This window comes from Salmo trutta, chromosome 21 (assembly GCF_901001165.1).
Source record: "Salmo trutta chromosome 21, fSalTru1.1, whole genome shotgun sequence".
NCBI lineage: Eukaryota > Metazoa > Chordata > Actinopteri > Salmoniformes > Salmonidae > Salmo > Salmo trutta.
In genome coordinates, this window is record NC_042977.1 from 21,928,222 (window position 1) to 22,000,310 (window position 72,089).

The 72,089-nt window shown below is 40.3% G+C and overlaps 1 long non-coding RNA gene and 4 gene segments (V, D, J or C); all 5 read left to right on the forward strand.

Moving 5' to 3' along the window:
• The first annotated feature begins 582 nt into the window (after positions 1-582).
• Positions 583-1,385, forward strand: LOC115156956 (T cell receptor alpha variable 5-like). The segment is given in 2 exon segments: positions 583-804; positions 918-1,385. Coding segments are annotated over 2 exon segments (414 nt in total).
• Positions 1,386-28,361: 26,976 nt separating this feature from the next.
• Positions 28,362-29,099, forward strand: LOC115156934 (T cell receptor alpha variable 38-2/delta variable 8-like). The segment is given in 2 exon segments: positions 28,362-28,455; positions 28,567-29,099. Coding segments are annotated over 2 exon segments (525 nt in total).
• Positions 29,100-31,133: 2,034 nt separating this feature from the next.
• Positions 31,134-32,092, forward strand: LOC115156948 (T cell receptor alpha variable 17-like). The segment is given in 2 exon segments: positions 31,134-31,323; positions 31,532-32,092. Coding segments are annotated over 2 exon segments (444 nt in total).
• Positions 32,093-42,089: 9,997 nt separating this feature from the next.
• LOC115156967 (uncharacterized) lies at positions 42,090-43,294 on the forward strand. The gene is made up of 2 exons (XR_003868356.1): positions 42,090-42,254; positions 42,362-43,294. It is a non-coding gene; the product is annotated as an uncharacterized LOC115156967 (long non-coding RNA).
• A 7,373-nt stretch (positions 43,295-50,667) lies between these two features.
• On the forward strand, positions 50,668-51,754 carry LOC115156953 (T cell receptor alpha variable 9-1-like). The segment is given in 2 exon segments: positions 50,668-50,987; positions 51,125-51,754. Coding segments are annotated over 2 exon segments (417 nt in total).
• The last annotated feature ends 20,335 nt before the right edge of the window (positions 51,755-72,089 follow it).

Sequence of the window (72,089 nt, forward strand, 5' to 3'; positions counted from 1 at the left end):
TCCTCTACACTACAGTCACCTCAAAGCCCTCTGTAGTTAAAGCTGATCCTCCATACCCTCGACTGTCTGTTTGTTGCGCGGAGTGGAACCAGGGAACCCAAGATCAGACTCAGATGAGGAGACTGGGATGTAGTAACCAAGGTATTTATTGAAACAGAGGGGAGATGGAGTGCAGGTTAGGGGAAGATTGGGCGCGTTGCTGGAAACCAGGTGCGGAGGCTGAGGCTGGAGCGAGAGGGGTTGAGACATGGTACGCAGGTCCGGAGGGGAATCCAAGGGAGTAGTAGAGTGGGGACTCCAGGACAGAGTAGCAGGATGACGAGACATGGAACTGGAGACAGGGACCAGAGTCAGAGCGGGCAGAACTGTAGTGGAGAGGAAAACAGCATCAGCCAAGGAGAACAGGCACAACAGGATAACAGGATCTGAATAGTAACAAACTAGAACCGTAGACTGACTGAGCAGAGATTACGATATGGAACAGGTTTCAGCTGGTAGGGATCTGCTCTGACTCCAGCACACCTGTCTCCACCCACACAATCACACACACACAGAGAGAGAGGGAAAGGGAGAGACTACTGGGGGAGTGACGGCAGGAGCAGATGTGACACTGTTAATCTGAATAAAGAGAGAACCTGTGTGGATCTGGAGATCTCCTCTGCTGAAGTAACACTGTAATACAGTGCTACAGTAAAACTTTGCAGATTAAGTTGGGTTGGAGTATTCAGCTTCTGTTGAGCTATTAGTCAGTTGGACTTCCAACCATGTTGTTCATTTGTTCAATTATTATGTTCTCAGCAATAGGTAAGTTATATACCACTTTCAAAGTAACGTCTTATTTTCTATTTTGAATTTTTTTATTTCATTTTTTTATTTCATTTAAAAATGACTCAATGTTCATCTCTTCCCATTTGCAGGTGACACCTATGAGCAGACTATCGAGCCAAACCAACATGAAGTGTATGCAGAAGTGGGTAGTAATATTCTTCTTTCCTGCAACTACTCCTCAGCAAACTATCTACTCTGGTATAAACAGTCTCCAGGATCAGCTCCCCAATACCTTCTGCTCATCCCGCACTTCCCTGGGACAGGACAGAGAGCTGATTCTCTTGACTCTCGCATCTCTGGTAAACTGAACAAAGAGAAGACTCGTGTGGATCTAGATATCACCTCTGCTGAAGTGACAGACTCTGCTCTGTACTACTGTGCTCTGAGGCCCACAGTGACAGGAAACCCAGAAACACTGTACAAAAACCTAACATCGTCTAAGAGAGTATTTCTACATTTCTAGACACAGGAGACCGGTGTAATTGCATAGTTGTGATGTCTTCACTATTATTCTACAATGTAGAAAATAGTAAAAATAAAGAAAATTCCTTCAATGAGGAGGTGTGTCCAAACTTTTGACTGATACTTGCTTAATTAATTTAAATAATATTATAGTGTTTCTATTCCATGAAAAACGAAACCCTCAGGGTTTCCGTTAGGATGGAATGGAAAATATGGCACTGTACAGCTGCATTTTGAAAGAGTATTTTTATCATTATTTTATTAACAAAATGTGTTTATTTGTTTATTAGGCTACTGTGCAATCTACAATACATACTGTAGTAAACATGGGAGAGTGCCTAATTCCTTACATAAGGGAGAGCAAGCCATGTCTGTACTACAGAATGCAGGGCATGTAGGAGACCGGGGTACAAATCCCTCTGGGTTTCTGTTAGGATGGAAAGGAAAATATGGCGCTGTACAACGTGATGTCCGGCAGTACAGTACTGGGGTATTTAGCTAAAGATTCCATGTGTCGTGCTTGTCACAGAGCAGCGCGAAACAGTGCTAAAATAGTTGTAGGCTTCTGCTTCTAACTTCAATATGCTCTGGACAAACCTAACTTGATTATTTAGCAGACATCACTTGCTTATATTCAATCAAAACATATCTTAAGAATATCATGGAATAGTTTAACATTTTTGTTTCTCCATGCTTGTCTCAGAACAGCTCGAAATTGTGCTGAAATAGACAGCCACAGCGAGAAGGCTATGTATTCTGTGCCCACTCATGGTATCTCTCTTCGGGTTACACATCCTTGGAATGGCAGAACACTATAAAGGTCCGGGCGCACCTTGCTTAGCCTGGTGAGCAGTTGGTCAAGTTCTGTTGTCAGAAGAGGAATGGAAATGTCAGGGTGAACCAAAAACCTGACGATCCCGCCACGTATGTTGCCTCTGCCTGTCGGAGGTGGAGATACACAGCTCACAGGTGTGCCTGGCATGGATTGTGACTCCATCTCATTACTCACCCTTTTCAATGCGTGAGTGAGTCAATGACTGTTCAAGCCATTGACTCACTGGTGAATGAAGATGATGAGCGATTGGCAAAAGCAATTTGTAATTACTTTTAGAGTTTAGGAATTACAAATGTGTGCTTTCATTTTAGTTACATTGTTTTAGTTTGAACGTGCAGACTTTTTTTCTTTAAATGACTGTCTTATGTAGGATGCTACATTTTTTGACCAGTTGCAATTGTAAGTAGGCCTAATAAAAACAATCCTACTTCTTTTAGGCTGTTAAGCATCATAGCCTACCTTAGCCAGTTAAGTTATTTTATATAGGTCTAGGCTCCGAAGAAATACTCCAATTAAGCCCTCTTGTTGTTTGTAAAGTCAAATTCAAAAGGCACTCGCACAACTGAGCTATCTTTTTTGCAAGTACATGGCAACAGCCGGATAAGATGAGAAAAAATAAGAAGGAACCCGAACACTGCTCTTGATCATATCACTAATCTTTAATGAACTTTGCATATCGTCCTCACGGCCTTCGTCAGAGCTTTTGTGAGTTTTTTAAATTAGCACCCTGATGTAGACCTAGCCACACCCACATCCATTCCACACATCGAAAGGGGTTGGAGGCGAAGGAAAAACAAATAACTGCTACCAAATATAACAATATGCATTTCATAAATATTCAAATAAAGTGTGTACATAAAACGTATTAAACACGTCTGTAAAACCACAATGAGGACATCGACCTACCAAGCAAGTTTTCATAAATCGTTGGGTACAGTGTAAGAAAAACTTCAGAGTAATCTGAAATAGGGGCATCAGTCATGTTCAAATTTACAACATAACATACATAGGCTTTTACTCATTAAGACCTTTAGGAAATAATGTCTGGAGGGTGAAATTCCAAAAACATATTTTTATCACCTCCCCTGTCTGATATCTTACCTTCCTCTATGCCACAAAATCTAAAGGTAGAAATGTAATGTTTTAGGTCAATAAAATGCACTGTGACTGGATAATCCCTGTCGTTTCTCCTAATTGAACTTTTATGTTCACTGATTCTCTGTTTGAGAGAACGAGAGGTTTTATCTACATAGCACAGCCCACATGGACATTTAATAATGTAGATAACATGGGTGGTGGAACACGTAATAATGTTGTTTATTTGGAACCGTTTTCCTGAATGTGGGTTGCAGAAATATTCAAACACATCATATTGTTGCACTGTGCGTAACCTCTGCATTTATAGCTACCATTTGGAAGAGGGAATAAAAGAGCCTGGCTGATTTTCTTTGCGGCCGGCAGATGGCATGGACCAATTTATTGCGTCAATTGCGACCTCTCCTATATACAATAAGTGGTGGATTCTCAAATTCAGAAGGCAGAGCTGGGCCTGATGATAAAACATGCCCGTGTTTCTTGATGTAGTCTTGAACATTACAGAGTTCTTTAGCTCTAGAGGGTCTTTTTTGTAGCAGTTCATCTCGTGTTTTCTCCAATGCCAAATTAAGAGCTTCATCCACACATTGTGGAGAATAGACGCTAATTAGAAACCTATTGCGCATCTCCGCTGCTTTTTTTCCAGACAGTACTCTGGAACTAGTCTCCAATTCCTTTATAGAGTAACAACTAACAATAATCCATATAAGGTGAGAGGTGATCCACACAACTTTCGACTGTCTGTTAATCTGAATGAAGAGAGAACATGTGTGGATCTGGAGATCTCATCTGATGAAGTGACAGACTCTGCTCTGTACTACTGTGCCCTGACAGAAACACGGTACTAAAACCTTTCAAATGTGATTCATACAATTAAATGTTGAGAATCTACCTCCAACACCACCCAGTGGAGGGAATGAGAGATGCAGTATCACAGAAGAGAGGACAAATGAGAGGAGAGGAGAGGAGAGGGAAGGAGAGGCCAGGAGAGGTGAGGAGAGGAGAGGAGAGATTGAGAATCTTAATAGCAACTGTACTTTGGGGTGGAGCTTGTAGGTAAACTAAGCAGAAATGATCAACTGAAAACCTTGCAGATGAAGTTAGTTTGGAGTATTCAGCTTCTGTTGTACTATTAGTCAGTTTGACTTCCAACCCCAGCCATGATGTTCATCTGGTCATTTATTATGTTCTCAGTAATAGGTAAGTTATGACTTTCAAAGTAGTGTCATGTTTTCTGCTTAGAAAATTACAGCAATACATGTTTATTTCAATAAAAAAATGACTCAATCTTAATTTCTTGAAATGTGCAGGTGACACCTATGAGCAGAATATCGAGCCAAACCAACATGAAGTTTATGCAGAAGTGGGTAGTAATGTTCTTCTTTCCTGCAACTACTCCTCAGCGTACAGTCTACTATGGTATAAACAGTCTCCAGGATCAGCTCCCCAATACCTTCTGCTAATCCTGGACTCCACCGGGACTGAACAGAGAGCTGATTCTCTTGACTCTCGCTTCTCTGGTAAACTGAACAAAGAGAAGACCCGTGTGGATCTGGAGATTTCCTCTGCTGAAGTGACAGACTCTGCTCTGTACTACTGTGCTCTGAGGCCCACAGTGACAGGAAACCCAGAAACACTCTACAAAAACCTAACATCGCCTGAGAGAGTATTTACGCTCTGTAGTTCCAGGTTTTATTTGACAATACTGCCATCAAGTGGAGTCAACATGCACCCATTATATTATGTCAAGAGGAGGAGAATAGTGTTACACATAACATGTAATGAGTGGAACTGATTCACCCAGAGAGTGAATGTTCCAAGAGAAGATCATTAACGAAGTCTCTGTCTAACACCCAGTGACTATGATGCTGCTCTATTCAGTCTTGTTTATGTGCGTTTATAGGTAAGAATTCACTCTCCAGTAACTGAATGTGTACTAACAGAATGTACACTGTTCAGTATTCATTACAATATGGTATTATCAATATCAAGTGGTAATACACTTTGAAACACCAAGTGTGGATATACTGTACACGGTCTACATTGACTCAGTAATACATGTTGTTCTTTTTTACAGGTACAAGTGTTGAAGACAATTACTCCAGACAGAGATGTAGTGGATGTTATGGAGGGTAGTAGCATTAAACTCTCCTGTCGGTACAACAGCTCATTAACCAACAGTCTGTTATGGTACCTCCAGCAAATAGCTGTGTGTAATGTTTTGTCATTTCAAAGACAGGCGTCACCAAAAGCAGATAACCAGCTAAAATGATGCACTAACCTTTGACAATCTTCATCAGATGACACTCCTAGGACATTATGTTATACAATACATGCATTTTTTGTTCCATCAAGTTCATATTTAAATCCAAAAATAGCATTTTACAGTAGTGGTGAAATTCAGATTTTTTTTTACCTCAAATTCTTCCGGTGAATCAGTGTTACAATTTACAAAATTACTATTCAAAAACATTGGTAAATTATAATATTGTCATTCAAAGCATTATAGATTAACATCTCGTAAATGCTACCGCATTGCCAGATTTCAAAATAACTTTACTGGGAAATCACACTTTGCAATAAACGGGGTGCTATGCTAAGAACATGCTAAGAACAATAGGCTAGGATATACAGGTTAGCACCATCTAATATCAATAATACTATTGTAAACAATTGCTTACCTTTGATTATCTTCATCAGAAGGCACTTCCAGGATTCCCAGGTCCACAACAAATGTGGTTTCTTTCGACAAAGTTCACAATTTATGTCCAAATAACTCCAAGTTGTTCCATGTTGTTAGGCTCCTCAAAATGTAGTGCGGGGGGGGGGAAAGTCACGACGAAAAGTACAAAAAAAAATCTATTTACGTTCGTTCAAACATGTCAAACGTTGTTTAGCATCAATCTTTAGGGCCATTTTTAACGTGAAACATCAGTAATATTTCAACCCGACCTCTCCTGTGTCTTGAAAACATTTTTGAAAAATGGTGCGCCCAATAATGAAGTGACGACATCCCGGGACGTCAACTTCCCTGCATTCTAATTCGGTCTCTGTTCATCATAGACGCTTCAAACAACTTTATAAAGATCGTTGACATCTAGTGGAAGCCGTAGGAAGTGCAAAATCATTCCTTTGTCACTGTGTGATCTATCAGCAATGACTCAAAAATAGTACAGCCACAAAATTCTCATTTCCTGGTTGTATTTTTCTCAGGTTTTTGCCTGCCATATGAGTTTTGTTATACTTACAGACACCATTCAAACTGTTTTAGAAAATTCAGAGTGTTTTCTATCCAAATATGTTAATAATATGCATATGCTAGCTTCTGAGTTGGTGTAGGAGGCAGTTAAATATGGGCACATATTTTTTTTTAAATTCTCAATACTGCCCCCTAGCCCGTAGAGGTTAACCTGTTATGGTATAGGGGGCAGTATTTTCACGGCTGGATAAAAAAATGTACCCGATTTAATCTGGTTACTAATCCTACCCAGTAACTACAATATGCATATACTTATTATATATGGATAGAAAACACCCTAAAGTTTCTAAAACTGTTTGAATGGTGTCTGTGAGTATAACAGAACTCATTTGGCAGGCAAAACCCTGAGACAGATTCTGACAGGAAGTGGATACCTGATGTGTTGAATTGACTTTAAGCCTATGCCATTGAAAAACAAAAGGGCTGAGGAATGTTTTGGCACTTCCTATTGCTTCCACTAGATGTCACCAGCCTTTACAAAGTGTTTTGAGTCTTATACTGTGAGATCTGACCGAACAAGAGCCTTGGAACGGTGATGGCCCATTAGACACCTGGCGCGCGAGTTGATGTTGGGTACTCTCGTTCCAATACGTTTTAAAAGAGAACCCAATCGTCCGCCTTGAATTTTATTCATGTTCTGGTTAAAAAAGGCACTAATGATTTATGCGATACAACGTTTGACATGTTTGAACGAACGAAAATATATTTTTTCCATTCGTGAAGTGAAGTGAAGTCTGGCTGGCTTAGATCATGTGCTAACAACACGGAGCTTTTTGGACATAAATGATGAGCTTTTTTGAACAAAACTACATTCGTTATGGACCTGGGATTCCTGGAAGTGACATCTGATGAAGAGAATCAAAAGGTAATGGATTATTTACATAGTATTTTCGATTTTAGATCTCTCCAACATGGCGGTTAGTCTGTATCGCAAAGCGTATTTTTCTGGGCGCAGTGCTCAGATTATTGCAAAGTGTGATTTCCCAGTAAGGTTATTTTTAAATCTGGCAAGTCGATTGCGTTCAAGAGATGTAAATCTATAATTCTTTGAATGACAATATAATATTTTACCAATGTTTTCTAATATTAATTACTTATTTTGTTGTGATGACTTGACTGCCGGTTATTGGAGGGAAACGATTTCCTGAACATCAACGCCATAGTAAAACGCTGTTTTTGGATATAAATATGAACTTGATAGAACTAAAAATGCATGCATTGTCTAACATAATGTCCTAGGAGTGTCATCTGATAGAGATTGTAAAAGGTTAGTGCATAATTTTAGCTGATTTTATGGTTTTGGTGACGCCTGTCTTTGAATTGACAATACATTACACACAGCTATTGTCAATGTACTCTCCTAACATAACCTAACTTTATGCTTTCGCCGTAAAACCTTTTTGAAATCGGACAACGTGGTTAGATTAACCTGTTTGGTATAGGGGGCAGTATTGAGAATTTTGGAAAAAATATGTTCCCATTTTTAACTGCCTCCTACACCAACTCAGAAGCTAGAATATGCATATTATTGTTCAGGTTTGGATAGAAAACACTCTGAATTTTCTAAAACTGTTTGAATGGTGTCTGTGAGTATAACAGAACTCCTATGGCAGGCAAAAACCTGACAAGGTTTCAAGCAGGAAGTACCCTGTCTGACAAGGAGTCGTGCGTCTTACCTCTTTTTATTGAAAAGTAAGGATCTTAGCTGTAACGTGACAATTCCCAGGGCTCCAATAGGCTCTCAGAGCCCGCGAAATAACTGAAGGTTTACGAGGGAACCTCAGGTTGAAATATATTATCGCCTTTTGTAAGTGGATGCTCGGAGGACCTTTCAATGATGCGCGTGCATGAGTCGCTTCTGAGGAGAAATTTTATTCGGCTGTTTAGGCTCAATGCATACTCCCGGTCGGAATATTATCACTTCTCTACGACATAAATGGCATAAAAATTGGTTTTAAACAGCGGTTGACATGCTTCGAAGTACGGTAATGGAATATTTAGACATTTTTGACACGCCAATGCGCCATGCGCGACACCGCGAAGAAGCATTCTAGAACTCACGAACAAAACGTCGCTGTTTGGATATAACGATGGATTATTTGGGACCAAACCAACATTTGTTATTGAAGTAGAAGTCCTGGCAGTGTATTCTGATGAAGAACAAGCAAGGTAAGAACATCTTTCTTATAGGAAATGTGATTTTGGTGGATGCTGACCTGGGTGGGTATCTAAATAGCTAGCCCTGTAATGCCGGGCTATGTACTTAGATTATTGCAAAATGTGCTTCATCCGAAAAGCTATTTTAAAATCGGACATATCGAGTGCATAGAGGGGTAATGTATCTATAATTCTTAAAATAATTGTTATGCTTTTTGTGAACGTTTATCGTGAGTAATTTAGCAAACTGTTAGTAAATTCACCGGAAGTTTGCGGTGGTTATGCTTTTTCTGAACGTCACATGCTAATGTAAAAAGCTGGTTTTTGATATAAATATGAACTTGATTGAACAGACATGCATGTATTGTATAACACAATGTCCTAGGTGTGTCATCTGATGAAGATTATAAAAGGTTAGTGCTGCATTTAGCTGTGGTTTGGGTTTATGTGACATGATATGCTAGCTTGAAAAATGGGTGTCTGATTTTTTCTGGCTGGGTACTCTGCTGACATAATCTAATGTTTTGCTTTCGTTGTAAAGCCTTTTTGAAATCGGACAGTGGGGTTAGATTAACGAGATTCTTGTCTTTAAATAGCTGTGAAATAGTCATATGTTTGAGAAATTGAAGTTATAGCATTTCTAACGATTCAAAAATCGCGCCACTGGATTTCAGTGGCTGTTACGTAGGTGGGACGAGTTCGTCCCACATGTACTAGAGAGGTTAAGGAGATGTTTATCTTTCAAAGGGTGTAAGTTAGTTGTATGTTTGAGAAATTTGAATTTTGACATTTATTTGGTTTCAAATTTGCCGCTCTTGAAATGCACCTGCTGTTGATAGGGTGCGCCACGGGTGTCACGCTAGCGTCCCACATAGCCCCAAGAAGTTAACCAATAGTCTGTTATGGTACCTCCAGCACCCTGGATCCTCTCCACAGTTCCTCATACTGGACTACTCGGATCATAACCAACACTGATAGTACAAAATGGACCCTCATACATGAAAAAGAGGACAACCGTGTGGATCTGGAGATCTCCTCTGTTGAAGTGACAGACTCTGCTCTGTACTATTGTGCTCTGAGGCCCACAGTGACAGGAAACCCAGAAACACTGTAGAAAAACCTGACAACAGACAGTATACTGCCGAAAGAAAGGCATAACAGAAAACATTACACATTAGTGTCAAGAGGAGGGGCAGTATAATCAAAGATCCACATGTAGCTTATGGATGTTATTGGTCAGGAAGTAGTTAGTCCGTCAGATCTCTCTGTCTGTCTGTCTGTGTCTCAAAGGTCTAGCAAGATGTTGCTCTTCTCATTTGTTCTCTTTTCTGCTTTTTGGGTCATTTATTGTATGATTAAAATCCTTGTTGTCATCTTTGAATTACATAATAGTGAATGAACAGTATATTTTTATATACTTATTGTAGTAAAAAATGTAATTGCACATGAATCAATTGTAAATATCAGTTACAACTGCACAATTTTATAGTTACAGAAGTTATTTGACCAACTCTTCTCGCAGGAAAATGTTTTGGGGATTCAATAACCCCTTCAATTACAGAAAAGCTTGTTCAGGAGGGAAGGAATGTCCATCTCTCCTACAAATGTAATGAATCAAAACCAGAAATCCTTCTGTACATCAAACCAGAGGGGTTAATAATTAAAGCTACTCCCCCACATCCTCATCTGACAGTTTCCATTGACAAAGTGGACAAACGTGTGGATCTGAAGATCGATGTGACTGTTTGTCTCAGTTCATCAAAGATGGAGTTGCTTGCTGTATTCAGTGTTGTTCCTGAACATATTTGTACGAAAACTTCAGCAGGGACCACATCAGCAGAAATGTATCCAGTTTCTTTATGAACTTGTGTGTGACCCTTACTTTAAAGACATAAAAAACAAAACAATTATGATGTTAATGTCTGCTGTAATTAAAGCTTTCACCTGTCCTTAATTTGATTTAAGCATTTATGGATTCGGTCAATTTGATGTGTTTTCCTATTCTGCTACAGCTTGGCCATTTAACCACATCATATATATATATATATATATATATATATATATATATATATATATATATATATATATATACACAATATGCATACCATATGACATCATTGCTCTCAGCATGTACCTGCTCAGAGGTTTGGTCCTCTGGTGGTTAAGTACATGCACTGCACTCTTTACAGGCGAATACATAAAAACAAACATAAAAAGGGTCTTTTGGTCTGGGTCATTAGACAGGAAGCGTAACTAAAGTGTGTACATGTAAAATTCATTATGAATATTTGAGGATTTAGTGGAAAATGTACATAAGTACATAAGAATTCAGATCCTTTGCTATGAGCATTGAAATTGAGATCAGGTGCATCATGTTTCCATTATCCTTGAGATGTTTCTACGACTTGATTGGAGTCCACCTCTGGTAAATTCAATTGATTGGACATGATTTGTAAAGGCACACACCTGTCTATATAAGGTCCCACAGTTGACAGTGCATGTCAGAGCAAAAACCAAGCCATGAGGTCGAAGGAATTGTCCGTAGAGCTCCGAGACAGGATTGTGTCGAAGCATAGATCTGGGGAAGGGTGCTACAACATTTCTGCAGCATTTAAGTCCCCAAGAACACAGTGGCCTCCATCATTCTTAAATGTAAGAAGTGTGGAACCACCAAGACTCTTCCTGGAGCTGGCCTCCCGGCAAAACTGAGCAATCGGGGGAGAATTGCCTTGGTCAGGGAGGTGACCAAGAACCCGATGGTCAGTCTGATAAAGCTCCAGAGTTCCTCTGTGGAGATGGGAGAACCTTCCAGATGGACAACCATCTGGCTCCTATCCAACCTTCCTTGACCCCACCATAAACATTCCTCCTAGAGATACCCATTAACTTGTGGTGTATAAACCAGACTATGGCACTACTCATGCCTCTAGTATAACTGCCGATTAACAATATTTAAAGCTTAGAAATCCATCCCATCAGGCGTTTATGGTTGTGTGGCCAGACGGAAGCCATTCCTCAGTAAAAGGCAGGCCCGCTTGGGGTTTGCCAATAGGCACCTAAAGACTCTCAGACCATGAGAAACAAGATTCTGATGAATCCAAGATTGAACTCTTTGGCCTGAATGCCAAGCGTCACGTCTGGAGGAAACCTGGCACCATCATACTGTGGGGATGTTTTTCAGCAGCAGGGACTGGAAGATTAGTCAGTATTGAGGGAAAGATGAACAGAGCAAAGTACAGAGAGATCCTTGATGAAAACCTGCTCCAGAGCGCTCGGGACCTCAGACTGGGGCGAAGGTTCATCTTCCAATAGGACAACAACCCTAAGCACACAGCCAAGACAACACAGGAGTCTCAATGTCCTTGAGTGGCCCAGCCAAAGCCCGGACTTGAACCCGATCTAACATCTCGGGTGAGACCTGAAAATAGATGTGCAGTGACGCTCCCCATCCAAACTGACAGAGCTTGAGAGGATCTGCAGAGAAGAATGGGAGAAACTCCCCAAATACAAGTGTGCCGAGCTTGTAGCATTTTACCCAAGAAGACTCGAGGCTGTAATCTCTGCCAAAGGTGTTTCAACAAAGTATTGAGTAAAGTTTCTGAATACTTATGTAAATGTGAATTCTTTAAACGTGTTTATGCTTTGTCATTATGGGGTATGGTGTGTAGATTGATTAGGGAATAACAACTATTTGATACATTTTAGAATAACTCTGTAAAGTAGCAAAATGTGGAAAAGGTCAAGGGGACTGAATACTTTCTGAATGCATTGTATGACATATCTTCCTTGTCTGTGTTCCTCCTATAGACTGCCTTCCACAGTTATGAAGTCCAGTGCCAAGGTTTTTCTATGTATATGTAACAGGACTCTTATTGCGCTGTGTACAATCAATCATCTACCTGATAAAAACAGCACAAAATTGCACGTCATGCAATGCACGACTCACCATCCAACTCTGCACTCACGCACTGTACAAAATATACAAACCCCCCTCCAGACACAGTGAGTTACTAGCTAGCATTAGCTGGAATTCTCTACAACAAAATGCACAACAAATATGCACAAAAAAATGCTGCATCTTACGCGTGATGTTCTAATAACATTTACAAACAAATTAATATAAATTGTACATTCATAGGAACACTTGGGAGTATAAAAATCCCATTCGACGTACAGTGCTTTACAACGAACAATTAACCGCTGGTTTGGTGCTTGGTCACTGGGACAATTCTAACTGAAACATCCTCCCTCGTAACCAAGCCACGCAAACCAGCCAATAAGATGCCATGTTGAGTAGGTGAAGGCAAGACCAAACTAAAACCAAAAACCCATTGGCTTAACAATTAGGTGGCAAGGGAAAACACCAATATAACCCTGTTACATATAATAATGATACAATAGTTCCATCTACTGTTCAACATTCTGTCCAACAAGGTGAAACCTTGACATTGCTTGGTCAAGTTTTCAAGGTCAAGTTACTAGTGAGAGTCAATAGGTGCCAGTAAAGACTCATCAATTTGCTACTATTCCTTTAAAATGCATGCAGAATGTCAACACTACAGGTGTCTGTGTCGTAGAAAAATGTCTCCCACCAAACAGAATATACATTCATTATGTTTTAACCCTTTCTTGTCACAATTGCATATTCTGTTTGTGCTTCTTGTAATAACAATTTGCATTTATTTTATATGAACAGACTGTGGTTTTCCAAAGTGCATGCAGGCAGAATCAACTGTAAATTGTGCAGAACAATATATAATATAGGGCTAATAAACAATTTAATATGTTCCCTTGAGGCATTTACTTTAAAGGAAGAATCAGTGCATCAGACACATACAATAACACACATAAAATTCCAAAAAATCATCACTTGAAATGTAATTAACTGTAAGAGTGCATTTAATAACTATAATAGTATATAAACAGTGCCAAGGGTTGGTCAAGGTTAAGGTCGGCTCTAGCTCAATTCTAACCCTAGCTTCTTGTCTACCTACTGAATTGACCATAACCCTGGTATTAACCCTAACCCTAGCTTCAGCTGACACAAATAATGAAACACATTAGGAGAAGCAGGATTATGAGGCAGGTAGTTATCTACTTGATTAACTCCAGGCAGGAGTGAGAGGTTTATTTTATGGACCAAATGGAGAGACAACAACCCATGTGTAATAGGATACATGGTGATGCCATTAACCATCATTCATGTTAATGTGCACTGTGATGACAGGAATGATGATCATGACTGTATCCTGTGTCAATCAGTGGTTTTATAGTAAAGTGAACTCTTTGTGCCATTGGGCAGCATAACCCAGGTTTATATTGGACTGGTCGTAGGCTACTGCATTCTGTGTCTTTTTTTCTTATTTTGTTGCAAACACTCAGTGTACATATGATTTGTTTGTATTTGTCAGATGAGCTCAGTTTGGCCTGAACATAAAATATATTCCTCCAAGGCCCATAAGTACAGCTTAATTAGAATTTTAAAATGAGAAGAAAATAACATTCTGTAAAATGAACATTTCATGCTTCCAAATATATTATCATATAGTTAACAAGGAATCCCTCTTGAAGTAAAAAATTAAATAATGGAATATACAATAAGCTCCTCCCCTACTGCAGAGTCCCACAATTATGAGACTTCTCAGCTACAGTGGATGGAACATAACGTCTATAACAATCTATTCTTCCTCTATACATGAATCATAATGGCACATTGGCTTAGGAATACTTTACCTATCCTGGCTGCATGCTGTTTTGATACGGTATAGTGCTCCTCCTTTCTACATTCTCATTATCTGAACCTTAGCCTATGATGTATTGTAAAACCAAAGGCTGTTGACCAGCAGAGTGGACAGGTTACTGCCCCTTGAAGGACTGGTAACTACACTACACTAAACAGCTGTAACTACACTACCAGAAGTACATCTCCTGATCTCTTCTGGTACATCCCGTTAACTAGGAACTCTCCTCAGTATGTCCTGAGAAGAGATCGTTATTCAGAAGGGAGCAATAGTAATGAGTTTAAGAAGAGGTTTGATTCCAGGCTGAATTTCACTTCTAGCTCTGTCCCCTTGACTACAGTATCCAGAGGTTGCAGCTGTCTGACTCTGCTGTGTACTACTGTGCTCTGAGGCCCACTGTGACAACAGGATATACAGCCCCCCTCCAAAAACGACTGTATCCTTGGCACTAGTGTAGAAAAAAATGCAAGCCTTCTGTGGTGGGTGTGATGTTAGCAGGGCTGTACACCTCACACAGTGACACACAGAAGAACATTTCAGAGGATAGTGAATGCATGCAAACATCAGTCTGAAGATGGAGAAATCAATCAGTGTATTGATCATTCTGATTATCACTACAGGTAAACAATACCTAAACATTTGAACTCCTTGCATCCTTATAATTGGATTATTCAATTATGTTATTGGTAGTAAAACATATTTTGATGAAGTAAAGTCAATCAGATTTATTATGTATTTTTCCTCTGCAGGAATGGTATCTGGAGATAGTGTGACTCCTGACAAGGAGGAGTACACCCCCACTGAGGGATCATCAGTGACTCTGAGCTGTAAATATGAAACAAGCAGCAATGATATTTACCTTTACTGGTACCGGCATTATTCTAACCAGGCTCCTCAGTTTCTACTGTATAAAGGTGCCAGATCATGGAGCAGTGAACACATCCCTGATAAGAGATATACATCCACAACATCCCAAACATCAACTGAACTGGTCATAACAAGACTAACCCTGGCAGACACAGCTCTCTACTACTGTGCTCTCAGAATTATACCCAGTGATACAATGTGTATAAGACCCTGTACAAAAACCTGCAGACCAAAATGCTTTGTTGAAGTGGAAATCATAATTAAACATCAACCACATTTTATATGATAATGGCAGAGGTTGAGATCAGAGAACTGTGGTCACACCTGTGCTGTGTGCCATCACCAGGTGGTCTAGTGTTTCTCTGTCTTCCTATTCAATGTACTGTGAGAAAAATGTGTTCTTCAATCATTAATCTTCAATTCCACTTAGACAGTTATGTTGATATTGGTTGGATAATAACCTGGGAATATGACAACGTGCAACAATATTATTGTTCGTAGTGACTCCTATTCACAATTCTGACTGGCTTGGTGGTGTAGTATGAAAGTCAACCTGAAGGGGGCAACCTAACAAAGCACACACACCCCTGAATCAGAGGATGCCATACAGACAGACACCCCCGATGGTCTACTACTGCATGTAATACAGAACAACATGAAGCATCAACAGTAGGGTGTCAAAGCTCTGTGATAGATAGATCAGCATTGTTCTGCTCCTTATCTTTTCCACTTCAAACTGACTGACTAGTCATGAGAAATTGGCTGATCCTGCATGTTCTGGCTGCATGCTGCTTTGGTATAACATCACTCTGTTCATCTGTCTCTTTCGGTGCATTTATTCATTTTATTTATATACATTATTATTATATGTTGTGAAGATATATTTATTTTTCTTTTCAGGGTGCAGAGCAGGAGAGGACGTAACACAGGCAACAGAAGATTTAATGGCCGTAGAAGGACAACCAACAACACTTAGTTGTCTATTTGATACAACTTCTCAATCACCATATCTCTTCTGGTACAAACAACTAGCAAATGGCAAGCCCATGTTTATTTATTGTATTTATTTATTTCACCTTTATTTAACCAGGTAGGCAAGTTGAGAACAAGTTCTCATTTACAATTGCGACCTGGCCAAGATAAAGCAAAGCAGTTCGACACATACAACAACATAGTGTTACACATGGAGTGAAACAAACATACAGTCAATAATACAGTAGAAAAATAAGTCTATATACAATGTGAGCAAATGAGGTGAGATAAGGGAGGTAAAGGCAAAAAAGGCCATGGTGGCAAAGTAAATACAATATAGCAAGTAAAACACTGGAATGGTGGATTTGTAGTGGAAGAAAGTGCAAAGTAGAAATAGAAATAATGGGGTGCAAAGGAGCAAAATAAATAAATACAGTAGGGGAAGAGGTAGTTGTTTGGGCTAAATTATAGATGGGCTATGTACAGGTGCAGTGATCTGTGAGCTGCCCTGACAGCTGGTGCTTAAAGCTAGTGAGGGAGATAAGTGTTTCCAGTTAATGCTGAGAAGGGATACATTTTCACCTGGGGAAGCTGCTACTGAGTTCAAGGACATATTTGATGCCCGTCTGAATGTCACAGCAAAGTCAGTCCCCTTGACAATCCAGAGGGTGCAGCTGTCTGACTCTGCTGTGTACTACTGTGCTGTGAAGCCCACTGTGACAACAGGATATACAGCCCCTTACAAAAACTATAGGTTTCACGTGTCCATAGAAACATACAGTACCACTGAAAAGTTGGGACCAAAGCAAACATGTATTTCAATATACTTCATGTATAGTAGTAGAACTGAATTAGTTAGTCTGTAGATTACATGTGTGTTTATACATGAATAATAACAGAATATCTGTAGGTTTTTTAACAAAAAAATTATCTAAATAATCATATCAATTCATGGAACATTTAAGCCATGTCAATTCCTTTAGGCTACTTTCCATATCAATTAAGCTAGAAGCGTAGGCTTTACACTTTCTCTATTGTACTGAAAAGAGTGCTAATATAATATTGACGAGGTAATAGTGACCCATTCATTTACATTCAATCTTTCCTCTCTCTGAACAGGCTCCTCCTTCCTGTCTGTCAGTTGATGGTGATATACAGGCTGAGATGGACATGGAGGAGAGAGAGAGGATCTCTACCTCTTACTGTAACTCACAGTCACTCTCAGTGTGTTCTGTATAACCATGGTACTCTGTCTGATCATCTGGCTGGTTCTTGATGTATTCTACTTCGGTATGATGAAACCTTTTCTCTCATTTGTTTATTTCATCATAATCTATCTTTTTATTATCACTCAATGTACTTTTTTTTTATCTTCCAGAGTGCACAGGAGACCATATTCAACATCAACAAGGAAGTGTGATTGCTACAGAAGGAGGACTGGTAACACTGAGTTGTCAATATAACACCAGTGCTAATAATGATGCATATTTATATTGGTTCAAACAAGAAGCAAATGACTTCCCTAAACATATGCTGAGCCGTTATTCTATTGGATCTGGAGACAACACTGCAGGGTTCAAGGAGAGATTCAATGCAAGTCTAAATGCCAAGACACAATCAGTCCCCTTGACGATTCAGAGGTTACAGCTGTCTGACTCTGCTGTGTACTACTGTGCTCTGAGGCCCACTGTGACAACAAGATATACAGCCCCCTTACAAAAACACTGTGTGTGCACTTGGGTGTGTACAGTACTTTGTGTTGTGTGCCCTTTAACACTGTGTTAAGTCAAGGGGAGGTGTAATATAACTGAGGTAAAGGAAAGGAAATGCTTTTTATGGCAGACAGTGAGAAACCAGGGGAGTCATACTGTCATAACTATACTTCTGTGTACTTGTAAAGGCTGTCGTCGGAAGAAGTGGACCAAAATGCAGCGGAGTTAGCGTTCAACATATTTAATACAAACAACGTGAACACTATACACAAAACAAGAAAACTGACAGCCAACACAGTCCTGTCAGGTGAAACACACTAAACAGAATCAATTACCCACAACCCCCAGCTAATAACACATAAACGTATACATAACAAAACGAACTTGACAGTCTTGTCAGGCAAAAAGCTAAACAAGAACAATCTCCCACAAAAACCCATGAAAAACAAACTCCTAATTATAGGGCCCTCAATCAGAGGCAACAATCACCAGCTGCCTCCAATTGAAGGTCCAACCCCAATTAACTAACATAGAAATACAAAAGACTAGATAGAACATAGAAATATACTTACATAGAACAATGACTAAGAAACCCCGGACTAATAAATCAAATACCCCTCTACCTAAACACATACACAAAACACACCCTAAACCACATAAAATAAACTCCCCCTGCCACGTCCTGACCAAACTACAATAACAAATAACCCCTATACTGGTCAGGACGTGACAGTACCCCTCCCAAAGGTGCAGACCCCGGATACAACCCCCAAAACAAAAAAAATACTAAAACTAAAGGGAGGGAAGGGAGGGTGGCTGCCGTCACCGACGGCTCCTGTGCTACACCCCCCCCCTCCCCAAACCTCCTACAGTGGAGGTGGCTTAGGCCTTAATCCCCTACCTGACCAAACCACCCCCACTGCATACCTTTGCCAGAGGCCAGTCACTGAGAACCCTGGACTGTGCTCTGGTAGCTCTGGACTGTAGGGCGACTCTAGGAGCTCTGGACTGTAGGCCGCCTCTAGGAGCTCTGGACTGTAGGCCGACTCTAGGAGCTCTGGACTGTAGGCCGACTCTAGGAGCTCTGGACTGTAGGCCGACTCTCTCGGTTCCGGACTGTAGGCAGACCCACTCGGCTCCGGACTGTAGGCAGACTCACTCGGTGCCGGACTGTAGGCAGACTCACTCGGTGCCGGACTGTAGGCCGTCTCACTCGGTGTCGGACTGTAGGCCGTCTCACTCGGTGTCGGACTGTAGGCCGTCTCACTCGGTTCCGGACTGTAGGCCGTCTCACTCGGTTCCGGACTGTAGGCCGTCTCACTCGGTTCCGGACTGCACACTGTTGCCGGACACTCTAGACGGGGTACTGTTGCCGGATACTCTGGACGGGGCACTGTTGTCGGACACTCTGGACGGGGCACTGTCTCCAGACACTCTGGACGGGGCACTGTCTCCGGACACTCTGAACGGGGCACTGTCTCCGGACACTCTGAACGGGGCACTGTCTCCAGACACTCTGGACGGGGCACTGTCTCCGGACACTCTGGACGGGGCACTGTCTCCGGACACTCTGGACGGGGCACTGTCTCCAGACACTCTGGACGGGGCACTGCCTCCTGACACTCTGGACAGGGCACTGTCTCCAGGCACTCTGGACAGGGCACTGTTTCCGGACACTCTGGACGGAGCACTGTCGTCGGAAGCTCGGGACTGGGCTGACGCACTGGAAGCCTAATGCGTGGGGCTGGTAGTGGAGGTACCAGACTGGGAACACGCACCTCAAGGCTAGTGCGAGGAGCAGGAACAGGCCGAGTTGGACTAGGCTGACGCACTGGAAGCCTGGTGCGTGGTGCTGGTACCGGATGGGCCAGACTGAAGACACGCACCTCAGGGCTAGTGCGAGGAGCAGGAACAGGATGAGTTGGACTGGGCTGAACCACTGGAAGCCTGGTGCATCGTGCTGGTTTAGGAGACGCCAGACTATGGATACGCACCTCAGGGTCAGCACGAGAAGCAGGAACTGGATATACCGGGCCATGGGTAAGTACTGAAGGTCTGGAGCGCACCTCTTGCACAACCCGTCCTGGCTGGATAGAAATAGAAGCCCTGCACAAGCGGACTGCTGGTACAGGGCGAACTGGGCTGTGCAGAGGCCTGATGGTTGCCGTGCGTAGAGCAGGCGTAGGGTAGCCTGGGCCTAGGAGGCGCACTGGTGGCCAGATGCGCTGTGCAGGCATCCTCCTTCCAGGCTGGATGCCTACTCTAGCACGGCACTTGCGAGGGGCTGGGATTGCTCGCACCGGACTGTGCGTGCGCATGGGTGAGATCGTGCTCACTTCCGCATACTCCGGCGCTCTCCCCTCCAGTTGCTTCCCATAATAAGCACGGGGAGTTGGCTTGCGGCTCAATCCTGGCACCGCCAAACTACCCGTGTGCCCACCCCAAAAAAATTCTTGGGGGTGCCTCTCGTGCTTCCCCATCGGCGCGTATAAAGCCTCATGCCAGCGCCGCTCCGCCTTGGCTGCCTCTATCTCCTCCGGTGGGCGACGATATTCCCCAGCCTGGTGCCATGGTCCAGCCCCATCCAGAATTTCCTCCCATGTCCATGATTCCTGACAGTCCTTCTGTTGCTTCTTCCTCCGCTGCTTGGTCCGTGGTTGGTGGGAGATTCTGTCACAGGTGTCGTAGGGTAGAGACCAAGACGCAGCGGGAAAATGTACACTCATCTTCTTTTTATTTGGTGAAGAAGGAAAACACAAACATATACAGAACAAAATTAACTTGACAGTCTTGTCAGGCAAACAGCTAAACAAGAACAATCTCCCACAAAAACCCATGAAAAACAAATTCCTAATTATAGGACCCTCAATCAGAGGCAACAATCACCAGCTGCCTCCAATTGAAGGTCCAACCCCAATTAACTAAACATAGAAATACAAAAGACTAGATAGAACATAGAAATATACTTACATAGAACAATGACTAAGAAACCCCGGACAAATAAATCAAATACCCCTCTACCTAAACACATACACAAAACACACCCTAAACCACATAAAACAAACACCCCCTGCCACGTCCTGACCAAACTACAATAACAAATAACCCCTATACTGGTCAGGACGTGACACAAACACTGAAATATTTGTTAAATTCCTTCAGGCTCTCTCTATCTCATTTCACACACACAATCTCATCTATAGAACGCAGGCCCAGTTAGACCGGAGACATGTCTCACATGCACCACTAATGATTGACTGGAAGGTAGCTGTTTGTTTATTTTATCGCAGAGATCTCTAGTAAAACCCATGTCCTCGACACCCAGACTAGCTGCAGGTTGCTAGAGTGGAAACCATAAAGACTCAGCATTAACAGGACAGTAATATCTTCCTGTTTGTTAAGTAAATAAATGTTCAATATCCAACAAATCAGGTAAATATATAATTTTTCTATCACAAGTCAAATCTAAACCTGAAGACCCTTGACTGTCTGTTAAACTGAACGGTGAGAGAACCTGTGTGGATCTGGAGATCTCCTCTGCTGTAGTGGCAGATTCTGCTCTGTACTCCTGTGCCCTGGAGCCCACAATGAAACGGAACCCAGAGACACCGTACAAAAAAAACACTGACATCCCCTAAGAGAAACATGTTCATTATTAGGTTACCATCAGTAGACAAAAGACATACATGTAGGCTGGAAATGAACAGTGAATTATTTTCAATAAACAAAAATTAAATGTTGAAACAAATAAAAAAGTGACAGAAACTCATACTGAATATGTTGCACATTTATACTGCAGATTATAGCTGTAAAGATGAAAACAAAAACAACTGAATATTAATGAATTGCCTCATGTTGAATAGACTAATTATCTTACAGATATGCCCTTCAAGCAATGTTTTCCCCTATGACATCACAGTAGAGAGGTAAGGTCCTTCTGCCAACTCTGTTGAACTAAAATCAAGAAAATACATGGAGATAAATAACAGTTTTATCCAATATCCAATGTAGGGAGACTTAGGTAATCAAATTTCAGGGCAGCCCTGCATTTGAGGATGTGACAGTGGAATCAAGCAGCAACAAGAAGTCTGCTGTTAATTCTTCTCATCTGACAACTCTCGATATTTTGGGGTGGGGCTTCAAAAGTTTGAGAAGAGACGGTCCATTCAGAACTAGAAGGAGGAGGATGTTACTTTAGTATACGCAAATCTTGTTGTGCTGTGTGTTGTCATTTTATCTTCCAGTTTCAGCCACAAAGTCAATCCCCACATTTATTTTGCTTTTAGTAGTTGCAAGTAAGTAATCTATAATCTCTATATTTTTATTGGTGTTATGTTTAATCTAAACTAAGTCTTGATGTGTTGAAAATAGATCTATAACGGAGTAATAATAGAAGAATAACATATTGTGCATCTCTTGCAGGTGACAGTAATGGTCAGACCATTGAGCCAATCAAAGAGGAGGTGTATGCTCCAGCATGTAGTAATATTACACTTTCATGCACCTACTCATCTGCAGTTTCTCTTCAATGTTATCTCCAGGACCCTGGATCACCTCCTTAGTATATCCTGCTTATCCTGCCTGTTGTTGGGTCTCCATCACGGGCTCCAGGTCTGGATCCTCCACTGTCAGTCAAACTGAATGATGAAAAGAACCGTGTGGATCTGGAGATCTCCTCTGCTAAAGAGAAAGACTCTGCTATGTACTACTGTACACTGACACCCACAATGAAAGGAAACCTACAAACGCTGTACAAAAACCTAACCTGACACATTCTATACGTACATGACATGGCCTACAGGAGATGGTACATCTCAAGGTTTTTATTTTTGACAGGAAACCTGGTGGCTGTGTTTAAGAACCTATTTAAAGAGGAGGAGCAACATTGTATATGCCTACTTATCATTTCAAAGTAATTGCAGTGTTTTGGCTTTGCTGTTTTCTAAATAACACATTCTTGTCTGATCTGTATCATAGACCATGATGCTACTCTGTTATATTCTACTGATTTCAGGCTGTCACGGCCGTCTGAGGAAGAAGTGGACCAAAACGCGGCGGAGTTTGGGTTCGTCATATTTAATTAAACGAACACTATTCAATTTACAAAACAACAAAAACTGACAGCCAACACAGTCCTGTCAGGTACAAGCACAATGACAAGAACAATTACCCACAAACCCACAAGGCAAAGTAGGCAACTTATGTGTGACTCCCAATCAGCCACAACCCTCTACAGCTGTGCCTGATTGGAAGTCACACGGCCAAAATTAATGAAACAATAAAAAACACACAGACTCTGCTGCCACGTCCTGACCCAACTACACCCTCTACTGGTCAGGACGTGACACAGGCCTTGTAGGTGATACTTTAGAGGATGATATTACTGCAATTTTTATTTTCTTAACGTTCATTATAGCCACTGTTTAACTTAAACAAGGTTCAAAATGAAAGAATAACACTGATAGTGAGATGCAGTTCGAAACGTCAAAATTCATTGACAATGTTAGTAAATAATGATGGTGGAGATGGATTCATAAAAATACCTTAAAAATGAACAGAATTCAGTACACAATCTAGTTTTAAGGTGGAAGTTACCACCATGCAACCGCAAAGATCATGCATGGTGATGGAGTCTTGCAACTACTCTTGTTCACCAAACAACCTCCAATGGTATCGTCAGTATCCCAGATCAGCTCCCAAATTCCTTCTCCTCACTACAGTCTCCTCAAACCCCTCTGTAGTGAACGCCACTCCTCCATACCCACGTCTGTCTATTAAACTGAATAAGGAGAGAACCCGCCTGGATCTGGAGATCTCCTCTGCTGTTGTAAAAGACTCGGCTCTGTACTATTGCGCCTTGCAGTCCACAGTGACAGGAAACCCGGAAACCTTTGTTAGGTTCAAATTTTTCAGAGTAAATAACCCACGGACACTAGAGAAGCTTTAACCAAGTTTAATTATTCCCAAAGGTTCTGTACAGCTGTAATCAGACAACACCACATTTGTCCCATCCAGATATTTATATCCCACTTAAGACACTCCTCCTTCTCTCCAAAATCTTATTACTCCCTTCAGGTGACTTGTCCTCACCTCCTGACCTCAACCCCTCCTTCATCTAATCCACAGATGTCCATCTGTCTTTCCTGTATCAACACGGTGCTCTGCTCCCGTCCCCCAACACATTCCAACACATTCCACAGCTATCTGTCCTTCTACAGAGACATAAAACCCAGTCTCTTTCCTTCCTTAATATACTATGCGTCTGATCTACCATGTCTTTAACCTCTTGGCTTTCCCCTAGGATAGGGGGCGCTACAGCGATTTTTGAAAAAAATGTGTGCCCATTTTAAACGGCCTCCTACTCAAACTCAGAAGCTAGGATATGCATATAATTAATACTTGTGGATAGAAAACACCCTAAAGTTTCTAAAACTGTTTGAATGGTGTCTGTGAGTATAACAGAACTCATATGGCAGTCAAAACCCGAGACCGATCGTAACAGGATGTGGAATTCTGAATTGTGGACTCAACTTCATATCTTTGCCTGTAATTCACACAGTGAGCAATGGTTCATTGAGCACTTCCTATTGCTTCCACTAGATGTCCCCAGTCTTTACAAAGTGGTTTGAGTCTCCTACTGTAAAAATTGAATGAATGAGACGCTGTTGAAATTGGTCACATGAGGAGGGCCATCACCATTATGACGCCGGCAGCCCTAGCTTCCCTCCCCTTTCGAAACGTTTTGAAACACAATGCAATCGTCTCCCTCGAATCTTATTGGCTCTCTTGTTGAAAAAAGCCCTGAAGATTTATGTTATACAACGTTTGACATGTTTGAACGAACCTAAATGGAAAAAAAATGCATTTTCTCGAAATAGCTGTCCCGCGGCCGACGGAGCATTTGGATCAGCCTTCAGACGCGCTAACAAGAACAAGCACTTGGAACATAAAGGAGTAATTTTTTCGAACGAAAATACATTTGTTGTGGACCTGGGATTCCTGGAAGTGATTTCTGATGAAGACAACCAAAGGTAAGGGATTATTGACAATAGTATACAAGACTAGATGTGATATGCGATTGTTCCAAGATGGCGCAGACCTATATTTACTAGGTAATTTTCTGAGTATCGCATCCCCTTTTATCGCAAAGTGTGATTACCCAGTAAAGTTATTTTTAAATCTGCCATTACAGGTGCTTTCAAGCGATATTCATCTATAAATCTTAGAATGACAGTATTACATTTTAAAAATGTTTTCGAATAGTAATTTAGTAAATTGTAGCACTGTTTCACCGGATGCATTTGAGGGAAAATAGTTAGTCAACGTTACGTGCCGATGTAAAATGCTGTTTTTATATATAAATATGAACTTTATCGAACAAAAGAATGCATGCATTGTGTAACATGATGTCCTAGGTGTGTCATCTGATGAAGTTTGTAAAAGGTTAGTGCTGCATTTAGCTGTTTTATGGTTATTTGTGATGCATGTGGTTGGTCGGAAAATGGCTATGTGGCTACTTTTACGATATACTCCTCTAACATAATCTAATGTTTTGCTTTTGCTATAAAGCCTTTTTGAAATCGGACGACGTGGTTCGATTCAGGAGAGGTGTATCTATAAAACGATATAATTTGAAAAAAAATTGAAAAAAAATAATTATTAAATGTTGTTATGCTAATGGCGATAGAATTTTCCCTATTAGCATAACAATAGGATTTTCCGCATATGGGACGGAGGCCGCACAGGGGTTAACTTGTTATGGATAGGGGGCAGTATTTCCACGGCCGGATAAAAAACGTACCCGATTTAATCTGGTTATTACTCCTGCCCAGAAACTAGAATATGCATATAATTGTTTGATTTGGATAGAAAACACCCTAAAGTTTCTAAAACTGTTTGAATTGAATGGTGTCTGTGAGTATAACAGAACTCATATGGCAGGCCAAAACCTGAGAAGATTGCATACAGGAAGTGCCCTCTCTGACCATTTCTTGGCCTTCTAGGGCATCTTTATCGAAAACAGAAGATCTCTGCCGTAACGTGACATTTTCTAAGGCTCCCATAGGCTCTCAGAAGGCGCCAGAACGTTGAATGATGACTCTGCAGTCCCTGGGCGAAAAACAGTAGCGCATTTGGATAGTGGTGGATCTGAGAACAAGGAAACGGGTGCGGTGGTGGTTGTCAAAATAGCTAGCTTGTGATGGCCGGGCTATCTACTCAGAATATTACAAAATGTGCTTTCACCGAAAAGCTATTTTAAAATCGGACATAGCGAGTGCATAAAGGAGTTCTGTATCTATAATTCTTAAAATAATTGTTGTGTTTTTTGTGAACGTTTATCGTGAGTAATTTAGTAAATTCACCGGAAGTTTTCGGTGGGTATGCTAGTTCTGAACGTCACATGCTAATGTAAAAAGCTAGTTTTTGATATAAATATGAACTTGATTGAACAAAACATGCATGTATTGTATAACATAAAGTCCTAGGAGTGTCATCTGATGAAGATCATCAAAGGTTAGTGCTGCATTTAGCTGTGGTTTTGGTTTTTGTGACATTATATGCTAGCTTGAAAAATGGGTGTGTGATTATTTCTGGCTGGGTACTCTCCTGACATAATCTAATGTTTTGCTTTCGTTGTAAAGCCTTTTTGAAATCGGACAATGTGGTTAGATAAAGGAGAGTCTTGTCTTTAAAATGGTGTAAAATAGTCATATGTTTGAAAAATTGAAGTTTTTGGATTTTTGAAGAATTTGTAATTCGCGCCACGCCCTGTCATTGGATATTGGAACGGTGTTCCGGTACGTTAAATCAGGTACGTTTTTTTATCCGGCCGTGAAAATACTGCCCCCTGGCCAAAATAAGTTAAAGGCCCCCTAGCCCAAATAAGTTCAAAGGCTGAAAGAAAAAAATGGAGTCGTCTCGTGGACGCGCATCTCCAGTGTCACTGTTCCCTGCCTGACCACTAACAAAAACTCCTGCTGTTTTTCGCACAGAGACTGCAGAGACGTCATTCCACTTTCTGGCGCCTTCTGAGAGCCAATGGAAGCGTTAGAAAATGTCACGTTACAGCAGAGATGCTGTATTTTCGATAGAGATGCCACAGAAGGAGAACAAATTGTCAGACAGGGGACTTCCTGTATGGAATCTTCTCAGGTTTTGGCCTGCCATATGAGTTCTGTTATACTCACAGACACCATTCAAACAGTTTTAGAAACTTTAGAGTGTTTTCTATCCAAATCTAGTAATGATATGCATATTCTGGGCAGGAGTAGTAACCAGATTAAATCGGGTACGTTTTTTATCCGGCCGTGCAAATACTGCCCCCTAGCCTTACACGTCTGTAAAACCACAATGAAGACATCGACCTACTAAGCAAGTTTTCATAAATCGTTGGGTACAGTCTAAAAAAAACGTCTGAGTAATTTGAAATAGGGGCATCATTCATGTTCAAATTTACAACATAACATACATAGGCATTTCCTCATTAAGACCTTTAGGAAATAATGTCTGGAGGGTGAAAATCCCAAAACATATTTTTATCACCTCCCCTGTCTGATATCTTAACTTTCTCTATACCACAAAATCTAAAGGTATATCATATTGTTGCACTGTGCGTAACCTCTGCATTTATAGCTACCATTTGGAAGAGGGAATAAAAGAGCCTGGCTGATTTTCTATGGTGGCTGGCAGTTGGCATGGACCAATTTATTGCGTTAATGGTGACCTCTCCTATATACAATAAGCGGTGGATTCTTAAATTCAGCAGGCAAACCTGGGTCAGATGATAAAACATGCCAGTGTTTCTTGATGTAGTTGTGAACATTACAGAGTTCTTTAGCTCTAGAGGGTCTTTTTTGTAGCAGTTCATCTCGTGTTTTCTCCAATGCCAAATTAAGAGCTTCATCCACACATTGTGGAGAATAGACGCTAATTAGAAACCTATTGCGCATCTCCGCTGCTTTTTTCCAGACAGTACTCTGGAACTAGTCTCCAATTCCTTTATAGAGTAACAACTAACAATATTCCATATAAGGTGAGAGGTGATCCACAAGACTTTCGACTGTCTGTTAATCTGAATGAAGAGAGAACCGTGTGGATCTGGAGATCTCCTCTGCTGAAATGACAGACTCTGCTCTGTACTACTGTGCCCTGACGGAAACACAGTACTAAAACCTTTCAAATGTTATTCATACAATTAAATGTTGAGAATCTACCTCCAACACCACCCAGTGGAGGGAATGAGAGATGCAGTATCACAGAAGAGAGGACAAATGAGAGGAGAGGAGAGGGGAGGAGAGGGAAGGAGAGGCCAGGAGAGGTGAGGAGAGGAGAGGAGAGATTGAGAATCTTAATAGCAACTGTACTTTGGGGTGGAGCTTGTAGGTAAACTAAGCAGAAATGATCAACTGAAAACCTTGCAGATGAAGTTGGTTTGTAGAATTCAGCTTCAGTTGTACTATTAGTCAGTTTGACTTCCAACCCCAGCCATGTTGTTCATCTGGTCATTTATTATGTTCTCAGTAATAGGTAAGTTATGGCTTTCAAAGTAGTGTCATGTGTTCTGCTTAGAAAATTACAGCAATACATGTTTATTTCAATAAAAAAAATGACTCAATCTTAATTTCTTGAAATGTGCAGGTGACACCTATGAGCAGAATATCGATCCAAACCAACATGAAGTGTATGCAGAAGTGGGTAAAATTGTTCTTCTTTCCTGCAACTACTCCTCAGCAGACAGTCTGCTATGGTATAAACAGTCTCCAGGATCACCTCCCCAATACCTTCTGCTAATCCCGCACTACAGTGGGATTGAACAGAGAGCTGATTCTCTTGACTCTCGCTTCTCTGGTAAACTGAACAAAGAGAAGACCCGTGTGGATCTGGAGATCTCCTCTGCTGAATTGACAGACTCTGCTCTGTACTACTGTGCTCTGACGCCCACAGTGACAGGAAACCCAGAGACACTGTACAAAAACCTAACATCGTCTGAGAGAGTATTTACGCTCTGTAGTTCCAGGTTTTATTTGACAATACTGCCATCAAGTGGAGTCAACATGCACCCGTTATATTATGTCAAGAGGAGGAGAATAGTGTTACACATAACATGTAATGAGAGGAACTGATTCACCCAGAGAGTGAATGTTCCAAGAGAAGATCATTAGAGAAGTCTCTGTCTAACACCCAGTGACTACGATGCTGCTCTATTCAGTCTTGTTTATGTGCACTTATAGATAAGAATTCACTCTCCAGTAACTGAATGTGTACTAACAGAATGTACACTGTTCAGGATTCATTATAATATGATATTATCAATATCAAGAGGTAATACACTTTGAAACACCAAGTGTGGTAATACACTTTGAAACACCAAGTGTGGATATACTGTACACTGTCTACATTGACTGAGTAATCCATGTTTTTCTTTTTTACAGGTACAAGTGTTGAAGACATAATTACTCCAGACAGAGATGTGGTGGATGTTATGGAGGGTAGTAGTGTTAAACTCTCCTGTAGATACAACAGCTCATTAACCAACAGTCTGTTATGGTACCTCCAGCACCCTGGATCCTCTCCACAGTTCCTCATAGTGGACTACTCTGGAATCATAACCAACACTGATAGTACAAAATGGACCCTCACACATGAAAAAGAGAACAACCATGTGGATCTGGATATATCTTCTACTGAAGTGACAGACTCCGCTCTGTACTACTGTACCCTGCAGCCCACAGTGACAGGAAACTCAGAGACACTACAAAGACCTAGAACATCTGATTACTGGGAGAAAGTTATCAACAAGCAGATTAATGAATATGTCCTAAACACTAAACACTAATCATCACTTCCATGCCAGTAAGAAGAACTACAGTATTTCATCTCTGAACACTCAAAAGCAGCTTTATTAAAAGAAGTATAGAAGATAACATAAGACATTAATTCAAATATATTCCCAAACCTCCTTTCAAAAAATAATAAGTAACAGAAAGTATAAGAAATGTATGAAACAAAATAAGAACTTTATATTAAATAAAAAACAAAAAACAACAATTGATTTGTATTGTTTAATGTTTTTTTAACTTGTGTTTTATGTTACGTTGTACACTTCTTTTTATAATTTTATTTAATTTGAGACTTCTTGTTATTGATGTATTTTATGTTTGACATTCATTAGAACACTTGTTTTTTCAATATGCTTTTTTTAAGTCATGAAATTACAAAGATAAATGAAATAAAATACAAATAACAGCACAATTGCACTGTATTCATTTCAAACTTTTTTATTCATAATGCAGTGTAACATGAATGGAGTAGCATTGTTAAAAGTAAATGAATGCATCAATCCTAACATCAAACAAGGATTGCATGGCACACACGTTACCACATTTTCTTCCCTGTCTTTGGAGGTAGGTGGAGCTACCTCCAAATTATTGCAGAGAGAGATATTAAACTCTGCCTATGTTGTGTCAGAGTATGTTTGATACTGTGTCTATCAGCTATGTTGCTGCTTTAATAATTGCTCATCCTCCTAGTCCTTGTTGGTGAGTACTGTATTCAATTTGACAGTATTATTTTAAAACACAGAATGTTTTTCAAAGTTGTCAAAAATACAATACAATACAAATAATTAATTGTATTATGGTAATGAGAAGGGGAAAGGCATCATCAACAGACCAAAAAGTCAACAACAGAAGCATGTTTTTCCTTTCTTGACAAGTAGCAGTTTTGAAGATGACAAACCCACTAGGCCCATGGTAGGTGGTGTGGAGGGTGATACCATCACACTGTCCTGTAGCTACACTGGCTCTGTAGACAATCTACAGTGGTATCGTTAGTATCCCAGGTCTAAACCAGCGTTCCTGATTCTCAGCACGAAATCAGGATATGTCCAGAAACTTGTCCCTCTTTGCCATCCAGCTCAGGTTCATACAGACCGCGTGGATCTGGAGATCTCTACTGAAGTGACAGACTGTTCTGTACTACTCTGCCATAGAGCCCACAGTGACAGGAAACACTTCCTCATACAAAAAGCTGACGGTCTGACACAAATTTGCAGATGGTATATACAGTATAGCATGGTATAGTATTGTGGATCTATCGAAAAAAAATGTCTACAGCAAAAACTAGACATTTTCAGATAGAAATAAAGTCTAAAATAAACTGAGGAGGAGGCCAATAGGAACTGAAAATCCTTAAACAGAAGAAGAGTTACATATCCAGTTATCAGAGGAGGGGCCTCATAGTCAAACACTGGTATAGGCTGGGTATACCTGCAACCATGAGGATGTCTCTGTAGAGGAACTACTCAGCTCTCTCACTGTCTTATCTCTCAGTTGGTTTATCTAGTCTGTGTCAGGATGTCACTCATATTACTGTTTCTCCTCTCAGCATTTGTAGGTGAGTGCTGAATTCTCAGCTTAAACCAAATAACATTTTGAAAACAGTGACATTGCTTTTTTCAATGAATGATTGCATTAAAACTAAGTGGTATTTTACCAGAAAGTTTCAATTCTTTCTCTTGTCATACTTTATGGGCACCTAACCCATGTATTGTTTATCATTTGGAATAAACATTAACATAATGACAATACTTATGTTGTTGCAGCTGATAGTATGGAGCAGGAAACAATAACTCCAGTGAAGCCTGAAGTCAATGCCCTTCAAGGAACAGACATCACTCTCTCCTGCAACTACAAGGGCAACATTAATAATCTACAATGGTACCGTCAATACCCCGGATCTAGACCAGAATGTCTTCTTTTGATCCTACCAACCAACAAGTATGTTCTGAATACATCCATTACGACTCCACGACACACTGGTAGACTGAATGAAGAGAAGACCCGTGTTGACTTGATGATCTCCTCTGTTGAATTGGAGGACTCTGCTCTGTACCACTGCGCCTTGCAGCCCACAGTGACAGGAAACCCAGACACACTGTACAAGAACCTGTCAAGACCCTTGGGGATGAACAGTGCATTGTGTTCTGATCAATCAGTTATTATTTAGAGTACATTAATACATATATTTTTCCCTGCATCTCCACATTAAAACACATTTAATATATATATTATTCAGGAAATAATAATTAATATTGTCTGCATCTTCCTGTTCTGATATAACATGATCAAAGATACCAGTCTGAATAAATATAGAATAAAGAACATTTGTGGTGTTGATTTGCTTCCTTTTAGCAAAGGTTCACAAACATTTTCAATCGGTGACCCCATTCCAGGATTGTGGAACATCACGCCATGTTTATTCATGTGATATTTGAGTGACAAAACCTTAACAATATCTATGGGCTAAAAAACATAATAAAAAAACTTTGGCTGACATGGGCTAGTTGATCTATACATTTCTGACAAGTTATAAATAGCTATCTAAGGTATGCATTGAATAACAAGACAAGAGGAACTGATGATGCACTACGCATTTTCGACATTGCACCTCGTGCATTCTACTATTACAACTTTCAAGAATAAGTTTCAAACTGGACTGGCTGACCCTCACCCCACAGATTGGGAACCACTGTTTGGAGGATTAATGGCAGTAATTGTCTTATTCTTCTTATTTTGGTGAACAGCATACATTTTGAGACAATACCAATAGAGGGCAGTCATGAGCTGAAATGTCTCCATTCAGAACTACAGCAAAATCATGAAGATGACATTTAGCATCAATCCAACCCAGAAAGACAGTTGAACTCAAATACCCGACTACCTTTAGTGTAGAGAGGTGGAGCTACAAAGACAATGAGTGCTTTGACAGTACAGTATGTAGTCTACAATATGTTTGAAGAGAGGATAGTGATACACTCTTACTTGACAGCACATAAAGGCTGTCATTCAGTCCCCATAACAATGTTTTTTGCAATTCTACTTTTTTCAATGTTCATTGGTAAGTGCATAGGTTTGCGCTGCAGTTTTTGATTGCAGACATATGTCGATAAAGCATATATGGTATTTGAATTGCAATATGATTTACTCAAAACAGGTTGAACATTATTTATTTCAGGTTGCAGTAATGAGGAGGAAATAATATCAGCCACAACTGAAGAGTGTGTTTTTGAGGGTGAAGGTTGTCATGATGTTGGCCTGTGGGTAAGGTTTATGACCCCCCCCATAAATACCTTTCCCCCTTCCCCTCTCTGACCCTACTGAAGGACTGCTGTCCTGTTAACATTTACATTTTAGTCATTTAGCAGACGCTCTTATCCAGAGCGACTTACAGTAGTGAATGCATACATTTCATACAATTTCATACATTTTTTTTTCTGTGCTGGCCCCCCGTGGGAATCGAACCCACAACCCTGGTGTTGCAAACACCATGCTCTACCAACTGAGCTACAGGGAAGGCTGTTAAATTTAGAGAGTCTGGGAACATCAAACAAATGGGGAAAGGAACCATATTTTGGTAATAAAACCAGTTGGAAATATGCTTTGGAACGTAATGAGTATGGATGTCAGTTCGTTGTTATCTGAGACATTATGACTGATGACAGGACGACATAAACTGTACCTGAGAAAGTATACACCCTCTAGTTATCAGAGTAACATGGAATTGTTATGCAATTGAAATGTTTGATATTGGAATTGTTTGTTAGGAGATTAAATGTAATTTTAGCTTCCAAATGAAAGATTTGGGTTTTCATAAGGAAAGTGCCCTGCTTGATCAGTGGCCCACCCCTGTGAATAGGAGGGGTTATAAACGATGAAACACATCCTTCCCCCCCTCTCCACTATATAAGCCTTTGACGAAAAGATAACCAGGTTGTTCCAGTACGGGAGGTCTGCAGCCTCTATGTTAGAAGGACACAAATGTCAACTAAGCCAACCTCGGCGTGAGCTATGGTATGAACTGGTATGAACTTTGAGCTTATTCACTACAGAAGTGATACTTCCTAGCCGTTGAGTTAGCAGCGGCCGCTGTAGACGTGGGCTAGGAAAGGACGGACGACGGATCCAGTCTAACAGACGGACAAAGATACCACCACGTATCCAATTTACCACCAGAGACATTCTTCCGAGTACAGGAAGATCTGTTGGCCAACCCGGCCAGCATCTACGACCAATCTACCGAAGCGCAGCTCAGAGTAAATATTTATTGCTGTCACGCTTGTCGTTGGAAATGGAGGACCAAAACGCAGCAGGTATGTGTACGCTCATCTTGACATTTATTTACTCAAAATGAACATACAAAAATAACAAAACAAAACGAACGACGAAACAGTCTTGAAAGGCTCACTCAGCAAAACAAGAAACAATCTCCCACAAATGCACAGACAAACACACCCAACTAATATAGGACTTCCAATCAAAGGCAACACCAAACAGCTGCCTTCAATTGGAAGTCCACCCCAATTAACCCAACATAGAAACACACTCACTAGACTACACATAGAAATACATAAACATAGACCACAACTCAAAACCCTGAAATAATAAATCAAACGCCCTCCTAACTAACACACCACCCTGAACCACATAAAACAATTACCCTCTGCCACGTCCTGACCAAACTACAATAACAATTAACCCTTATACTGGCCAGGACGTGACAATTGCATTTTCCTTTTCCAAATGGGCGGTAATTTAGAATGCATAAGATAATGTATTTACGATAGCATAGCTGCTGTTTCTTTGTTCCTAAATCTTCCCGCTCTTTCATTCAAGCCCAACCCTCTTTCCTTTGTGTAACCAGCTTTCATACAGGTTCCGTTCACCAGGGGTGAATTCTGTATGACATCATTGTATTCTGTGTATTTGTAATTCTGTGTGATTAGTTTAGGTATTTAGTAAATAAATAATTAATTAATTTTATAATAATAATTTTGTATTGCTGATTCAACTTGTTAGCCAGGGTTCGTGAAGATAACCAAGAATTTACAACTTTCATTATGAAACTGAAAATAAGATACGGGTTAATATTGACTGCTATCGATGTAAAATATTACTAAGTATTTTAAGAGTTTATTCGGAAGATAACAGCTCTATAAACGTTCTTCCGTGGTGCCCCGACTTTCTAGTTAATTACATTTACATGATTAGCTTAATCAGGTAATATTAATTACAGAGAAAGAATTTTATAGGTTAGCATGTCATATCACTTAATCCGGCATAGCCAAAGACACGACAAGGTGTTACTTTATCCTGCAACTACACTGGCTCTTACTGTAGTACTGATACTTTACTGTGGTACCAACAATACACCAGATCAAAACCAGAATTCCTGCTCCTCATCACTGAAGGAGGGTTTAAGACACATAATGAATTGACCCACCCTCGACTGTCTGTAAAACTGAATGACGATAAGACCCATGTCTCAGTGCTGTTTGTCTGTCTGTTTCTCAAAGGTCTAACAAGATGTTGCTTTTCTCATTTGTGGTCTTTTCAGCTTTTTTAAGTGAGTTATTATATGAATGAAAGCCTTGCTATTTTCTGTGAATTTAATCTTACAGTTAATGAAGCATATATTTTAATCCATAAATGTTATCGTAGTACACTAATATTGTAGATGTTAATTTCATATTTCGAACAGTAATGGAACATTTGTTAAACGTCAGTTACAACAACATTTTTGATGTTACAGTTTTTGGGATTCAATAAACCCTGTGACTAAATACCAAAATGAATTCTATGGATGATAGATATAGAAAGAGAATTGGTCACCTGGTAGTCTGTTCAGTTATACTGATATATTTCCTCTGCTGAAGTGACAGACTCTGCTCTGTACTACTGTGTCATGAACACAGTAACAGGAAACTCAGAAACCTATCAAGAACCATGGGAGGAAACAGACTTCTTGTATGACACACATAAGTAACATACCTACTCTATGTTGATTAGAAGAGGAGCTGAACAACAGTTTAGCAACATAAAAACAGGAGGACATTTTCAGAGACTGCTGAGATCTTTCTGTCAGTTTGTCTCTGTTCATCTAAGATGGTGTTGCTGGATTCAGTGTTGTTCCTGACCATATTTATTGATAGGCAATACAATACAATACAGTACAATTCAATACAATGCATTGCCATAATTGTCCATTTGAAATGAATAAAATGTCAGAAACAATTATTTAATTGTTCATGAAAATGTGTGTTTTAAAACCATTCTCTATGCAGGTGTCAGTTGTGAGGACCTCACTCCACTCAAGGAAGAGTACTGTTTAGAGGGAACCCCTGTTACCCTGTCTTTCACCAAGACACAGCACAAAGGCCAGAGTTACTCCTGTACATCTCAGGTTCAGAGATGATAAAAATAGCAGATCCTCTGACCACTCGAATAACTGAATGAAGAGATAAACCATTTGGATCTGGAGATCTCTGCTGTAGTGACAGACTCGGCTCTGTACTACTATGCTGTGAGGCCCACATTGACAGGAAAATTCCCTCCAGTTTGATGTGTATTCGTATTCTCCTACAGTCTCTACAGACTCTTAACCACATCATATACATACAATATGCATGGATTATATGACATCATTGCTCTCAACATGGGCTTGCTCAGTGGTTTGGTCCTCTGGTGGTAAATCCATGTACTGCACTCTATAGAGGAGCATACCTGAAGCCAACTGACTGGTAACGGACCAGACAAACTGCTCTTTTGGTCTGGGTAACTAGATATAAAAATAAATTAAAGTTTGTGCATGTAAAGTAATAAATGATTCATGTGAGGATTTAGTGTCTTTATTCTCAGAAGTTCCTCAACATTTAAACGCGGTTAGCAAAGTGAAAGTAGAGTATGAAGGGTTTTCTTTATATTTACCCACAAACAACCATTTCTGCAGCTCCTGGCTGATCTTCAGGTGAGGTACCTTCTTATCCTACATGTGCTACCCACTATACCTCCTGAAAGATGGGTTGATCAGGTCCAAGTGAGCCAGGAGGCTCGTCCACTGCTTCTCAGTCTTCAGCCACAACCACTGAGATGTTCTCTATGCCTCCTGATCAGTTATATGACAGATCTTCTTTGTCTGTGCTCCTCCTATAGACTGTTCTCCACAGTTATGAAGTCCAGAGACAAGGTTTTTCAATGTATAATAATGATACAACAGTTACATCTAGTGTTCAACATTCTGCTCAACAAGATGAAACCTTGACATTGCTTGTATTTTCAAGGGTAAGTTACTAGTGAGAGTCAATAGGTGTCAGTGGAGTCTCATAGTTTGCTTCTATTCCTTTAAGCTAGCGATATCTGTTTTGTTGCATTGGCTGCGTCTCATTCCACCACGTCAGCCTACGGCGGTCTTCTGCATCTGCGGTGGAAGATGGCCGAGCAACAGCGGTGTTTGAAAATCGGTCTTCTCAAAAAAATATCTGTAGCGTCCGAACGGTTTGGCCTAGAAAACTAATATGACCACTCTTTAGAAAGATGAGACTCTCACGAATATGATGGTGGTCTCTCCTCTGGTCTTTCCTCTGTTTGGGCTACAAACTAATGTTACCCAACTGTTTAAAGGGGGAACTCTCACAAACAAGATGAACAATGTGTAAAAAATGTTTTACAAACAGTACCATTCAAACCAGTCAAGCATCTGGATGAATGAGTAGGTATGTCCAAACTTTTGACTGGTACTGTAAATATTTCCTGAGCGTTCTTATATCTCCTAGATATATGGCAGACACTTGAAAATGTTATTCCTTAAGATAATTTTTTTATATAATCTTTGGTAATTTATCAATGTGTTATTAAGTGCGTTTCTACGAGAATTGGTAGTAAAGACCAAATTCTATATTTTATAAAATCATTTTGTTATATATTTTTTATATACCTAAAGGGGTCCTACAATTCCAAATCAAAAATAGCGAAATGATCCATGGTATGACCATCTTAAAATAATTATATGTGTCAACTTATAACCCCTCCCCCTCACCAACGTCAATAAAAATATGGAATATACAATAAGCTCCTCCCTTACCGCCGAGCCCCGCAATTATGACACTTCTCAGCTACAGTGGATGGAACATAAAGCCAATAACAGTCTATTCTTCCTCTATACAAGAATCATAATATCACATTGGCTTAGGAATACTTTACTTATCCTGGCTGCATGCTGTTTTGGTACAGTATAGTGCTTCTTCTTCCTGTAATCTTTGTCTGAATTTGAGATAATAAGTTACTATACAATTATTGATTCATTATTATTTAAAATACTATTTTACCAACTTTTTCAGATTGTGGAGGTGAAGAGGCTGTTGAACAGCAGAGTGGACATGTCACTGCCCTTGAAGGAGAACTGGTAACACTAAGATGTACCTACACTACTAGTAGTCCATCTCTTGATCTCTTCTGGTACATCCAGTTAACTAGGGACTCTCAGTATGTCCTGAGAAGAGATCGTTATTCAGAAGGGAGCAATAGTGATGAGTTCAAGAAGAGGTTTGATTCCAGGCTGAATTTCACATCTAGCTCTGTCCCATTGATGATCCAGAGGTTGCAGCTGTCTGACTCTGCTGTGTACTACTGTGCTCTGAAGCCCACTGTGACGACAAGTGATTCAGTCACTGTACAAAAACACATAGAGTGTGGCTCATTCAGACAATGTGACAAGCTTCTAAGTGTTTGATGATACACAGAAAGAGGAGGAGAGAAGGATTTCATAGTCTCATAATGGCCTATCTACATCAGAGTGGTTTTACTCTTCTCCACTGATCTCACAGTAGCAGACATGGGACCCTGGCTGAGGAATTTACTGATTATTGCTGTATTTTGTTATGGTATTATGAAATTATTTGTTTAATATGATTATTTTCTTATTTGTTTATGTCCTTTTCTACAATCCCTTTCTTTTTTCAAACATATTTTTCAGGTTTTTACTTCTATTCATTTTATGCATTTTAATTCTCTCTATCATGTTGCTTACCTCCTCTTTGCTCTAATACAAATGTGTGTCCTTTTCCAGAATGCAGAGGAGAAGACTCAGTCACTCAGCCACCAGGAGATGTGATCTCTATTGATGGAGGACAGGTCACACTGGACTGTCAATTTGAGACTTCAGATACAACAAATCTAAACCTGTTCTGGTACAAGTACGAAGCAAATGACTTCCCAAAGTTTATGCTGGGCCGTTTTTCTTTTGGAAGTATAAATGCCACTGAATTTGAGGAGAGATTTGATGCCCATCTAAAAACAGACTCAAAATCAATCCCCTTGACGATCCAGAGGGTGCAGCTTTCTGACTGCTGTGGTAAGTTTGATGTTAGCAGGGCTGTACACCTCACACAGTGACACACAGAATAGCATTTCAGAGGATAGTGAATGCATGCAAACATCCATCTGAAGATGGAGAAATCAATCAGTGTATTGATCATTCTGATTATGACTACAGGTAAACAATACCTAAACATTTGAACTCCTTGCATCCTTATAATCAGATTATTACATTATGGTATTGGTAGTAAAACACATTTTGTTGAAGTAAAGTCATTTAAATGTGAATAACTTAGTTGATTTCTAAAAAGTCTTAAAGAATAAGCATGTGTTTCAATTACTTTTATTATATGTTTTCCTCTGCAGGAATGGTATCTGGAGATAGTGTGACTCCTGACAAGGAGGAGTACACCCCCACTGAGGGATCATTAGTGACTCTGAGCTGTACATATGAAATAAGCAGCAATGATATTTACCTTTACTGGTACCGGCATTATTCTAACCAGGCTCCCGAGTTTCTACTGTATAAAGGCACCAGATCAAGGAGCTCTTGTGAACATATCCCTGATAAGAGATATAAATCCACAAAATCCTGGACATCAACTAAACTGGTCATAACAAGCCTAACCCTGACAGATTCATTTCTCTACTACTGTGCTCTCAGGGATTGTTATACCCAGTGATACATATACAGTGAGGGAAAAAAGTATTTGATCCCTGCTGATTTTGTATGTTTGCCCACTGACAAAGAAATGATCAGTTTATAATTTTAATGGTAGGTTTATTTGAACAGCGAGAGAGAATAACAACAATAAAAAATCCAGAAAAACGCATGTCAAAAATGTTATAAATTGATTTTCATTTTAATGAGGGATATAAATATTTGACCCCTCTGCAAAACATGACTCATTACTTGGTGGCAAAACGCTTGTTGGCAATCACAGAGGTCAGACGTTTCTTGTAGTTGGCCACCAGGTTTGCACACATCTCAGGAGGGATTTTGTCCCACTCTTCTTTGCAGATCTTCTCCAAGTCATTAACCTGTTGGGGGTAGGGGGCAGTATTTACACGGCCGGATAAAAAACGCACCCGATTTAATCTGGTTACTACTCCTGCCCAGTAACTAGAATATGCATATAATTATTGGCTTTGGATAGAAAACCCTAAAGTTTCTAAAACTGTTTGAATGGTGTCTGTGAGTATAACAGAAATCATATGGCAGGCAAAAACCTGAGAAGGTTTCATGCAGGAAGTGGCCTGTCTGACAAGGAGTCGTTCTTCTTGTCTCTGTTTATTGAAGAGTGGGGATCTTAGCTGTAACGTGACACTTCCTACGGCTCCCATAGGCTCTCAGAGCCCGGGAAAAAGTTGAACGATGACGAGGCAGCCTCTGGCTGAAACACATAATCGCCTTTGCCAAGTGGCCGATAAGAGGACAAAGGAATTAGGCGCGTGCCCAATTCGACCCCGTGCTGTATTTTCTTTCGGCTGTTTACCTAATTGCAGATTCCCGGTCGGAATATTATCGCTTTTTTACGAGAAAAATGGCATAAAAATTGATTTTAAACAGCGGTTGACATGCTTCGAAGTACGGTAATGAAATATTTAGAAATCTTTTGTCACGAAATGCGCCGTGCGCATGACCGTTATTTCCAATTGGGATAGTGTGTTGAACGCACGAATAAAACGTCGCTGTTGGAACATAACTATGGATTATTTTGGACCAAACCTACATTTGTTATTGAAGTAGAAGTCCTGGGAGTGCATTCTGACGAAGAACAGGAAAGGTAATCAAACTTTTCTATCGTAAAAAAGCGATAATATTCCGACCGGGAGTCGTTGTTTTCGTTCAAAGAGAGAGAAAGTAAACATGCTGTCGGCTTGTGCACGCGCCTCCAGTCTCATTGTCCTCAGATCGACCACTTAACAAATGCGCTAATGTTTTTCAGCCATGGCCTGCAAAGCCACCATTCATCGTTCTGGCGCCTTCTGAGAGCCTATGGGAGCGTTAGAAAATGTCACGTTATGCCAGAGATCCCCTGTTTTGGTTAGAGATGATCAAGAAGGCCAAGATATATTCAGAGAGAGCGCTTCCTGTTTGGAATCTTCTCAGGTTTTGGCCTGCCAAATGAGTTCTGTTATACTCACAGACACCATTCAAACACTTTAGGGTGAAACTTTAGGGTGTTTTCTATCCAAATCAAACAATTAATCAAATAATTATATGCATATTCTAGTTACTGGGCAGGAGTAGTAACCAGATTAAATTGGGTATGTTTTTTATCCGGCCGTGCAAATACTGCCCCCTATCCCCAACAGGTTAAGAGTGTGCTCCTAATCTCAGCTCGTTACCTATATAAAAGATACCTGAGAGCCAGAAATCTTTCTGATTGAGAGGGGGTCAAATACTTATTTCCTTCATTAAAATGCAAATCAATTTATAACATTTTTGACATGCGTTTTTCTGGATTTTTGTTGTTATTCTGTCTCTCACTGTTCAAATAAACATACCTTTAAAATTATAGACTGATCTTTTCTTTGTCAGTAGGCAAACGTACAAAATCAGCAGGGGATCAAATACTTTTTTCCCTCACTGTAAGACCCTGTACAAAAACCTGCATAACAAAATGCTTTGTTGCTTTGTGGATCATCATGAAGCATCAAACCACAATTTGATATTATAATGGCAGAGGTTGAGATCAGAGATGTGTGGTCACACCTGTACTTTGTGCATTCACCAGGTGATCTAGTGTTTCTCTGTCTTCATATTCAATGCACTGTGAGAAATATGTATTCTTTACCCTTCAATCAGTAGTCTTTAATTTCACTTAACGTAGGCATGTTCTTTTTTATGTGACAAAGTGCAACAATATTATTGTTTGTTGTTACTCCTCACAATTTATACCACTTGGTGGTGTAGAAGGAAAGTCAACCTGAAGGGGGCATCCTAACAAAGCACACACACCCCTGAATCAGAGGATGCAATACAGACAGACACCTCCCCATGGTCTACTACTGCATGTAATACAGAACAACATGAAGCATCAACAGTAGGGTGTCAAAGCTCTGTGATAGATAGATCAGCATTGTTCTGCTCCTGACCTTTTCCACTTCAAACTGACTGACTAGTCATGAAAAATTGGCTGATCCTGCATATTCTGGCTGCATGCTGCTGTGGTATAACATCCCTCTGTTCATCTGTCTCTTTCTGTGCATTTATTCATTTTATATATATACATTATTATTATTATATGTTGTGAAGATATATTTATCTTTTTTTTCAGGTTGCAGAGCAGAAGAGAATGTAAGACAGCCAACAGAAGATGCACTGGTCGTAGAAGGACAACCAACAACACTCACTTGTCTATTTGATACAGCTGATCTGTCACCAGATCTCTTCTGGTACAAACAACAAACAAATAGCAACCCCATATTTATGCTGAGAAGGGATAAGTTTTCACCTGGGGAAACTGCTACGGAGTTCAAAGAGAGATTTGATGCCCGTCTGAATTTCACAGCAAAATCTGTCCCCTTGACGATCCAGAGGGTGCAGCTGTCTGACTCTGCTGTGTACTACTGTGCTCTGAGGCCCACTGTGACAACAGGATATACAGCTCCCTTACAAAAACACTGTGTGTACAGTACTTTGTGTTGTGTGCTATTTTTTAAGGGAATGTGTTACATAATTGAGGCAGAGGAAAGGAAATGCCTTTTATAGGTGACAGTGAGAAACCAGGGGAGTCATTCTGTCATAACTCTACTTGTGTTCACCCTTTTTACTGTGTTAAATAACTGTTAGAATAATTTGTATGTGTTAGAATAATGACTAAATTGTTCCACTCTGAAATTGTAGGATAGGGGGAAATGTTTGAGAATCATGGGAAGATAAAACCAGGGTGTGGGGAGATTTGTTAGTATTGTAATACTTGGATGTTATAGTCTTTAGTAGGGATGTAAACAGAGTGAAGTTGTATGGTAGGTAATAGGAAATCATTATGGGGTTTCAACCCAAGAGGGTCTCAACGGGGGAGGGGAGGTGAAAGCCTTGAAGAATGTGACAACTTTTATGGTTCTTTGTGGTTAGTGGAAAAGTACTGGTTGTTTGAGAAGGGAGTGGTCTAAAGATAGGAATGTAGGTGTATATTATAAAAGGACTGAGTCCTAATTTTTGACTTTAGAATGTTCTCTGAATAAACTGTACAGACCTTTTGCAGAAAGCTGAGTCCTTGCCTAATTATTCTTAACCCAGTGTCTTACAAACCTTGGGGATTAGTCAAAGCTTATTGATTGTTAATTATTGTCATTGGGACTCAAAATTCCCGTATCAATAACACTTACCATCATGTTACTAGGATCAATTTAAGTATATACACTAGTGGGTGAGATTGATGCTATTCTTCATATCCAATCACATAGCCAATGTAATTACTGGAGACTTGAGTAATAGTACTGTGAAGGATATTTTGTCCATGTTTAATACAATGAATAATGAATAGAATTGTATAATAATTTCCTGAAAATAATTCCTGTTTTCATATATGTTTTACAGGTGGCAGTCATGGGAATGACATTACTCCAACAACAGATAAGATAAGATAATAATAAGATAATTTCCACTTCAAACTGACTGACTAGTCATGAGAAATTGGCTGATCCTACATGTTCTGGCTGCACTCTCTTCATCTGTCTCTTTCTGTGCATTTGTTCATTTAATTTATATAAATTATTATTATTATACGTTGCCATGGCTGTCGAAAGGAGCGGACCAAAATGCAGCGTGGTTGTAGTTCCACATTATTTATTTCAACAGTGAAACTTAATGCAATACATAAATAAACGTTGAATGTGACAAAACAACAAACCGTGACGCAGAGAGACATAACCACTACTCAAAATATAATCACCCATAAAACACAGTAAGAAAAAACCCTACTTAAATATGATCTCTAATTAGAGGCAACGAGGACCAGCTGCCTCCAATTAGAGATCAACCCCCCCCAAAAACATATAAATAGAAAAACTAGAACTTAAACATAGAAATAGAAAACATAGAAAAACACAAAAACACCCCCTGTCATGCCCTGACCTACTCTACCATAGAAAATACCATCTTACTATGGTCAGGACATGACATACGTTGTGAAGATATATTTGTCTTTTTTTTCAGGGTGCAGAGCAGAAGAGAATGTAACACAGCCAACAGAAGATGTAATGGTCATAGAAGCACAACCAACAACACTCACTTGTCTATTTGATACAACTTCTCAATCACCATATATCTTCTGGTACAAACAACTAGTAAATATCAACTCCATGTTAATGCTGAGAAGGGATTTTCACCTTGGGAAACTACTACTGAATCCAAAGAGAGATTTGATGGCCTTCTGAATGTCACAGCAAAATCATTTCCCTTGAAGATCCAGAGGTTACAGCTGTCTGGATTTTAGAGTAAATACGAAGATATTTCCTCATTTCAAATACATCAATCTTGAAATTGATCAGTCACCTATTCTTATTTGTCGGTGGCAGTTCTCAGCAGACCATCCAGACAAACCAACATTACGTTTATGAAGAGGAGTGTAGTTTTGCTTTCCTACAACTACTCCTCAGCATACAGTGTACTGTGGTATAAACAGTATCCAGGATCAATCCCCAATTCCTCCTCTTCATCCGCCATGACTCCATACTCTCACCTCACTTTTAAACTGAACAAAGATCTTGAGATCTCCTCTGCTGAAGTGAGAGACTTTGCGCTGTACGACTGTTCTGTAGAGCCCAAATTAACATGAAACAGAGAAACACTGTACAAAAGCTATACGACACTTTGCACTGTACTGCTGTGCTGTGACGTCCACAGTGCCGCAAAACTTACTGACTCAGCAGAGCTGAATTTCATGGATTTACAAGCATCTGCTGTCGTCTGTTAGACCACAGTGCCATCAAGTGGATTCTCTAGTGAATAAATCAAATGTATATGAAACGTATTTGATTCTACATTGTCAGTAGGAGGAGCTAGAGTATAAAACAGGATTAGATCATGAATCCTCAAGATAAAACATGATACTACCATGAAGATCATAGTCAGTTGATGCTGTGCTTTTCATCAGCAGCTGGTGCTTATTCTACACATCCTGCCATCTACAATGTTGTTCTGTTCACTATTACTCTTCTTTGACTTGATAGGTAAGTAATTACATTTTCATTCAAACTGAGTGTGATTATGTTGAGAGGTATTTTTTTTTCAAATCAAAGATCATGAAGTTAATGCACTACATGAGGATACATGTTTTTACTTTGAATACTTTTTATCTTTACACTGCATTTGGAATTAATTCATTTTTCCATATGGGTTTAACATATTAAATATAATATATGTTTTATGTTTTACAGATCTCAGTTATGAACAGGTATTATCACCCTACACTGATGTAGAAGTGGCTTCAGAAAGGGACAGAGTTACTCTCTCTTGTAACTACACCTCTGGTAACACTCTTCTGTGGTATCGACAATATCCCAAATCAGCACCACAGTTACTGGTTATGGAGAATGCAGATATTACGCCAGGGTTCACTCTAAATCATGACAAAAATGCCAAGCGTATGGATCTGGAGATCTCCTCTGCTGAAGTATCAGACTCTGCTATGTACTACTGTGCTCTGAGGCCCACAGTGACAGGAAACCCAGAAACACTGTACAAAAACCTAACAACACACTGTATATCGAAAGAAAGACATAACAGAAAACATTTCACTCTGTTTGTCTATCTGTTGCCCAAAGGTCTAGCTAGATGTGACTCTTCTCATTTGTTCTCTTTTCAGCTTTTTTAGGTCATTTATTGTATGATTGTGATGGGAGAACCTTCCAGATGGACAACCATCTGGCTCCTATCCAACTTTACTTAACCCCACCATAAGCATTCCTCCTACAGATACCCATTAACTTGTGGTGTATAAACCAGACTATGGCACTACTCATGTCTCTAATAAAACTGCTGATTAACAATATTTTAAGTTTAGAAATCCAAACCAATCAGGCGTTTATGGTAGTGTGGGCAGACGGAAGCCATTCCTCAGTAAAAGACACATGACAGCCCGCTTGGGGTTTGCCAATAGGCACCTAAAGACTCTCAGACCATGAGAAACAAGATTCTGATGAATCCAAGATTGAACTCTTTGGCCTGAATGCCAAGCGTCACGTCTGGAGGAAACCTGGCACCATCATACTGTGGGGATGTTTTTCAGCAGCAGGGACTGGAAGATTAGTCAGTATTGAGGGAAAGATGAACAGAGCAAAGTACAGAGAGATCCTTGATGAAAACCTGCTCCAGAGCGCTCGGGACCTCAGACTGGGGCGAAGGTTCATCTTCCAATAGGACATCAACCCTAAGCACACAGCCAAGACAACACAGGAGTCTCAATGTCCTTGAGTCGGCCAGCCAAAGCCCGGACTTGAGCCCGATCAAACATCTCGGATGAGACCTGAAAATAGATGTGCAGTGATGCAACCCATCCAAACTGACAGAGCTTGAGAGGATCTGCAGAGAAGAATGGGAGAAACTCCCCAAATACAAGTGTGCCGAGCTTGTGGCGTTGTACCCAAGAAGACTCGAGGCTGTAATCTCTGCCAAATGTGCTTCAACAAAGTATTGAGTAAAGTTTCTGAATACTTATGCAAATGTGAATTCTTGAAACCTGTTTTTGCTTTGTCATTATGGGGTAATGTGTGTAGATTGATTAGGGAATAAAAACTATTTGAAACATTTTAGAATAAGTCTGTAAAGTAACAAAATGTGGAAAAAGTCAAGGTGTCTGAATACTTTCTGAATACATTGTATCACAGCTCTTCTTTGTCTGTGCTCCTCCTATAGACTGCCCTCCACAGTTATAAAGTCCAGTGACAAGGTTTTTCTATGTATATGTAACAGGACTCTTCTTGCGTTGTGTACAGTCAATCATCGACACAAACTCCAACTTGTAGCAACAGTCATGGAGATATATTCTGATAAAAACAGCACAAAATTGCACGTCATGCAATGCACGACTCCATCCAACTCTCCACTCACGCACTGTACAAAATATACAAACCCCCCCTCCAGACACAGTGAGTTACTAGCTAGCATTAGCTGGAATTCTCTACAACAAAATGCACAAAAAAACGCTGCATCTTACGCGTGATGTATTAATAACATTTACAAACAAATTGATATGAATTGTACATTCAAATTATCACTTGGGAGTATAAAAAATCACGTTTGACGTACAGTGCTTTACAACGAACAATTTACCGCTGGTTTGGTGCTCATTGGGACGATTCTAACTGAAACATCCTCCCTCGTAACCAAGCCACACAAACCAGCCAATAAGATGCCATGTTGAGTAGCTGAAGGCAAGACCAAACTAAAACCAAAAACCCATTGGCTTAACAATTAGGTGGCAAGGGAAATCACCAATATAACCCTGTTACATATAATAATGATACAATAGTTCCATCTACTGCTCAACCTTCTGTCCAACAAGGTGAAACCTTGACATTGCTTGGTCAAGTTTTCAAGGTCAAGTTTCTAGTGAGAGTCAATAGGTGCCAGTTAAGACTCATCAATTTGCTACTATTCCTTTAAAATGCATGCAGAATGTCAACACTACAGGTGTCTGTGTTGTAGAAAAATGTATCCCACCAAACAGAATATATATTCATTATGTTTTAACCCTTTCGTGTCACAATTGCATATTCTGTTTGTGCTACTTTTATTAACAATTTGCATTTATTTAATATGAACAGACTGTGGTTTTCCAAAGTGCATGCAGCCAGAGTCAACTTTATTTCTGACTAAACTGTTTACAACAATAATATAATAAAGGGCTAGTAAACAATTGAATATGTTCCCTTGAGGCATTTACTTTAAAGGCTGAAGCAGTGCATCAGACACATACAACCACACAGACACTTTAATAAAATCAACACTTGAAATGTAATTAACTGTAAGAGTGCATTTAATAACTATAATAGTATAAAAACAGTGCCAAGAGTTGGTCAACGTTAAGGTTGGCTCTAGCTCAATTCTAACCCTAGCTTCTTGTCTACCTACTGAATTGACCATGATCCTGGTATTAACCCTAACCCTAGCTTCAGCTGACACAAATAATGAAACACTTTACATTATGAGGCAGGTAGTTATCTACTTGATTAACTCCAGGCAGGAGTGAGAGGTTTATTTTATGAACCAAATGGAGAGACAACAACCCATGTGTAATAGGCCATATGTTGATGCCAATGACCATCCTTTACATTAATGTGCGGTGAGATGACATGGATGAAGATAATGATTGTATCCCGTGTCAATCAGTGATTTTATAGTAAAGTGAACTCTTTGTGGCATTGGGCAGCATAACCCAGGTTTATATTGGACCTGTCGTAGGCTACTGAATTCTGTGACCTTTCTTTCTTATTTTGTTGCAAACCCCCAGTGGAAATATGATTTTTTTGTATTTGTTAGATGAGCTCAATTTGTCCTGAAAATAAAATATATTCCTCCAAGTCCTCCTCTTCATTCTCCATGCCTCTAGGACTGTAGTGAGAGATAAACCTCCATACTCTCACCTCACTGTTAAACTGAACAAAGAGAAGACGTGTGTTGATCTGGAGATCTCCTCTGTTGAAGTGAGAGACTTTGCTCTGTATGACTGTACTGTTGAGCCCACAATGACAGGAAAAAGAGAATCACATGAAACAGAGAAACACTGTACAAAAACCACACGACACTCTGCACTGTACTGCTGTGCTGGGACGTCCACAGTGACACATAACTTATTGACTCAGCAGTGAGCTGAATATTATAGATTTACAAGCATCTGCTGTCTTCTGTTAGACCACAGTGCCATCAAGTGCATTCTCTAGTGAATTTAATCTTACAGTGAACGAACAGCACAAAAACATGGTAATTCCACATTCATAATTTTTAAATGTCAGTTACAACTGCACAGTTGTACAGCTACAGATGTTATTTGGCCAAATATTTTAGCAGGAAACAGTTTTGGGGATAAAATAAACCCTTCGACTCCAGAAGAGCTTGTTCAGGAGGGAAGGAATGTCCATCTCTCCTGCAAATATGATGGCATTGTCTACAATCTACAGTGGTACCGCCAATATTCCAGATCCCAACCAGAATTCCTCTTGTACATCACACCAAATGGGTCTCGTCTGACAGTTTCCATTGACAAAGTGTACAAACTGGTGTATCTCTTCAGCTGATGTGACAGACTCTGCTCTGTACTACTATGCCATGAAGACCACAGTGACAGGAAACTGTGACACTGTACAAAAACCATGGGAGGAAACAGACATCCTGTATGACATACTTAAGTAACATACCTACTATATGTTAAGTTATGTGACAGATCTTCTGTGTCTGTGCTCCTCCTACAGACTGCCCTCCACAGACATGAAGTCCAGTGACAAGGTTTTTCTATGTATAATAATGATACAATAGTTCCATCCAGTGTTTAACATTCTGCCCAACAAGGTGAAACTTTGACATTGCTTGTATTTTCAAGGGTAAGTTACTAATGAGAGTCAATGGGTGTCAGTGGAGTCTCATAGTTTGGTTCTATTCCTCTCAGCTAGAGATATCAGTTTTTTCATGAGCTGTGTCTCAATCCACCGCATCAGCCTATGGCGGTCTTCTGAATCTGAGGTGGAAGGTGGCCGAGCTGCAGCAGTGTTTGTCAGACCATGAGACATCATGAAAATCGATCTTTTCACAAATATGTCTGTAGCGTCAGATCGGTTTGGCCTAAAAAATGTATATGACCACTCCATGGAAAAATTCGACTCTTGCTGTCGAAGTGCCAACTTCTGTTTGTGGAGTACCACTAATATGACCCCACTGTGGAAAGGGTAGATTCTTACGACCACTATGGAGAACATAAGGGGTTAAATATGTGTAATATATATATATATATATATATATATATATATACAAGCTTTCTTATATGTCATAGATATAGGACAGACACTAGATGTTTTGCCATTAATGAATGTGTTATTAAATCCGTATCTATGGGATTTTGGTAGTATAGGGCAAATTCTATATTTGATCAAATCATCTTGTTATATATTTTTTATACCTTAAGGTGTTCTAAAATTCCAAATTAAATAGCTTAATGATCCATTCAGTATGTCCTGAGAAGAGATCGTTATGCAGAAGGGAGCAATATTGATGAGCTTAAGAAGAGGTTTGATTCCAGACAGAATTTTTGAATTGTATAACATCACTCTGCCTCTCTGTGCATTTCTTAATTTAATTTATATACATTATTATTATATGTTGTGAAGATATATTTAGCTATCTTTTCAGGGTGCAGAGCAGAAGAGAAAGTAACACAGCCAACAGAAGATATAATGGTCGTAGAAGGACAAATAACAACACTCACTTGTCTATTCGTCACAACTAATCAATCACCATATCTCTTCTGGTACAAACAACTATCAAATATCACCTCCATGTTTATGCTGAGAAGGGATTTTCACCTGCAGACAATACTACTGAGTTCAAGGAGAGATTTGATGCCCTTCTAAATGTCACAGCAAAATCAGTCCCCTTGAAGATCCAGAGGTTACAGCTATCTGACTGCGGTGTACTACTGTGCTCTGATGCCCCTTGTGACAACAGGATATACTGCCTCTTACAAAACACTGTGTGTGTGTTAAGCACTTTGTGTTGTGTGACGTTTTTTAAGGGGAGGTGTTACATAATTGAGGCGGAGGAAGAGAAATGCATTTTATACTGTAGAGTACAGTGAGAAACCAGGGGAGTCATTTTGTCAGAATTATACTTGTGTTCCCTGTTTTCACTGTGTCAAATAACACTTACCAGCATGTTACTAGGATACATTTTAATATATGCACTAGTGGGTGAGTTTGATACTATTCTTCATATCCAATTACAAATCCAATGTAATTACTGGAGCCTGGAGTAATATTACTGTGAAGGAAATGTTATTACTTTTTCATGCAATTGACTTATTCTTGTTTTCATAAATGTTTTCCAGGTGTCAGTCATGGGAATGACATTACTCCAACAACAGATAAGGTGTTTGGGTTGGAGGGTGATGTCATAAATCTGTCCTGTAACTACTCCTCTGCTAGTACTCTCCAGTGGTATCAACAGTACCCTGGATCACCTCCCATCTTCCTCCTCCTCACTGGAGTATCCTCAAACCCCTCTGTAGTGAAAGCTAAACCTGAAGACCCTCGACTGTCTGTTAAACTGAATGATGAGAGAACCCGTGTGGAGCTGGAGATCTCCTCTGCTGTTGTAACAGACTCTGCTCTGTACTACTGCGCCCTGGAGCCCACAGTGACAGGAAACCCAGAAACGCTGTACAAAAACCTGACAGCTCATGATAAACACCTCTTGTGCATCTTTTAGGGCAGGGGTGGGGTGTTCTACTGTAGGTTCATGAAGATAAATTATCCATTAATAAACTGATGTACTTAAGCATATCCTCATCTACAATATGATCGTTCTCCACAGTTATTTTACTTTCTTAGGCTAGTAAATTAATGTATTCCTGGCATTATTTTTACTACATTGTTTAGGCTAATTTATAGTTTATCCGCGCTATTGGATTTTAGAGTAAATACGAAGATATTTCCTCATTTCAAATAAATCAATCTTGTAATTGATCTGTCACCTATTCATATTTGTCGGTGGCAGTTCTCAGCAGACCATCCAGACAAACCAACATTAAGTTTATGAAGAGGAGGGTAGTTTTGCTTTCCTGCAACTACTCCTCAGCATACAGTGTACTGTGGTATAAACAGTATCCAGGATCAGCACCCCATTTCCTCCTCTTCATCATCCATGCCTCTAGGACTGTAGTGAGAGCTAAACCTCCATACTTTCACCTACCTGTTAAACTGAACAAAGAAAAGACCTGTGTAGATCTGGAGATCTCCTCTGTTGAAGTGAGAGACTGCTCTGAACGACTGTGCTGTAGAGCTCACATTGACATGAAACTGAGAAACACTGTACAAAAACCTTACAACACTGCACTGTACTGCTGTGCTGTGACGTCCACAGTGACACATAACTTATTGACTCAGCAGTGAGATCAATTTTGTGAATTTACAAGCATCTGCTGTCTTCTGTTAGACCACAGTGCCATCAAGTGGATTCTCTAGTGAATAAATCAAATGTATTTGAAACGTCTTTGATTCTACATTGTCAGTAGGAGGAGCTAGAGTATAAAACTCAGGATTAGATTATGAATCCTCAAGATAAAACATGATACTACCATGAAGAACATAGCCAGTTGATGCTGTGCTTTTCATCAGCAGCTGGTGCTTATTCTACACATCCTGCCATCTACAATGTTGTTCTGTTCACTATTACTCTTCTTTGACTTGATAGGTAAGTAATTACATTTTCATTTAAAATTAGTGTGATTATGTTTTGGTGTATTTATTTTTCAAATCAAGGAATATAAAGATAATGTACAACATTTTTGTCTTTACACTGCTTTTGGAATTAATCCATTCTGCCATGTGGTTTTAAAGTATTAAATGTAATATGTGTTTTATGTTTTACAGGTCTCAGTTGTGAACAGGTATTAACACCCTACACTGATGTAGAAGTGGCTTCAGAAAGGGAAAGAGTTACTCTCTCTTGTAATTACTCTTCTGGTGTCACTCTTCAGTGGTATCGACAATATCCACAATCAGCACCACAGTTACTGGTCATGGAACATATGCTTGCAAAAACACCAGGGTTCACTCTAAATCATGACAAAAAAGCCAAACGTATGGATCTGGAGATCTCCTCTGCTGAAGTGACAGACTCTGCTCTGTACTACTGCGCCTTGGTGCCCACAGTGACAGGAAACCCATAAACACCGTAGAAAAACCTGACAGCTCACGATAAACTCTTCTTATGCATATTTTAGGGCAGGGGTAGGGCTTAGTCAAGATAATACATTCTCCTTTAAAAAACTGTGCTGGAATTCACCCTAGCATCTAACCTCAGATACTGGGTTGAAAGTTCCCCTTCCAATCGGACAACAACCCTAAGCACACAGCCAAAACAACGCAGGAGTCTCAATGTCCTTGAGTGGCCCAGCCAAAGCCTGGACTTGAACCTGATCGAGCATCTCTAGTGAGACCTGAAAATAGATGTGCAGCGATGCTCCCCATCCAAACTGACATAACTTGAGATGATCTGCAGAGAAGAATGGGAGAAACTCCCCAAATACAAGGGTGCCAAGCTTGTAGCGTCGTACCGAAGACTCGAGACTGTAATCTCTGCTAAAGGTGCTTCAACAAAGTATTGAGTAAAGTGTGTGAATACTTATGTAAATGGAATTCCTAAAACCTGTTTTTGCTTTGTCATTATGGGGTAACGTGTGTAGATTAATTAGGGGAAAAAAACTATTTGATACATTTTAGAATACATTTGTAAAGTAACAAAATGTGGAAAAAGTCAAGGTGTCTGAATACTTTCTGAATGCATTGTATCACAGCTCTTCTTTGTCTGTGCTCCTCCTATAGACTGCCCTCCACAGTTATGAAGTCCAGTGACAAGGTTTTTTTAATGTATATGTAACAGGACTCTTATTGCGCTGTGTTCAATCAATCATCTACCTGATAAAAACAGCACAAAATTGCACGTCATGCAATGCACGACTCACCATCCAACTCTGCACTCACGCACTGTACAAAATATACAAACCCCCCTCCAGACACAGTGAGTTACTAGCTAGCATTAGCTGGAATTCTCTACAACAAAATGCGGGAAAAAACGCTGCATCTTATGTGTGATGTTCTAATAACATTTACATACAAATTGATATAAATTGTACATTCAAATTATCACTTGGGGGTATAAAAATCACTTTTGACAGTACTTTGAAACCAACAACTTACCGATGGTTTGGTGCTAACTGGGACGATTCTAACTGAAACATCCTCCCTCGTAAGCAAGCCACGCAAACCAGCCAATAAAATGCCATGTTGAGTAGGTGAAGGCAAGACCAAACTAAAACCAAAAACCCATTGGCTTAACAATTAGGTGGCAAGGGAAATCACCAATATAACCCTGTTACATATAATAATGATACAATAGTTCCATCTACTGTTCAACATTCTGTCCAACAAGGTGAAACCTTGACATTGCTTGGTCAAGTTTTCAAGGTCAAGTTACTAGTGAGAGTCAATAGGTGCCAGTTAAGACTTATCAATTTGCTACTATTCCTTTAAAATGCATGCAGAATGTCAACACTACAGGTGTCTGTGTTGTAGAAAAATGTCTCCCACCAAACAGAATATACATTCATTATGTTTTAACCCTTTCTTGTCACAATTGCATATTCTGTTTGTGCTTCTTGTAATAACAATTTGCATTTATTTTATATGAACAGACTGTGGTTTTCCAAAGTGCATGCAGGCAGAATCAACTGTAAATTGTGCAGAACAATATATAATATAGGGCTAATAAACAATTTAATATGTTCCCTTGAGGCATTTACTTTAAAGGAAGAATCAGTGCATCAGACACATACAATAACACACATACAATTACAAAAAATCATCACTTGAAATGTAATTAACTGTAAGAGTGCATTTAATAACTATAATAGTATATAAACAGTGCCAAGGGTTGGTCAAGGTTAAGGTCGGCTCTAGCTTAATTCTAACCCTAGCTTCTTGTCTACCTACTGAATTGACCATAACCCTGGTATTAACCCTAACACTAGCTTCAGCTGACACAAATAATGAAACACATTAGGAGAAGCAGGATTATGAGGCAGGTTGTTTTCTACTTGATTAACTCCAGGCAGGAGTGAGAGGTTTATTTTATGGACCAAATGGAGAGACAACAACCCATGTGTAATAGGATACATGGTGATGCCATTAACCATCATTCATGTTAATGTGCACTGTGATGACAGGAATGATGATCATGACTGTATCCTGTGTCAATCAGTGGTTTTATAGTAAAGTGAACTCTTTGTGGCATTGGGCAGCATAACCCAGGTTTATATTGGACCTGTCGTAGGCTACTGTATTCTGTGTCTTTTTTTCTTATTTTGTTGCAAACACACTACATATGATTTGTTTGTATTTGTCAGATGAGCTCAGTTTGGCCTGAACATAAAATATATTCCTCCAAGGCCCATAAGTACAGCTTAATTAGAATTATAAAATGAGAAGAAAATAATATTCTGTAAAATGAACATTTCATGCTTCCAAATATATTATCATATAGTTAACAAGGAATCCCTCTTGAAGTAAAAAATTAAATAATGGAATATACAATGAGCTCCTCCCCTACTGCAGAGTCCCACAATTATGAGACTTCTCAGCTACAGTGGATGGAACAACGTCTATAACAATCTATTCTTCCTCTATACATGAATCATAATGGCACATTGGCTTAGGAATACTTTACCTATCCTGGCTACATGCTATTTTGGTACTGTATAGTGCTTCCCCTTTCTACACTCTCATTATCTGAACCTTAGCCTATTATGTATTGTAAAACCAAAGGCTGTTGACCAGCAGAGTGGACAGGTTACTGCCCTTGAAGGAGGACTGGTAACTACACTACACTACACAGCTGTAACTACACTACCAGAAGTACATCTCCTGATCTCTTCTGGTACATCCAGTTAACTAGTAACTCTCCTCAGTATGTCCTGAGAAGAGATCGTTATTCAGAAGGGAGCAATAGTGATGAGTTCAAGAAGAGGTTTGATTCCAGGATGAATTTCACTTCTAGCTCTGTCCCCTTGACTACAGTATCCAGAGGTTGCAGCTGTCTGACTCTGCTGTGTACTACTGTGCTCTGAGGCCCACTGTGACAACAGGATATACAGCCCCCCTCCAAAAACGACTGTATCCTTGGCACTAGTGTAGAAAAAAATGCAAGCCTTCTGTGGTGGGTGTGATGTTAGCAGGGCTGTACACCTCACACAGTGACACACAGAAGAACATTTCAGAGGAGAGTGAATGCATGCAAACATCAGTCTGAAGATGGAGAAATCAATCAGTGTATTGATCATTCTGATTATCACTACAGGTAAACAATACCTAAACATTTGAACTCCTTGCATCCTTATAATTGGATTATTCAATTATGTTATTGGTAGTAAAACATATTTTGATGAAGTAAAGTCATTAAAATATGTTTTCAATCAGATTTATTATGTATTTTTCCTCTGCAGGAATGGTATCTGGAGATAGTGTGACTCCTGACAAGGAGGAGTACACCCCCACTGAGGCATCATCAGTGACTCTGAGCTGTAAATATGAAACAAGCAGCGAGGATATTTACCTTTACTGGTTCCGGCATTATTCTAACCAGGCTCCTCAGTTTCTACTGTATAAAGGTGCCAGATCATGGAGGAGTGAACATATCCCTGATAAGAGATATACATCCACAACATCCCGAACATCAACTGAACTGGTTATAACAAGCCTAACCCTGGCAGACACAGCTCTCTACTACTGTGCTCTCAGAATTATACCCAGTGATATAATGTGTATAAGACCCTGTACAAAAACCTGCAGACCAAAATGCTTTGTTGAAGTGGAAATCATAATTAAACATCAACCACATTTTATATGATAATGGCAGAGGTTGAGATCAGAGAACTGTGGTCACACCTGTGCTGTGTTAAGTCACAAGGTGATCTAGTGTTTCTCTGTCTTCATATTCAATGTACTGTGAGAAAAATGTGTTCTTCAATCATTAATCTTCAATTCCATTTAGACAGTTATGTTGATATTGGTTGGATAATAACCTGGGAATATGACAACGTGCAACAATATTATTGTTCGTAGTGACTCTTATTCACAATTCTGACTGGCTTGGTGGTGTAGTATGAAAGTCAACCTGAAGGGGGCAACCTAACAAAGCACACACACCCCTGAATCAGAGGATGCCATACAGACAGACACCCCCGATGGTCTACTACTGCATGTAATACAGAACAACATGAAGCATCAACAGTAGGACAGAGGGTGTCAGAGCTCTGTGATAGATAGATTAGCATTGTTCTGCTCCTTATCTTTTCCACTTCAAACTGACTGACTAGTCATGAGAAATTGGCTGATCCTGCATGTTCTGGCTGCATGCTGCTTTGGTATAACATCACTCTGTTCATCTGTCTCTTTCAGTGCATTTATTCATTTTATTTATATACATTATTATTATATGTTGTGAAGATATATTTATTTTTCTTTTCAGGTTGCAGAGCAGGAGAGGACGTAACACAGGCAACAGAAGATTTAATGGCCGTAGAAGGACAACCAACAACACTTAGTTGTCTATTTGATACAACTTCTCAATCACCATATCTCTTCTGGTACAAACAACTAGCAAATGGCAAGCCCATGTTTATTTATTGTATTTATTTATTTCACCTTTATTTAACCAGGTAGGCAAGTTGAGAACAAGTTCTCATTTACAATTGCGACCTGGGCAAGATAAAGCAAAGTAGTTTGACACATACAACAACATAGTGTTACACATGGAGTGAAACAAACATACAGTCAATAATACAGTAGAAAAATAAGTCTATATACAATGTGAGGAAATGAGGTGAGATAAGGGAGGTAAAGGCAAAAAAGGCCATGGTGGCAAAGTAAATACAATATAGCAAGTGAAACACTGGAATGGTGGATTTGTAGTGGAAGAAAGTGCAAAGTAGAAATAGAAATAATGGGGTGCAAAGGAGCAAAACAAATAAATACAGTAGGGGAAGAGGTAGTTGTTTGGGCTAAATTATAGATGGGCTATGTACAGGTGCAGTGATCTGTGAGCTGCTCTGACAGCTGGTGCTTAAAGCTAGTGAGGGAGATAAGTGTTTCCAGTTAATGCTGAGAAGGGATACATTTTCACCTGGGGAAGCTGCTACTGAGTTCAAGGACATATTTTATGCCCGTCTGAATGTCACAGCAAAGTCAGTCCCCTTGACAATCCAGAGGGTGCAGCTGTCTGACTCTGCTGTGTACTACTGTGCTGTGAAGCCCACTGTGACAACAGGATATACAGCCCCTTACAAAAACTATAGGTTTCACGTGTCCATAGAAACATACAGTACCACTGAAAAGTTGGGACCAAAGCAAAAATGTATTTCAATATACTTCATGTATAGTAGTAGAGCTGAATTAGTTAGTCTGTAGATTACATGTGTGTTTATACATGAATAATAACAGAATATCTGTAGGTTTTTTAACAAAATAATTATCTAAATAATCATATCAATTCATGGAACATTTAAGCCATGTCAATTCCTTAAGGCTACTTTCCATATCAATTAAGCTAGAAGCGTAGGCTTTACACTTTCTCTATTGTACTGCACTTTCTCTATTCCTCTCTCTGAACAGGCTCCTCCTTCCTGTCTGTCAGTTGATGGTGATATACAGGCTGAGATGGACATGGAGGAGAGAGAGAGGATCTCTACCTCTTACTGTAACTCACAGTCACTCTCAGTGTGTTCTGTATAACCATGGTACTCTGTCTGATCATCTGGCTGGTTCTTGTTGTATTCTACTTCGGTATGATGAAACCTTTTTTCTCATTTGTTTATTTCATCATAATCTATCTTTTTATTATCACTCAATGTACTTTTTTTTTATCTTCCAGAGTGCACAGGAGACCATATTCAACATCAACAAGGAAGTGTGATTGCTACAGAAGGAGGACTGGTAACACTGAGTTGTCAATATAACACCAGTGCTAATAATGATGCATATTTATATTGGTTCAAACAAGAAGCAAATGACTTCCCTAAACATATGCTGAGCCGTTATTCTATTGGATCTGGAGACAATACTGCAGGGTTCAAGGATAGATTCAATGCAAGTCTAAATGCCAAGACACAATCAGTCCCCTTGACGATTCAGAGGTTACAGCTGTCTGACTCTGCTGTGTACTACTGTGCTCTGAGGCCCACTGTGACAACAGGATATACAACCCCCTTACAAAAACACTGTGTGTGCACTTGGGTGTGTACAGTACTTTGTGTTGTGTGCCCTTTAACACTGTGTTAAGTCAAGGGGAGGTGTAATATAACTGAGTCAAAGGAAAGGAAATGCTTTTTATGGCAGACAGTGAGAAACCAGGGGAGTCATACTGTCATAACTATACTTCTGTGTACTTGTAAAGGCTGTCGTCGGAAGAAGTGGACCAAAATGCAGCGGAGTTAGCGTTCAACATATTTAATACAAACAACGTGAACACTATACACAAAACAAGAAAACTGACAGCCAACACAGTCCTGTCAGGTGAAACACACTAAACAGAAACAATTACCCACAACCCCCAGCTAAAAACACATAAAAGTATACAAAACAAAACGAACTTGACAGTCTTGTCAGGCAAAAAGCTAAACAAGAACAATCTCCCACAAAAACCCATGAAAAACAAACTCCTAATTATAGGGCCCTCAATCAGAGGCAACAATCACCAGCTGCCTCCAATTGAAGGTCCAACCCCAATTAACTAACATAGAAATACAAAAGACTAGATAGAACATAGAAATATACTTACATAGAACAATGACTAAGAAACCCCGGACTAATAAATCAAATACCCCTCTACCTAAACACATACACAAAACACACCCTAAACCACATAAAATAAACTCCCCCTGCCACGTCCTGACCAAACTACAATAACAAATAACCCCTATACTGGTCAGGACGTGACAGTACCCCTCCCAAAGGTGCAGACCCCAGATACACCTCACACAAATAACCAAAAATAACCCCCAAAACAAAAAAAATGCTAAAACCAAAGGGAGGGAAGGGAGGGTGGCTGCCGTCACCGACGGCTCCTGTGCTACACCCCCCCCCTCCCCAAACCTCCTACAGTGGAGGTGGCTTAGGCTCAGGCCTTAATCCCCTACCTGACCAAACCACCCCCACTGCATACCTTTGCCAGAGGCCAGTCACTGAGAACCCTGGACTGTGCTCTGGTAGCTCTGGACTGTAGGGCGACTCTAGGAGCTCTGGACTGTAGGCCGACTCTAGGAGCTCTGGACTGTAGGCCGACTCTAGGAGCTCTGGACTGTAGGCCGACTCTAGGAGCTCTGAACTGTAGGCCGACTCTCTCGGTTCCGGACTGTAGGCAGACTCACTCGGTGTCGGACTGTAGGCCGTCTCACTCGGTTCCGGACTGTAGGCCGTCTCACTCGGTTCCGGACTGTAGGCCATCTCACTCGGTTCCGGACTGTAGGCCGTCTCACTCGGTTCCGGACTGTAGGCCGTCTCACTCGGTTCCGGACTGCACACTGTTGCCGGACACTCTAGAAGGGGCACTGTCTCCGGACACTCTGGACGGGGCACTGTTGTCGGACACTCTGAACGGGGCACTGTCTCCGGGCACTCTGGACGGGGCACTGTCTCCGGACACTCTGAACGGGGCACTGTCTCCGGACACTCTGAACGGGGCACTGTCTCCGGACACTCTGGACGGGGCACTGTCTCCGGAAACTCTGGACGGGGCACTGCCTCCGGACACTCTGGACAGGGCACTGTCTCCAGGCACTCTGGACAGGGCACTGTTTCCGGACACTCTGGACGGGGCACTGTTGTCGGAAGCTCGGGACTGGGCTGACGCACTGGAAGCCTAATGCGTGGGGCTGGTATTGGAGGTACCAGACTGGGAACACGCACCTCAAGGCTAGTGCGAGGAGCAGGAACAGGCCGAGTTGGACTAGGCTGACGCACTGGAAGCCTGGTGCGTGGTGCTGGTACCGGATGTGCCAGACTGAAGACACGCACCTCAGGGCTAGTGCGAGGAGCAGGAACAGGATGAGTTGGACTGGGCTGAACCACTGGAAGCCTGGTGCCTCGTGCTGGTTTAGGAGACGCCAGACTATGGATACGCACCTCAGGGTCAGCACGAGAAGCAGGAACTGGATATACCGGGCCATGGGTAAGTACTGAAGGTCTGGAGCGCACCTCTTGCACAACCCGTCCTGGCTGGATAGAAATAGAAGCCCTGCACAAGCGGACTGCTGGTACAGGGCGAACTGGGCTGTGCAGAGGCCTGACGGTTGCCGTGCGTAGAGCAGGCGTAGGGTAGCCTGGGCCTAGGAGGCGCACTGGTGGCCAGATGCGCTGTGCAGGCATCCTCCTTCCAGGCTGGATGCCTACTCTAGCACGGCACTTGCGAGGGGCTGGGATCGCTCGCACCGGACTGTGCGTGCGCATGGGTGAGATCGTGCTCACTTCCGCATACTCCGGCGCTCTCCCCTCCAGTTGCTTCCCATAATAAGCACGGGAAGTTGGCTTGCGGCTCAATCCTGGCACCGCCAAACTACCTGTGTGCCCCCCCCGCCCAAAAAATTATTGGGGTTGCCTCTCGTGCTTCCCCAAACAGCTAAACAAGAACAATCTCCCACAAAAACCCCTGAAAAACAAACTCCTAATTATTGGACCCTCAATCAGAGGCAACAATCACCAGCTGCCTCCAATTGAAGGTCCAACCCCAATTAACTAAACATAGAAATACAAAAGACTAGATAGAACATAGAAATATACTTACATAGAACAATGACTAAGAAACCCCGGACAAATAAATCAAATACCCCTCTACCTAAACACATACACAAAACACACCCTAAACCACATAAAACAAACACCCCCTGCCACGTCCTGACCAAACTACAATAACAAATAACCCCTATACTGGTCAGGACGTGACACAAACACTGAAATATTTGTTAAATTCCTTCAGGCTCTCTCTATCTCATTTCACACACACAATCTCATCTATAGAACGCAGGCCCAGTTAGACCGGAGACATGTCTGACATGCACCACTAATGATTGACTGGAAGGTAGCTGTTTGTTTTTTTTATCGCAGAGACACCAATCAATTGTCAGCTTCAAGCTATCTCTAGTAAACCAATGTCCTCGACACCCAGACTAGCTGCAGGTTGCTAGAATGGAAAACAAAAAGACTCAGCATTAACAGGACAGTAATATCTTCCTATTTGTTAAGTAAATAAATGTTCAACATCCAACAAATCAGGTAAATATATAATTTTTCTATCACAAGTCAAATCTAAACCTGAAGACCCTTGACTGTCTGTTAAACTGAACGGTGAGAGAACCGGTGTGGATCTGGAGATCTTCTCTGCTGAAGTGGCAGATTCTGCTCTGTACTCCTGTGCCCTGGAGCCCACAATGAAACGGAACCCAGAGACACCGTACAAAAAAAACACTGACATCCCCTAAGAGAAACATGTTCATTATTAGGTTACCATCAGTAGACAAAAGACATACATGTAGGCTGGAAATGAACAGTGAATTATTTTCAATAAACAAAAATTAAATGTTGAAACAAATAAAAAAGTGACAGAAACTCATACTGAATATGTTGCACATATTATACTGTAGATTATAGCTGTAAAGATGAAAACAAAAACAACTGAATATTAATGAATTGCCTCATGTTGAATAGACTAATTATCTTACAGATATGCCCTTCAAGCAATGTTTTCCCCTATGACATCACAGTAGAGAGGTAAGGTCCTTCTGCCAACTCTGTTGAACTAAAATCAAGAAAATACATGGAGATAAATAACAGTTTTATCCAATATCCAATGTAGGGAGACTTAGGTAATCAAATTTCAGGGCAGCCCTGCATTTGAGGATGTGACAGTGGAATCTAGCAGCAACAAGAAGTCTGCTGTTAATTCTTCTCATCTGACAACTCTCTGTATTTTGGGGTGGGGCTTCAAAGGTTTGAGAAGAGACGGTCCATTCAGAACTAGAAGGAGGAGGATGTTACTTTAGTATACACAAATCTTGTTGTGCTGTGTGTTGTCATTTTATCGTCCAGTTTCAGCCACAAAGTCAATCCCCACATTTATTTTGCTTTTAGTAGTTGCAAGTAAGTAATCTATAATCTCTATATTTTTATTGGTGTTATGTTTAATCTAAGCTAAGTCTTGATGTGTTGAAAATAGATCTATAACGGAGTAATAATAGAAGAATAACATATTTTGCATCTCTTGCAGGTGACAGTAATGGTCAGACCATTGAGCCAGTCAGAGAGGAGGTGTATGCTCCAGGTGTATGCTATTACACTTTCATGCACCTACTCATCTGCAGTTTCTCTTCAATGTTATCTCCAGGACCCTGGATCACCTCCTTAGTATATCCTGCTTATCCTGCATGGTGTTGGGTCTCCATCACGGGCTCCAGGTCTGGATCCTCCACTGTCAGTCAAACTGAATGATGAAAAGAACCGTGTGGATCTGGAGATCTCCTCTGCTAAAGAGAAAGACTCTGCTATGTACTACTGCGAATTGACACCCACAATGAAAGGAATCCTACAAACACTGTACAAAAACCTAACCTGACACATTCTATACGTACATGACATGGCCTACAGGAGATGGTACATCTCAAGGTTTTTCTTTTTGACAGGAAACCTGGTGGCTGTGTTTAACCTGTTACATCTAGGGGGCAGTATTTTCACGGCTGGATAAAAAACGTACCCGATTTAATCTGATTATTAGTCCTGCCCAGAAACTGGAATATGCATATAATTATTAGCTTTGGAGAGAAAACACTCCAAAGTTTCTGAAACTGTTTGAATGGTGTCTGTGAGTATAACAGAACTCCTATGGCAGGCAAAAACCTGAGATGCTTCTGTTCAGGAAGTACCCTGTCTGAACATTTCTTGCCCTTCTTGATTCTCTCTATCGTTTACAAAGGATCTCTGCTCTTACGTGACACTTCTCACGTCAACAATGGAGTCTCACAGCCCGGGAAAAACAGGAATGATGTCATTCAAAGCCCTGGCTGAAGCACACGAGAGCAAAAGCTGAGTGGTCAGTCAATGGACTAAGCCTTAGGCGCGTGACACGCCCCGCCCCCGGCTTTCGGTTTTTTCCTCAGTTTACAGACAGGCAGATTCCCGGTCGGAATATTATCGCTTCTCTACGAGATAAATTGCATAAATATTGGTTTTAAACAGCGGTTGACATGCTTCGAAGTACGGTAATGGAATATTTCGAAATTTTTTGTCATATTTTGCGTCATGCTCGTGGCCGAGATTTAGCGTTGGGATAGTGTCTAGAACGCACGAACAAAACGTCGCTGTTTGGATATAACGATGGATTATTTGGGACCAAACCTACATTTGTTATTGAAGTAGAAGTCCTGGCAGTGTATTCTGATGAAGAACAAGCAAGGTAAGAACATTTTTCTTATAGGAAATGTGATTTTGGTGAAGGCTACACTGGGTGGGTGTCTAAATAGCTAGCCCTGTAACGCCGGGCTATGTACTTACATTATTGCAAAATGTGCTTCATCCGAAAAGCTATTTTAAAATCGGACATATCGAGTGCATAGAGGAGTTCTGTATCTATAATTCTTAAAATAATTGTTATGCTTTTTGTGAACGTTTATCGTGAGTAATTTAGTAAAATCACCGGAAGTGTTCGGTGGGAATGCTAGTTCTGAACGTCACATGCTAATGTAAAAAGCTGGTTTTTGATATAAATATGAACTTGATTGAACAGACATGCATGTATTGTATAACACAATGTCCTAGGTGTGTCATCTGATGAAGATCATCAAAGGTTAGTGCTGCATTTAGATATGGTTTGGGTTTATGTGACATGATATGCTAGCTTGAAAAATGGCTGTGTGATTATTCCTGGCTGGGTACTCTGCTGACATAATCTAATGTTTTGCTTTCGCTGTAAAGCCTTTTTGAAATCGGACAGTTTGGTTAGATAAAGGAGAGTCTTGTCTTTAAATAGCTGTAACATAGTCATATGTTTGAAAAGTGTAAGTTTTCGGATTTAGAGGAGTTTGAATTTCGCGCCCCGCCCATCATTGGATATTGGAGCAGACGTTCCGCTAGCGGAACGTGTAGATGTAAGAGGTTTTAAGAACCTATTTAAAGAGGAGGAGCAACATTGTATATGCCTACTTATCATTTCAAAGTAATTGCAGTGTTTTGGCTTTGCTGTTTTCTAAATAACACATTCTTGTCTGATCTGTAACATAGACCATGATGCTACTCTGTTATATTCTACTGATTTCAGGCCTTGTAGGTGATACTTTAGAGGATAATATTACTGCAATTTTTATTTTCTTAACGTTCATTATAGCCACTGTTTAACTTAAACAAGGTTCAAAATGAAAGAATAACACTGATAGTGAGATGCAGTTCGAAACGTCAAAATTCATTGACAATGTTAGTAAATAATGATGGTGGAGATGGATTCATAAAAATACCTTAAAAATGAACAGAATTCAGTACACAATCTAGTTTTAAGGTGGAAGTTACCACCATGCAACCACAAAGATAATGTATGGTGATGAAGGAGTCTTGCAACTACTCTTGTTCACCAAACAACCTCCAATGGTATCGTCAGTATCCCAGATCAGCTCCCAAATTCATTCTCCTCACTACAGTCACCTCTAGCCCCTCTGTAGTGAACGCTACTCCTCCATACCCACGACTGTCTATAAAACTAAATAAGGAGAGAACCCGTGTGGATCTGGAGATCTCCTCTGCTGATGTAAAAGACTCTGCTCTGTACTATTGCGCCTTGCAGTCCACAGTGACAGGAAACCCGGAAACCTTTGTTAGGTTCAAAATTTTCAGAGTAAATAACCCACGGACACTAGAGAAGCTTTAACCAAGTTTAATTCTTCCCAAAGGTTCTGTACAGCTGTAATCAGACAACACCACATTTGTCCCATCCAGATATTTATATCCCACTTAAGACACTCCTCCATCTCTCCAAAATCTTATTACTCCCTTCAGGTGACTTGTCCTCACCTCCTGACCTCAACCCCTCCTTCATCTAATCCACAGATGTCCATCTGTCTTTCCTGTATCAACACGGTGCTCTGCTCCCGTCCCCCAACACATTCCAACACATTCCACAGCTATCTGTCCTTCTACAGAGACATAAAACCCAGTCTCTTTCCTTCCTTAATATACTATGCATCTGATCTATCATGTCTTTAACCTCTTGGCGTTCCCCTAGGACAGGGGGCGCTACAGCGATTTTTGAAAAAAATTTGTGCCCATTTTAAACGGCCTCCTACTCAAACTCAGAAGCTAGGATATGCATATAATTAATACTTGTGGATAGAAAACACCCTAAAGTTTCTAAAACTGTTTGAATGGTGTCTGTGAGTATAACAGAACTCATATGGCAGTCAAAACCCCGAGACCGATCGTAACAGGATGTGGAATTCTGAATTGTGGACTCAACTTCACATCTTTGCCTGTAATTCACACAGTGAGCAATGGTTCATTGAACACTTCCTATTGCTTCCACTAGATGTCCCCAGTCTTTACAAAGTGGTTTGAGTCTCCTACTGTAAAAAGTGAATGAATGAGACGCTGTTGAAATTGGTCACATGAGGAGGGCCATCACCATTATGACGCGGGCGGCCCTGGCTTCCCTCCCCTTTCGAAACGTTTTGAAACACAATGCAATCGTCCCCCTCGAATATTGGCTCTCTTGTTGAAAAAGCCCCTAAAGATTTATGTTATACAACGTTTGACATGTTTGAACGAACCTAAATGGAAAAAAAATGCATTTTCTCGAAATAGCTGTCCCGTGGCCGACGGAGCATTTGAATCAGCCTTCAGACGCGCTAACAAGAACAAGCTCTTGGAACATAAAGGAGTAATTTTTTCGAATGAAAATACATTTGTTGTGGACCTGGGATTCCTGGAAGTGATTTCTGATGAAGACAAGCAAAGGTAAGGGATTATTGACAATAGTATACAAGACTAGATGTGATATGCGATTGTTCCAAGATGGCGCAGACCTATATTTACTAGGTAATTTTCTGAGTATCACATCCCCTTTTATCGCAAAGTGTGATTACCCAGTAAAGTTATTTTTAAATCTGGCATTACAGGTGCTTTCAAGCGATATTCATCTATAAATCTTAGAATGACAATATTACATTTTAAAAATGTTTTCGAATAGTAATTTAGTAAATTGTAGCACTGTTTCACCGGATGCATTTGAGGGAAAATAGTTAGTCAATGTTACGTGCCGATGTAAAATGCTGTTTTTATATATAAATATGAACTTTATCGAACAAAAGAATGCATGCATTGTGTAACATGATGTCCTAGGTGTGTCATCTGATGAAGTTTGTAAAAGGTTAGTGCTGCATTTAGCTGTTTTTTGGTTATTTGTGATGCATGTGGTTGGTCGGAAAATGGCTATGTGGCTACTTTTACGATATACTCCTCTAACATAATCTAATGTTTTGCTTTTGCTATAAAGCGTTTTTGAAATCGGACAAAGTGGTTCGATTCAGGAGAGGTGTATCTATAAAACGATATAATTTGAAAAAAAATTGAAAAAAAATAATTATTAAATGTTGTTATGCTAATGGCGATAGGATTTTTCTCCATTAGCATAACAATAGGATTTTCCGCATACGGGACGGAGGCCGCACAGGGGTTAACTTGTTATGGATAGGGGGCAGTATTTTCACGGCCGGATAAAAAACGTACCCGATTTAATCTGGTTATTACTCCTGCCCAGAAACTAGAATATGCATATAATTGTTTGATTTGGATAGAAAACACCCTAAAGTTTCTAAAACTGTTTGAATTGAATGGTGTCTGTGAGTATAACAGAACTCATATGGCAGGCCAAAACCTGAGAAGATTGCATACAGGAAGTGCCCTCTCTGACCATTTCTTGGCCTTCTAGGGCATCTTTATCGAAAACAGAAGATCTCTGCTGTAACGTGACATTTTCTAAGGCTCCCATAGGCTCTCAGAAGGCGCCAGAACGTTGAATGATGACTCTGCAGTCCCTGGGCGAAAAACAGTAGCGCATTTGGATAGTGGTGGATCTGAGAACAATGAAACGGGTGCGGTGGTGGTTGTCAAAATAGCTAGCTTGTGATGGCCGGGCTATCTACTCAGAATATTGCAAAATGTGCTTTCACCGAAAAGCTATTTTAAAATCGGACATAGCGAGTGCATAAAGGAGTTCTGTATCTATAATTCTTAAAATAATTGTTGTGTTTTTTGTGAACGTTTATCGTGAGTAATTTGGTAAATTCACCGGAAGTTTTCGATGGGTATGCTAGATCTGAACGTCACATGCTAATGTAAAAAGCTGGTTTTTTATATAAATATGAACTTGATTGAGCAAAATATGCATGTATTGTATAACATAATGTCCTAGGAGTGTCATCTGATGAAGATCATCAAAGGTTAGTGCTGCATTTAGCTGTGGTTTTGATTTTTGTGACATTATATGCTAGCTTGAAAAATGGGTGTGTGATTATTTCTGTCTGGGTACTCTCCTGACATAATCTAATGTTTTGCTTTCATTGTAAAGCCTTTTTGAAATCGGACAATGTGGTTAGATAAAGGAGAGTCTTGTCTTTAAAATGGTGTAAAATAGTCATATGTTTGAAAAATTGAAGTTTTTGGATTTTTGAGGAATTTGTAATTCGCGCCACGCCCTGTCATTGGATATTGGAACGGTGTTCCGGTACGTTAAATCAGGTACGTTTTTTATCCGGCCATGAAAATACTGCCCCCTGGCCCAAATAAGTTAAAGGCCCCCTAGCCCAAATAAGTTCAAAGGCTGAAAGAAAAAAATGGAGTCGTCTCCTGGACGCGCATCTCTAGTGTCACTGTTCCCTGCGTGACCACTCACAAAAACTCCTGCTGTTTTTCGCCCAGAGACTGCAGAGACGTCATTCCACTTTCTGGCGCCTTCTGAGAGCCAATGGAAGCGTTAGAAAATGTCACGTTACAGCAGAGATGCTGTATTTTCGATAGAGATGCCACAGAAGGAGAACAAATTGTCAGACAGGGGACTTCCTGTATGGAATCTTCTCAGGTTTTGGCCTGCCATATGAGTTCTGTTATACTCACAGACACCATTCAAACAGTTTTAGAATCTTTAGAGTGTTTTCTATCCAAATCTAGTAATTATATGCATATTCTCGTTTCTGGGCAGGAGTAGTAACCAGATTAAATCGGGTACGTTTTTTATCCGGCCGTGCAAATACTGCCCCCTAGCCTTACACGTCTGTAAAACCACAATGAAGACATCGACCTACTAAGCAAGTTTTCATAAATCGTTGGGTACAGTCTAAAAAAAAACGTCTGAGTAATTTGAAATAGGGGCATCATTCATGTTCAAATTTACAACATAACATACATAGGCATTTCCTCATTAAGACCTTTAGGAAATAATGTCTGGAGGGTGAAAATCCCAAAACATATTTTTATCACCTCGCCTGTCTGATATCTTAACTTTCTCTATGCCACAAAATCTAAAAGGTAGAAATGTCATGTTTTAGGTCAATAAAATGCACTGTGACTGGATAATCCCTGCCGTTTCTCCTAATTGAACTTTTATGTTCACTGATTCTCTGAGAGAACGAGAGGTTTTATAAACATAGCACAGCCCACATGTAGATAACATGGGTAGTGGAGCACGTAATAATGTCATTTATTTGGAACCGTTTTCCTGAATGTGGGTTGCAGAAATATTCAAACACATCATATTGTTGCACTGTGCGTAACCTCTGCATTTATAGCTACCATTTGGAAGAGGGAATAAAAGAGCCTGGCTGATTTCTATGGTGGCTGGTAGTTGGCATGGACCAATTTATTGCGTTAATGGTGACCTTTCCTATTTACAATAAGCGGTGTATTCTTAAATTCTGCAGGCAAAGCTGGGTCAGATGATAAAACATGCCAGTGTTTCTTGATGTAGTTGTGAAAATTACAGTGTTCTTTAGCTCTAGCGTGTCTTTTTTGTAGCAGTTCATCTCGTGTTTTCTCCAATGCCAAATTAAGAGCTTCATCCACACATTGTGGAGAATAGACGCTAATTAGAAACCTATTGCGCATCTCCGCTGCTTTTTTCCAGACAGTACTCTGGAACAAGTCTCCAATTCCTTTATAGAGTAACAACTAACAATATTCCATATAAGGTGAGGTGATCCACAAGACTTTCGACTGTCTGTTAATCTGAATGAAGAGAGAACCGTGTGGATCTGGAGATCTCCTCTGCTGAAATGACAGACTCTGCTCTGTACTACTGTGCCCTGACGGAAACACAGTACTAAAACCTTTCAAATGTGATTCATACAATTAAATGTTGAGAATCTACCTCCAACACCACCCAGTGGAGGGAATGAGAGATGCAGTATCACAGAAGAGAGGACAAATGAGAGGAGAGGAGAGGGGAGGAGAGGCCAGGAGAGGAGAGGAGAGATTGAGAATCTTAATAGCAACTGTACTTTTGGGTGGAGCTTGTAGGTAAACTAAGCAGAAATGATCAACAGAAAACCTTGCAAATGAAGTTAGTTTGGAGTATTCAGCTTCAGTTGTACTATTAGTCAGTTTGACTTCCAACCCCAGCCATGTTGTTCATCTGGTCATTTATTATGTTCTCAGTAATAGGTAAGTTATGGCTTTCAAAGTAGTGTCATGTGTTCTGCTTAGAAAATTACAGCAATACATGTTTATTTCAACAACAAAAAAATGACTCAATCTTAATTTCTTGAAATGTGCAGGTGACACCTATGAGCAGAATATCGATCCAAACCAACATGAAGTGTATGCAGAAGTGGGTAAAATTGTTCTTCTTTCCTGCAACTACTCCTCAGCAAACAGTCTACTATGGTATAAACAGTCTCCAGGATCAGCTCCCCAATACCTTCTGCTAATCCCGCACTACAGTGGGATTGAACAGAGAGCTGATTCTCTTGACTCTCGCTTCTCTGGGAAACTGAACAAAGAGAAGACCCGTGTGGATCTGGAGATCTCCTCTGCTGAAGTGACAGACTCTGCTCTGTACTACTGTGCTCTGACGCCCACAGTGACAGGAAACCCAGAGACACTGTACAAAAACCTAGCATCGTCTGAGAGAGTATTTACGCTCTGTAGTTCCAGGTTTAATTTGACAATACTGCCATCAAGTGGAGTCAACATGCACCCGTTATATTATGTCAAGAGGAGGAGAATAGTGTTACACATAACATGTAATGAGAGGAACTGATTCACCCAGAGAGTGAATGTTCCAAGAGAAGATCATTAGAGAAGTCTTTGTCTAACACCCAGTGACTATGATGCTGCTCTATTCAGTCTTGTTTATGTGCACTTACAGGAAATAATTCACTCTCCAGTAACTGAATGTGTACTAACAGAATGTACACTGTTCAGTATTCATTACAATACGGTATTATCAATATCAAGAGGTAATACACTTTGAAACACCAAGTGTGGATATACTGTACACTGTCTACATTGACTGAGTAATCCATGTTTTTCTTTTTTACAGGTACAAGTGTTGAAGACATAATTACTCCAGACAGAGATGTAGTGGATGTTATGGAGGGTAGTAGTGTTCAACTCTCCTGTAGATACAACAGCTCATTAACCAACAGTCTGTTATGGTACCTCCAGCACCCTGGATCCTCTCCACAGTTCCTCATAGTGGACTACTCTGGGATCATAACCAACACTGATAGTACAAAATGGACCCTCACACATGAAAAAGAGGATAACCGTGTGGATCTGGAGATCTCCAATGTTGAAGTGACAGACTCTGCTCTGTACTACTGTGCTCTGAAGCCCACAGTGGCAGGAAACCTCAGAAAAACAACACACAAACTTATCCTGACAATAGAAACACAGAGAACCTGAATCTGAGACCCCCAGAACCCCTAGAAACTGAGTCTGAATAGATCTCATCTTCCATCCATTATGTTCCCTTCTTTTAATAGGAAAGTTATTTGCATGTTCAACTACCAGTGACCAGACTTTATATTTGGAAATTAAATTAATGTCAAGAATATTATAAGATTTTCATATGACTAAACATTCTTAACATTCTCTCATAGAAATACCATTGATTCCATCTTCACAGTGATTTAGTAAACCAAACCTTCATACTGGACTACTCGGATCATAACCAACACTGATAGTACAAAATGGACCCTCACACATGAAAAAGAG